Source organism: Triticum urartu, chromosome 7A (assembly GCF_056163025.1).
Source record: "Triticum urartu cultivar PI428250 chromosome 7A, HENAU_Tu73, whole genome shotgun sequence".
In the NCBI taxonomy this organism is placed as follows: domain Eukaryota; kingdom Viridiplantae; phylum Streptophyta; class Magnoliopsida; order Poales; family Poaceae; genus Triticum; species Triticum urartu.
Genome location: NC_141879.1, coordinates 547,408,627 through 547,480,715, shown reverse-complemented (window position 1 = coordinate 547,480,715; position 72,089 = coordinate 547,408,627).

Here is a 72,089-nt window from a genome sequence, read left to right as displayed (position 1 = left end):
GTTTTTGGTATTTTGTAGTGATGATAGCAATAACAACGGGAAAGTAAATAAGCGAAGAACAATGTATGGAAAGCTCGTAGGCAATGGATCGGTGATGGAGAATTATGCCGGATGTGGTTCATCATGTAACAGTCATAACCTAGGGTGACATAGAACTAGCTCCAGTTCATTGATATAATGTAGGCATGTATTCCGAACATAGTCATACGTGCTTATGGAAAAGAACTTGCATGACATCTTTTGTCCTACCCTCCCATGGCAGCGGGGTCCTAATGTAAACTAAGGGATATTAAGGCATGCTTTTAATAGAGTACCGGAACAAAGCATTAGCACATAGTGAATACATGAACTCCTCAAACTATGGTCATCATCGGTAAGTATCCCGATTATTGTCACCTCGGGGTTAACGGATCATAACACATAATAGGTGACTATAGACTTGCAAGATAGGATCAAGAACACTCATATATTGATGAAAACATAATAGGTTCAGATCTAAAATCATGGCACTCGGGCCCTAGTGACAAGCATTAAGCGTAGCAAAGTCATAGCAACATCAATCTTAGAACATAGTGGATACTAGGGATCAAACCCTATCAAAACTAACTCGATTACATGATAGATCCCATCCAACCCATCACCGTCCAGCAAGCCTACGATGGAATTACTCACGCACGGCGGTGAGCATCATGAAATTGGTGATGGAGGATGGTTGATGATGACGATGGCAACAGATTCCCCTCTCCGGAGCCCCGAACGGACTCCAGATCAGCCTTCCTGAGAGGTTTTAGGGCTTGGCGGCGGCTCCGTATCGTAAAACGCGATGAATTCTTCTCCTTGATATTTTTCTCCCCGAAACACAATATATAGAGTTGGAGTTGGAGTCGGAGAGGCACCAGGGGGCCCACGAGGTAGGGGCGCGCCCTAGGGGGGCAGGCGCGCCCCCACCCTCGTGGACAGGTGGTGGGCCCCCCGGCCTTCATCTTTTGCAAGTATTTTTTATATTTTCCAAAAAGTTGCTCCATGAAGTTTCAGGTCATTCTGAGAACGTTTGTTTCTACACATAAATAACACCATGGTAATTCTGCTGAAAACAGCGTCAGTCCGGGTTAGTTCCATTCAAATCATGCATGTTAGAGTCCAAAACAAGGGCAAAAGTGTTTGGAAAAGTAGATACGACGGAGACGTATCAGCGGGTATAGTTATTTTCTCACCTTCACAGATGATTTGAGCAGATATGGATATATCTACTTAATGAAACATATGTCTGAAACATTTGAAAAGTTCAAAGAATTTCAGAGTGAAGTGGAAAATCATCGTAACAAGAAAATAAAGTTTCTACGATCTGATCGTGGAGGAGAATATTTGATTTACGAGTTTGGTCTACATTTGAAACAATGCAGACTAGTTTCGCAACTCACGCCACCCGGAACACCACAGCGTAATGGTGTGTCTGAACGTCGTAGTCGTACTTTACTAGATATGGTGCGACCTATGATGTCTCTTACTGATTTACCGCTATCATTTTGGGGTTATGCTTTAGAGACGGCTACATTCACGTTAAATAGGGCACCATCAAAATCCGTTGAGACGACACCTTATGAACTGTGGTTTGGCAAGAAACCAAAGTTGTCGTTTCTTAAAGTTTGGGGCTGTGATGCTTATGTGAAAAAGCTTCAACCTGATAAGCTTGAACCCAAATCGGAGAAATGTGTCTTCATAGGATAGCCATAGGAAACTATTAGGTACACTTTCTATCGAAAGAACTGAGTGGGAGGAAAGTAGAACTTGATGAGGTAACTGTACCTGCTCCTTTATTGGAAAGTAGTTCATCATAGAAACCGGTTCCTGTGACATCTACACCAATTAGTGAGGAAGCAAATGATGATGATCATGAAACTTCAAATCAAGTTAGTACCGAACCTCGTAGGTCAACCAGAGTAAGATCCGCACCAGAGTGGTACGGTAATCCTGTTCTGGAAGTCATGTTACTTGACCATGATGAACCTACGAACTATGAAGAAGCGATGGTGAGCCCAGATTCCGCAAAATGGCTTGAGGCCATGAAATCTAAGATGGGATCCATGTATGAGAACAAAGTGTGGACTTTGGTTGACTTGCCCGATGATCGGCAAGCCATCGAGAATAAATGGATCTTCAAGAAGAAGACTGACGCTGACGATAATGTTACTGTCTAGAAAGCTTGACTTGTTGCGAAAGGTTTTCGACAAGTTCACAGGGTTGACTACGATGAGACTTTATCACCCGTAGCGATGCTTAAGTCTATCCAAATCATGTTAGCAATTTCTGCATTTTATGATTATGAAATTTGGCAAATGGATGTCAAAACTACATTCCTGAATGGATTTCTAGAAGAAGAGTTGTATATGATGCAACCAGAAGGTTTTATCGATCCAAAGGGTGCTAACAAAGTGTGCAAGCTCCAGCGATCCATTTATGGACTGGTGCAAGCCTCTTGGAGTTGGAATAAACCTTTTGATAGTGTGATCAAAGCATATGGTTTTATACAGACTTTTGGAGAAGCCTGTATTTACAAGAAAGTGAGTGGGAGCTCTGTAGCATTTCTAATATTATATGTGGATGACATATTGTTGATTGGAAATAATATAGAATTTCTGGATAGCATAAAAGAATACTTGAATAAGAGTTTTTCAATGAAAGACCAGGGAGAAGCTGCTTATATATTGGGCATCAAGATCTATAGAGATAGAGCAAGATGCTTAATTGGACTTTCACAAAACACATACCTTGATAAAGTTTTGAAGAAGTTCAAAATGGATCAAGCAAAGAAAGGTTTCTTGTCTGTGTTACAAGGTGTGAAGTTGAGTAAGACTCAATGCCCGACCACTGCAGAAGATAGAGAGAAAATGAAAAGTGTTCCCTATGCTTCAGCCATAGGCTCTATCATGTATGCAATGTTGTGTACCAGGCCTGATGTGTGCCTTGCTATTAGTTTAGCAAGGAGGTACCAAAGTAATCCAGGAGTGGATCACTAGAAAGCGGTCAAGAACATCCTGAAATACCTGAAAAGGACTAAGGATATGTTTCTTGTTTATGGAGGTGACAAAGATCTCGTCGTAAATGGTTACGTCGATGCAAGCTTTGGCACTGATCCGGACAATTCTAAATCGCAGACCGGATACGTGTTTATATTGAACAGTGGAGCTGTTAGTTGGAGCAGTTCTAAACAAAGCGTCGTGGTAGGATCTACGTGTGAAGCGGAGTACATAGCTGCTTCGGAAGCAGCAAATGAAGGAGTTTGGATGAAGGAGTTCATATCCGATCTAGGTGTCATACCTAGTGCATCGGGTCCAATGAAAATCTTTTGTGACAATACTGGTGCAATTGCCTTGCCAAAGGAATCTAGATTTCACAAGAGAACCAAGCACATCAAGAGACGCTTCAATTCCATCCGGGATCAAGTCCAGGTGGGAGACATAGATATTTGCAAGATACATACGGATCTGAATGTTGTAGACCCGTTGACTAAGCCTCTTCCACGAGCAAAACATGATCAGCACCAAGACTCCATGGGTGTTAGAATCATTACTGTGTGATATACATTATTGACTCTAGTGCAAGTGGGAGACTGAAGGAAATATGCCCTAGAGGCAATAATAAAGTTATTATTTATTTCCTCATATCATGATAAATGTTTATTATTCATGCTATAATTGTATTAACCGAAAACATAATACATGTGTGAATAGACAAACATAGTGTCACTAGTATGCCTCTACTTAACTAGCTCGTTGATCAAAGATGGTTGAGTTTCCTAACCATAGACATGAGTTGTCATTTGATTAATGGGATCACATCATTAGGAGAATGATGTGATTGACATGACCCATTCCGTTAGCTTAGCACTTGATCGTTTAGTTTACTGCTAGTGCTTTCTTCATGACTTATAGATGTTCCTATGACTATGAGATTATGCAACTCCCGATTACCGGAAGAACACTTTGTGTGCTAACAAACGGTACAACGTAACTGGGTGATTATAAAGGTGCTCTACAGGTGTCTCTGATGGTGTTCGTTGAGTTGGCATAGATCGAGAATAGGATTTGTCACTCCGATTGTCGGAGAGGTATATCTGGGCCCTCTCGGTAATGCACATCACTACAAGCCTTGCAAGCCATGTGACAAATGAGTTAGTTACAGGATGATGCATTGCTGAACGATTAAAGAGACTTGCCGGTAACGAGATTGAACTAGGTATTGAGATACCGATGATCGAATCTCGGGCAAGTAACATACCGATGACAAAGGGAACAACGCATGTTGTTATGCGGTTTGACCAATAAAGATCTTCATAGAATATGTAGGAACCAATATGAGCATCCAGGTTCCGCTATTGGTTGTTGACCGGAGACGTGTCTCGGTCATGTCTACATAGTTCTCTAACCCTTAGGGTCTGCACGCTTAAAGTTCTGTGACGATCGATATTATGAGTTTTTGTGTTTTGATGTATCGAAGGTAGTTTGGAGTCACGGATATGATCACGGACATGACTAGGAGTCTCAAAATGGTCGAGACGTAAAGATCGATATATTGGACGACTATGTTCGGACACCGGATGTGTTTTGTGAGGTTTCAGACATATACCGGAGTACCGGGGGGTAACCGGAACCCCCTGGGGAGTATATTGGGCTTAATGGGCCGTGTGGGAGAAGAGGAGGGGCGGCCAGGGCAGTCGCGCGCCCCTCCTCCTCTAGTCCGAATTGGACAAGGAGGGGGGCGGCGCCCCTTTTCCTTCTCTCCTTCTCTCCCTTCCTTCTCCTCTCCTACTCCTACTTGGAAGGGGGGAGTCCTACTCCCGGTGAGAGTAGGACTCCTCATGGGGCGCGCCATAGGAGGCCGGCCCCTCCCCCTCCTTGTAGCGACCCGACCTCAAACGGTCAAGTCTCTGTGCTTCAGTGTCATCCCTGGATCGGTAATGCTGACACACAGTACTCGAAGGATTTATAACAGAGTAGCAATCACACACTTATTACATCGGATGTCTCAAAAGAGAACTTATTACAATAAATATGGCTTAAGGCCATCTAATACGATAATAGCGGAAGGCTTGGAAGATAAAGTGAGTCCATCAACTCCAACGGTATAGCTGAGCTGCACGGCAACGACCTAACGAAGCTTACTCCTCGTCTGAAAAGTCTGCAACATAATACGTTGCAGCCCGAAAATGGGTCAGCACATGGAATATGCTGGCAAAGTAACACAGTACAGTAAGAACATAATAATGCTATCACTACATGCATATTTGGCTGGTGGAAAGCTCTATGGTTACAGTTTTGTGAAAAGCCAATTTTTCCCTACAACAAAGGAATAGATTTTAAATTTACTATCATGGTAGTTGAAACAGCATTGAGAAGGTTCCTCCAACTCAATCCCAATTAAAGTGATTAACAACCCATCAATATTAATTAAGAGTGATGAGATACTTAAGATACTTCAAGTACTAGATACTCAAGATTGTCCATAACCGGGGACACGGCTAACCATGATTAGTTTATACACTCTGCAGAGGTTTGCGCACTTTTCCCCACAAGACTCGATCGCCTCCGTTAGTTTTCTCGCACTGCATGATGTTTGAGAAACGGATGACCGAGACACAGTCTTTCAGAAACATTAACTCTCTACTCCGGGTAGACCATACCAAACCTACAAACCCACTACCTGTTGATCTACCTCTTCAAGAGCTTCACATAACTTACTCAACTATGCTAGAGCCCATAATAGCTTGTGGCTGCACACGGAAGTTTCTAGCATGAATAATCTCAGCTCCCTTAGAGTCTGGGTGGAGGTCCATAGGAAGATCACACGGGTACTCCGGGATTTCCAAAAATACAGGCAACACTGGGTACTCCAGGTGCCTCAATCCACCCAGATGTAAATTTAAGTTGCCACCTTAAGTTGAATCATTAATTAAAAATCTCACATCTGTCATGGATTTCAATCACCCAAACCACGTCTACGAGCATATCATAGCAATATAAGCAAAGCGTAGAAGTAACTCCCAGGGGTTGAATGTAATGGGGTAATAGGTTCTACCTCATCAACTACTTCCCAACCCACAAGTTAATGTCATCCTAATCATGCAATGTTTGAGGATTTGAACTGATGCATAAAAACTGGGTGATAAAGGGGTATGATCAAAGTGTTACTTGCCTTGCTGACGATCCGCGTAACCTAGAGACTCCAAATAACACGCTTCGCACTCCGGGAATTCTATCTCAAACAAACAATAGCATACATAAGCAACTAACAAAGAAACACATGTAAAACTCAAATAAGAAGATCTAACCGGAAGGTTCAACTAAAGAACTCCGGTTTGCAAAAAGTATCAAATCAAACGGATCAACGAAACTCAAACGGTGAAAGAAACAAGATTTGTTTACTAATCTGGACCTAGGTCAAATTTTACAGTAGCAAAAACTTTTGCAAGTTGGTTAAGCGGAAAGAGGGTCTCGAGACGAAGATCTAGGCACTTGAATCGCCTGATTTCGACTAACAAGCGAAAAGAAAACTAAAATGAAAATCGGATCAGAAATCGCGATCAGAAATAATTGCGGATTAATCTGATAAAAGAAAACTGACGAACAGGCTAACGAACGAGCGCTCGTTATCTGTAACTAACGGGCGAAAACAGTTCGTTAAATGTAACATCCCAAATTTGCAATTTGGAATGTTATACACTAGATCATCATGCATATCATATTTTCTTGCATTTTGGTCGATCCTAGAAATTTCACGCAACTCAAGGACCTTCGGAGAGAGTTGGAGATTTCGTTATTTTCATATTTGAGAGTTTTCTCGAATTTGAAAAAAGAGGATCATTTGATTTATTTATTTCATCTTCAATAATTTTTCCGATATCAAAAATATAAGAGAGGGAATAATATGACTTTCCAAAAATTGAGGAAAAATGAAGATTTAATAAATAGATCAAATTTTTGTTTGCCGGAGTTCTATTTGCATTTTATTTGGATAGGGAAAAATGCGCGTTTTCGAAAATTGCATTTTAGGTCCCGAGTAAAGTTCATTTTGTTCGGCTGATTTTTAGGAGTCGGGGAAAATTTACTTTAGATTTTTCGGAGTTCGTTTAGTTTTCTTTTCTTTCGTTTTTCTACGCGCGCATCTATTTTAAAAAAAAGTCTTCGCAGCGCCTTGGGCCAAGGCCCAGCCAGCAGGCCGGCCGGCCAGGCCCCAGCCCCAGCCGCGCGCGCGCCAGGCGCCAGGCGAGGCAGCCAGCGCTGCCGCCCCAGGCCGAGTCCCAGCGGGACTCTAGGCCGGTAGCCCCCCCCCTCTTTCCTTGTTTCTTTTTCTTTTGCTTGCCCCCTACCCCAAGTAAATCCCCCCTCACCTATATAAATACCCCAACACCCCCCCTCTCCTCACATCAAAACCCCAAGCCCCTCTCCTCCTAAGCCGCAGCAAGCAGCAGCGCGCAGCCCCAAGCCGCCGCCTTAGCCGCGCCACACCGCGCCTTAGCCGCGCCGCCGCCGCCCTTAGCCGCCGCCGCCCGGAGCCCGCCTCCCGAGGTAGCCGCTCCTCTCTTTTTCTTCCCCGGTTTCGGTTTTCTCAAAAGAACCGTTCCGTTTCTTTTCTGGTTTTTGTTTCGGTCTTTTCCGAAACCCTAGATCGGTTTTGTTCTTCTTTCGGACCGTTCGTCTCAACGAACGTGATCACCGATTATTCCCAGTTAACGACGCCAGTTCGTTTAACCGTTCGTCTCTTTCTTTTCGTCGGATTTATTCCGCGATCGTGATCTCAGATCCGATCTTCGTTCTAGTCTTTCTTCTCGCTCGTTTATCGGAATCAGGTGATTCAAGCGCCTGGAGTTTCGTTTCGAAACCGCCGTTCCATCTAATCAACTTGAACAAGTTTTTGCTATGGTAAAATTTGACCTAGTTTCAACTTGCTAGAACCGAGTTGTTTTCTTCCGCCGTTGTTTTCTGTTTCTTTGTTCGGTTCGTTCTTTCTTTGCAACCGGAGTTCTTAAGTTGAACTCTCTGGTTCGATCTCTTGTTCGAGTTTTACCTATGCATTAGATGAGTACTTATTGGGTGCTTGTTGTTTGTCTGTGATAGATCACCCGGAGTGCGCCGCTTGTTACTTCGAAACCCTAGGTCTCGCGGATCATCAGCAAGGCAAGTAACACTTTGATCATACCTTTTCTACAACCCATGTTTTATTGCATTAGATCAATCCTCTCACATTGCATGATTAGGATCTAATTAAATTGTGGGATGGGAAGTAGATGAGGTAGTACCTATCACCTGTATTATTATGAAACCTTTGGGAGTTACTTCTACGTTTGCTTATTATGCCATGCTATGCTAGTAGACGTGGATTGGGTGAGTGATATCCATGACAGATGTGAGTTGATAATTTTTAATGGTTTATCTAAGGTGGCCACTTAAACACACATCTGGGTGGATTGAGGCACCTGATGTCTATCAGGACTTGCCTGTTTTATTTTGGACCGCCACCCAGGCTCAAAGGGATCATAAGATCTTTCATGCTAGAAACTTCCGTGTGCAGCCACATGCTACTATGGGCTCTGGCATAGTTGACTAAGTTGTGCGAACTCTTACGGGGTGGACTAGCAGATGTAGGGGTTGTAGGTGGTACGGTCTACCCCACATGTAAGGTGCTAGTGCTTTTGAAAGACTATGTCTCGGTCATCCATTTCTCAAACACCATGTAGTGCGAGAAAACAAACGGAGGCGATCGAGTCATGTGGGGAAAAGTGCGCAAACCTCTGCAGAGTGTATAAACTAATCATGATTAGCCGTGTCCCCGGTTATGGACAACTTGAGTATCTAGTACTTGGATATCATGTGAATCTCATCACGTTACTCATAACTAATGTTGTTGGGTTTTAATTGTTCACTTAATTGGGATCGGAATGCTGTCAACCATTCTCGATGTTTAACAACTACCTTGATAGTTAAATAAATTTATTCCTTTGCAGTAGGGAAAACTGGCTTTACGCAAAACTGTAACCATAGAGCTTTCCACCAGCCATATATGCATATAGTATAGCTGTTTCATTCCATTACTCTCTATGTGTTACATTGCCAGCATATTCCATGTGCTGACCCGTTTTCGGGCTGCAACTTCTCATGTTGCAGACTTTTCAGACGACGAGTAAGGTGCTTTTAGGTCGTGGTTCTATACTCAGTGATGCCGTTGGAGTTGATGGACCCATTTATCTTCCGAGTCTTCCGCTGTTATCGACACTAGATGGCCTTAAGCCATGTTTATTGTAATAAGTTCTCTTTGAGATAACGATGTAATAAGTGTGTGATTGCCACTCTGCTATAAATCCTTCGATGTACTGTGTGGTGTCAGCATTACTGATCCAGGGATGACACCTGAGCACAGAGCGCTTGATCCATTCAGGTCGGGTCGCGACAGAGATGGTATCAGAGCACACGCTGACTGTAGGACACGACCACTAAGTTAAAGCCATAGATCACCATTCTCTTCTCATTTTCTAACTTCTCATCTTTTCTACTCTTTTAGGATGACGAACGCGAAGATTAAGTATGCTCAACCGGATGAAGGCACACCATTTGGATTTCACCTGAAGGAAGTCACCAAGTACCTGAACATTGGATTACCAAGCTTCACGGGAACCTTCAACGCCACTCTGCCTGAAGAGGAGCGCTGGAAGATTCAAGCTCACGTTCCGGGAAGGACATTCGCGCCAATCACGAAGCCCATAGATAGTATTTTCAATGCACCAACCTGGAGTCTGGGAAGGAGCATGGCAGCTCATATCACCATAGGACGCATTGGAGAAGTTTATCAAGAAGACCTCAAGGACACTATCTACCAGATTTGCGGACGCCGAGATGAACAATGGGAGTTAGTCAACACCAAGAAGGATAGGTCCATTGCATCTTTCATCCAGGAGTTAAACCAGCACATTCGACGCCACGAGAACCAGATGTGCAATGATATGGTAGAGTTGAAGAATGCGAAGGCAAGGATCATCGAGCTAGAAGGAGAACTGAAGTCTACACGCAAGGACCACATGGACGAGATCGTAGCTCTAGCAAGACACAATGGCGATCTTAAGCAGGAGATTGAAGAACTCAAGAGGAAGTTAGCATCCAAGGAGGAGGACGAGTACGTCGCATGTCCGGACAACTACATCATCATTGACGACACCGATTCGGATCCAAGTGAACCCGATTTTGAAGACGAAGCTGGAGAAAATATCATGGAGTCTTCCACCGGTTCAAATTTCTAGATGACCACCAGATAGTAGTAGTATTTCCCCATGTAAACATTATAGTCGAGCACTTTTGCGATAGTTTTAGACCGATAGTAAGCCCTTGTTTGATTGAATGAAGTGATTTTGTGTGCATTTGCTCATGTGCATATGGGTAGTGTTTTCCCTTTAGACCCCTCTATTCTTAATTCTCGTCTTTTCTAAACCCTCAGATGCCTCCGAGACGTGACAATGGATTTCCATCGGAGCTCACTTAGTTGATCCAGCAGCAGAATCAATTGATGCAGATGTTAGTCCAGAACCAGCAGAACAATAACAACAACCCACCACCACCACCACCTGTTGACCACTTAGCCCGTTTCCTTAGGCTGAATCCGCCGGTGTTTTCCAGTAGCACCGAGCCAATAGTAGCAGACGATTGGCTCCGCAAGATAGGAACGGAGTTGACCACTGCAGGATGCACAGATGGTGAGAAAGTGAAGTTTGCCGCTCACCAGCTTGACGGACCCGCGGCAGCATGGTGGGAGAATTTCACAGCCACTTACCCAGTTGACACTGTCACATGGGATCAGTTTCAGCAAGCTTTCCGCACTGCCCATGTTTCAGCAGGAGCTATGGCCATGAAGAAGCGTGAGTTTCGCAACTTACGCCAAGGAGGAAGAACAGTTGGCCAGTACGTTGACGATTTCAGCAAGTTAGCACGTTATGCCCCAGATGACGTTGCTACGGATGCAGCTAAGCAGGAGAAGTTTCTGGAAGGACTGAATGATGAACTAAGCATGCAGTTGATGGTAGCGAGTTTCAACAACTACCAGGAGTTGGTAGATTGTGCCATCATGATTGAAGGAAAGAAACAGCAGATTGAGAACCGTAAGAGGAAGTATGGACAGGGGAAGTATAACTCTGGAGCCCAGCAGAAGCCCCGTTTTACCCCTAAACCGGGATTTCAGTTTCAGCATACCCATGGAGGAGGAAGCTCGCACAACCATAATGGCTACAAGAATGGTAATGGGAATGGAGGAAGCAACGGCCAGAACCGTACCACCCCATCGACCCCAACCAAGAGAGATCTGAGTCAAGTCACTTGTTTCAAGTGTTCCAAGACCGGACATTATGCCAATGAATGTCCCGAAGGCCAGAATGGAAATGGCAATGGAAGCTCTGGGAAGAAGCCGAACCCTTTCAATAGGGGATAGGTGAACCACATTAATGTGGAGGAGGTTGAAGATCAGCCCGATGCAGTAATCGGTAAGTTTTTGATTAAGTCATTTACTGCACTCGTTCTTTTTGATACTGGTGCATCGCATTCATACATATCAAGGGGATTTGTGGATAAATATAACCTGCCAACCCAAGCCCTTAGGTCACCCATATTAGTAAGCTCACCAGGAGCGGAGTTTATGGCCAAACGATGGTGTGATCGGTTACCATTAAGGATTGGTAACTATGTGTTTCCCTCAGACCTAATAGTATTGGAATCTCAAGGATTGGATGTGATATTAGGCATGGATTGGTTATCGATGTATGGAGGAAACATCGATTGCGCTAGTAAGTCAATTTTGCTTACCACACCAGAAGGAAGAAGGATCAAGTATGTATCCCGGCATGTGCCAAACAGGACACAAGTAAACTGCCTAACAGGAGTTGTGCAAGAAGAAGTACCAGTGGTAAAGGATTTTCCTAATGTATTTCCTGAGGAATTGCCAGGAATGCCACCGGATAGAGACATTGAGTTTTTGATTGAGTTATTGCCAGGTACAGGCCCAATATCAAAGCAACCGTATCGGATGCCAGCAAAGGATTTGGTAGAAATTAAGAATCAGATTAAGGAGTTACTGGATAAAGGTTACATTCGCCCAAGTTCTTCGCCTTGGGGATCACCAGTACTTCTAGTGGAAAAGAAGGATGGATCATTAAGGATGGTTGTTGATTACCGTGGATTGAATGAAGTAACCATCAAGAACAAGTACCCACTACCAATGATCAATGGTCTGTTTGATCGTTTGCAAGGAGCTAAAGTGTTTTCCAAGATCGATTTGCGATCAGGGTACCGTCAGTTGAAGATTTGAGAGCGGGACATACCTAAGATAGCATTCACCACAAGATATGGACTGTATGAGTATACCGTTATGTCATTTGGATTGACTAATGCACCTGCCTATTTTATGAACCTGATGAACAAAGTGTTTATGGAGTTTTTGGATAAGTTCGTCGTGGTGTTCATTGATGACATCCTGGTTTATTCAAAGAATGAAGAGGAGCATAAGGAACATTTGCGTTTGGTTTTGGAGAAGCTAAGGGAACATCAGTTATACGCCAAATTCAGCAAATGTGAGTTTTGGTTGAAGGAAGTTTGATTTCTTGGACATGTTATATCCGGAGAAGGTATAGCAGTTGACCCCACTAAGGTTGAGACCGTAACCGAATGGGAATCACCAACGACAGTTGGAGAGATCCGGAGTTTTCTTAGACTTGCAGGATACTACCGGAGATTCATTGAGAACTTTTCAAAGATTGCAAAACCTATGAGTGAATTGTTGAAGAAGGATACTAAGTTCAAATGGACTGAGGAGTGTGAGGCTAGTTTCCAGGAGTTGAAGAAACGTTTGGTTACCTCACCAGTGTTGATTTTGCCAGATCAAACCAAGGATTATGAGGTGTATTGCGACGCTTCACGTCGAGGACTTGGAGCAGTGCTTATGCAGGAAGGAAGAGTTGTTTCGTATGCTTCATGGCAACTGAAGCCTCATGAATTGAATTATGCCACGCATGATCTGGAGTTAGCAGCCATAGTGCATGCATTGAAAACGTGGAGACATTTCCTCATTGGAAATCATTGTGAGGTGTACACGGATCACAAGAGTTTGAAGTACATTTTCACTCAGAATGAGTTGAACCTCAGACAAAGGAGATGGTTGGAGCTCATAAAGGATTATGACCTGAGATTGCATTACCATCCCGGAAAAGCTAATGTGGTAGCTGACGCATTGAGCCGTAAGAGCCATGTTAATATGGTAATGATAGGAGAAGTACCTAAGGAGTTAGCAGAAAACCTTCGTGAGCTATGTTTGGAAAAAGTTCTGAGAGGCTATGTAGCAGCATTGGAGATTCAGTCAACATTGATGGATAAGATCAAAGAAGCTCAGAAATCTGACAAGGAGATTGCCGCTATCAAAGAGAAATTGAGCGAAGGAAAAGCAAAGGGATTTCGTGAGGATGAGCATGATACCTTATGGTTTGAGGACCGTGTTTATGTGCCCAATGACCCGGAGATCAGGAAGTTGATTTTGCAAGAGGCACATGATTCACCGTATTCGATTCACCCAGGGAATACCAAGATGTATTTGGATTTGAAGGAAACATTTTGGTGGACCGGAATGAAGAAGGATATTGCAGCATATGTAGCAGTTTGTGACGTTTGTCAGAGAGTAAAGGCAGAGCATCAGAAGCCAGCAGGATTGTTACAACCATTGCCGATACCCGAATGGAACTGGGATAAGATAGGCATGGATTTTATCACAGGACTACCCAGGACAAAGGCAGGCTACGATTCGATATGGGTAGTAGTTGATCGTTTGACAAAGGTAGCACATTTCATTCCAGTTAAGACCACTTACACCAGTGCTAAGTTGGCAAAGATATACATGACTAGGATCATTTGTTTGCATGGAGTTCCGAGGAGTATCGTATCAGACAGAGGAACCCAATTTACCTCAAAATTTTGGAATCAGTTGCATGAAACTTTAGGAACCAGACTAGAGTTCAGCACAGCTTTTCATCTGCAGACAGATGGACAGACCGAGAGAGTCAATCAGATTTTGGAAGATATGCTGAGAGCTTGTGCACTAGATTATGGATCTAGTTGGGACGATAACCTGCCGTATGCGGAGTTTTCTTATAACAACAGTTACCAAACCAGTTTGAAGATGGCACCTTTCGAAGCTTTATACGGAAGGAGGTGCAGAACACCGTTGTCATGGGACGAAGTTGGAGACCGTCAATTCTTTGGTCCAGATTTGATTAAGGAGTCTGAACGGAAAGTTAAGTTGATTCGCGATAGGCTCAAGGTAGCCCAGTCCAGGCAGAAGAGCTACGCAGATTCTAAATGCAAGGAGACAGTTTACGAAACCGGAGACAGAGTTTATCTTTGAGTATCCCCACTTCGAGGAGTTAAGCGCTTTGGAGTTAAGGGAAAGTTAGCACCGCGTTTCGTTGGACCATATAAGATCTTACAACGTATGGGAGAAGTCGCTTATAAGTTGGAATTACCAGAGGGACTGTCAGGAGTTCATGATGTATTCCATGTTTCTCAGCTGAAGAAATGTCATGCCGAGATGGCGGAGATACCGCTAAGAGATACAGTACCACTTGAAGCGATCCAGTTGAAGGATGACTTAACATATGAGGAGAAGCCAGTCAAGATTCTCGATTATGCCAGCAGAGTTACTCGCAGCAAGGTTATCAAGTTTTGAAAAGTTCAGTGGAACCACCACTCAGAGGATGAAGCCACCTGGGAAAGAGAAGAAGATTTGCTCAAGGACCACCCTCACCTATTTTCTAGCCAACCCGAATCTCGAGGGCGAGATTCATCTTAAGGGGGGTAGGTTTGTAACATCCCAAATTTGCAATTTCGAATGTTATACACTAGATCATCATGCATATCATATTTTCTTGCATTTTGGTCGATCCTAGAAATTTCACGCAACTCAAGGACCTTCGGAGAGAGTTGGAGATTTCGTTATTTTCATATTTGAGAGTTTTCTCGAATTTGAAAAAAGAGGATCATTTGATTTATTTATTTCATCTTCAATAATTTTTCCGATATCAAAAATATAAGAGAGGGAATAATATGACTTTCCCAAAATTGAGGAAAAATGAAGATTTAATAAATAGATCAAATTTTTGTTTGCCGGAGTTCTATTTGCATTTTATTTGGATAGGGAAAAATGCGCGTTTTCGAAAATTGCATTTTAGGTCCCGAGTAAAGTTCATTTTGTTCGGCTCATTTTTAGGAGTCGGGGAAAATTTACTTTAGATTTTTCGGAGTTCGTTTAGTTTTCTTTTCTTTTGTTTTTCTGCGCGCGCATCTATTTTAAAAAAAAGTCTTCGCAGCGCCTTGGGCCAAGGCCCAGCCAGCAGGCCGGCCGGCCAGGCCCCAGCCCCAGCCGCGCGCGCGCCAGGCGCCAGGCGAGGCAGCCAGCGCTGCCGCCCCAGGCCGAGTCCCAGCGGGACTCTAGGCCGGTAGCCCCCCCTCTTTCCTTGTTTCTTTTTCTTTTGCTTGCCCCCTACCCCAAGTAAATCCCCCCCTCACCTATATAAATACCCCAACACCCCCCTCTCCTCACATCAAAACCCCAAGCCCCTCTCCTCCTAAGCCGTAGCAAGCAGCAGCGCGCAGCCCCGAGCCGCCGCCTTAGACGCGCCGCCGCCGCCCGGAGCCCGCCTCCCGAGGTAGCCGCGCCTCTCTTTTTCTTCCCTGGTTCGGTTTTTCTCAAAAGAACCATTCCGTTTCTTTTCCGGTTTTTGTTTCGGTCTTTTCCGAAACCCTAGATCGGTTTTGTTCTTCTTTCGGACCGTTCGTCTCAATGAACGTGATCACCGATTATTCCCGGTTAAAGACACTCGTTCGTTTAACCGTTCGTCTCTTTCTTTTCGTCGGATTTATTCCGCGATCGTGATCTCAGATCCGATCTTCGTTCTAGTCTTTCTTCTCGCTCGTTTATCGGAATCAGGTGATTCAAGCGCCTGGAGTTTCGTTTCGAAACCGCCGTTCCGTATAATCAACTTGAACAAGTTTTTTCTATGGTAAAATTTGACCTAGTTTCAACTTGCTAGAACCGAGTTGTTTTCTTCCGCCGTTGTTTTCCGTTTCTTTGTTCGGTTCGTTCTTTCTTTGCAACCGGAGTTCTTAAGTTGAACTCTCTGGTTCGATCTCTTGTTCGAGTTTTACCTGTGCATTAGATGAGTACTTATTGGGTGCTTGTTGTTTGTCTGCGATAGATCACCCAGAGTGCGCCGCTTGTTACTTCGAAACCCTAGGTCTCGCGGGTCATCAGCAAGGCAAGTAACACTTTGATCATACCTTTTCTACAACCCATGTTTTATTGCATTAGATCAATCCTCTCACATTGCATGATTAGGATCTAATTAAATTGTGGGATGGAAAGTAGATGAGGTAGTACCTATCACCTATATTATTATGAAACCTTTGGGAGTTACTTCTACGTTTGCTTATTATGCCATGCTATGCTAGTAGACGTGGATTGGGTGAGTGATATCCATGACAAACGTGAGTTGATAATTTTTAATGGTTTATCTAAGGTGGCCACTTAAACACACATCTGGGTGGATTGAGGCACCTGATGTCTATCAGGACTTGCCTGTTTTATTTTGGACCGCCACCCAGGCTCAAAGGGATCATAAGATCTTTCATGCTAGAAACTTCCGTGTGCAGCCACATGCTACTATGGGCTCTGGCATAGTTGACTAAGTTGTGCGAACTCTTACGGGGTGGACTAGCAGATGTAGGGGTTGTAGGTGGTACGGTCTACCCCACATGTAAGGTGCTAGTGCTTTTGAAAGACTATGTCTCGGTCATCCATTTCTCAAACACCATGTAGTGCGAGAAAACAAACGGAGGCGATCGAGTCATGTGGGGAAAAGTGCGCAAACCTCTGCAGAGTGTATAAACTAATCATGATTAGCCGTGTCCCCGGTTATGGACAACTTGAGTATCTAGTACTTGGATATCATGTGAATCTCATCACGTTACTCATAACTAATGTTGTTGGGTTTTAATTGTTCACTTAATTGGGATCGGAATGCTGTCAACCATTCTCGATGTTTAACAACTACCTTGATAGTTAAATAAATTTATTCCTTTGCAGTAGGGAAAAACTGGCTTTACGCAAAACTGTAACCATAGAGCTTTCCACCAGCCATATATGCATATAGTATAGCTGTTTCATTCCATTACTCTCTATGTGTTACATTTCCAGCATATTCCATGTGCTGACCCGTTTTCGGGCTGCAACTTCTCATGTTGCAGACTTTTCAGACGACGAGTAAGGTGCTTTTAGGTCGTGGTTCTATACTCAGTGATGTCGTTGGAGTTGATGGACCCATTTATCTTCCGAGTCTTCCGCTGTTATCGACACTAGATGGCCTTAAGCCATGTTTATTGTAATAAGTTCTCTTTGAGACAACGATGCAATAAGTGTGTGATTGCCACTCTGCTATAAATCCTTCGATGTACTATGTGGTGTCAGCATTACTGATCCAGGGATGACACCTGAGCACAGAGCGCTTGATCCATTCGGGTCGGGTCGCGACATTAAAACAAATGTCTGGATGAACGTCCGCTAAAAAGAAAAACCGACGAACCGAAAAAAACGACTAGGGTTTTCTAATGAAAACCGAACCGGTTTTCTAAAAAAAACTGAACGGCGCTAACCTCTAGCGAGGTCCGGCATGGCGGGGCTCCGGCGAGGGGCGGCGTGGCACGGGGCGGCGGCGGCTCACGGCGAGGGCGCCGCGGCAAGGCGGCGGTGGCGCGGTGGCTCGGCAACGGCGTCGGGCGGCGCGGCGGCTTTGGCGGCGGGCTGGCTCGCGGCGGGGTGGGGCTCCAGGGCGGCGGGGTGGCCGCGGCTTTAAAGGGGGGGGGTGGTGCCTTGGGGGAGAGGGCACGGCGGGGACGAGGAGTCCGAGCCGGACTCCTGTCGTCGGCGGCGGCGGCAGTCTCCTGCCAGGAGACGGCGGCGCGGGGTGAGGTGGGCCAGCAGCTGGGCTTCGGCCCAGTCGGCATAGGCGCGCTCTTTTTTGAAAAAAACAATTCCGCCGAAAGTCAGAAAAATCCTAGGAAATAAAATAAAATTCTAAAAATGCCAAAACAAATTTTCACCGTCTAAATAAAATATTTAGAACAAGATGAACATTTTCTTGGCCCTAAAATGCAATTTTGGAAAACGTGCAATTTTTCTAATTGCAAATAAAATCCAAATAAAATCAAATAAATGATTTTAATATTTTCCTCCAAAATTTCAAATATTTTTGAGAAGTGATATTATCTCCTCTTGTATATTTTTTTAATCATGAAATATTTTCGGAGAGAAAAATAATTAAAACCAAAATCCTCGTTTCATTATTTGATAAAAATCAAATAAGGAAACCGGGAAATCCCTAACTCTCTCCGTGGGTCCTTGAGTTGCTTAGGATTTTCGAGGATTGCAGAACGAAAATGCAATAAAATATGATATGCATGAATGACCTATGTATAACATTCCAAATTTAAAATTTGGGATGTTACACTCCTCCACTCCTTTATATACAGGGAGAGGGCACCCCTTGGAGACACAACAATTGATCATTGATCTCTTAGCCGTGTGCGGTGCCCCCCTCCTCCATAATCCACCTCGTTCATATCATAGTGGTGCTTAGGCGAAGCCCTGCGTCGGTAGCTTCATCAACACTGTCACCACACCCTCGTGTTGGGGAAGCTCTTCCCGGAAGCTCTATTGGATCGTGAGTTCGCGGGACGTCACCGAGCTGAACATGTGCTGAACGCGGAGGTGACGTACGTTCGGTACTGAGGATTGGTCTATCATGAAGATGTACGACTACATCAACCGCATTGTCATAATGCTTCCGCTTATGGTTTACGAGGGTACGTAGATGACACTCTCCCCTCTTGTTGCTATGCATCACCATGATCTTGTGTGTGCGTAGGAATTTTTTTGAAATTACTACGTTCCCCAACACCTCATATCTCAAACAATCATGAAGTATCAAACTTCTCATAGTATTCAATGCACTTTATATGAAAGCATCTTGGATGCCTATCATATTAGGACTAATTTCTTAACCAAAGAAAATTACCATGCTGTTCTAAAAGACTCTCAAAATAATATAAGTGAAGCATGAGAGATCAATAATTTCTATAAAATAAAACCACCACCGTGCTCTAAAAAGATATAAGTGAAGCACTAGAGCAAAATTATCTAGCTCAAAAGATATAGGTGAAGCACGTAGAGTATTCTAATAAATTCCGATTCATGCGTGTCTCTCCAAAAGGGTGTATACAGCAAGGATGATTGTGGTAAACTAAAAAGCAAAGACTCAAGTCATACAAGACGCTCCAAGCAAAACACATATCATGTGGTGAATAAAAATATAGCCTCAAGTAAATTTACCGATAGACGAAGACAAAAGAGGGGATGCCTTCCGGGGCATCCCCAAGCTTAGGCTCTTGCCTCTCCTTATTCCAAAATCCATCAAATCTTTACCCAAAAACTTCAAAACTTCACAACACAAAACTCAACAGAAAATCTCATGAGCTCCGTTAGTATAAGAAAACAAACCACCACTTGAAGGTACTGTAATGCACTCATTCTTTATTTATATTGGTGTTAAACCTACTATATTCCAACTTCTCTATGGTTCATACCCCCCGATACTAGCCATAGATTCATCAAAATAAGCAAACAACACACGAAAAATAGAATCTGTCAAAAACAGAACAGTCTGTAGCAATCTGTAGGTTTCGAATACTTATGTAACTCCAAAAATCCTGAGAAATTAGGAAGTCCTTAATAATTTATATATTGATCTACTGCAGTTGGAATTGGTATTTTATCGCTCTCTAGTAAAAAAATGAAAATTATTCTCGTGAGTGCATACTTTCTGTTTTTTCAGCAAGATCAAATAACAATCACGCAAGAAGATCCTAAAGGATTTACTTGGCACAAACACTAATTAAAACATAAAAAACACAATAATAATAGAGGATATATGATTTATTTATTGCTAAACAGGAACAAAAAGCAAGGAACAAAAATAAAATTGGGTTGCCTCCCAACAAGCGCTATCGTTTAACGTCCCTAGCTAGGCACAAAAACAAGAATAGATCTAGGTATTGCCATCTTTGTTATCCAATTCTTCAATTGAACACTTATAAACCTTAGGAGTTTCCTTATTTTTATTGATGATCAAACTCCTAGGCAAGAAATCAATAAAATCATTTGTAGCAAAAGGTTCCTTAATGATAGCGAAAAAATTGGGTGAACACTTATTGATTTGAGATCCGCATTTTCCTTACTAGAAGATTCACCCTTATTCTTAGGAACATACATAAACTTAGCAACTTTGGTAGGAGGAGGGTTTGAAGTGTTTCTCATGGCAGAAAAGGTAGACCCTAAGTTGGTAATAATATCCTCAAGTTTATCAATTCTAGTGGAATCTTGATCTATCTTTTCATTAACTAAGGGTTCTTTTTCTCTCAAATTTTTCAGAGTAACTCCTACCTTAGATCCATATTGGGTAATTTGGTTGTGGATATTTTTATCCAAATTCTCGATCAACTCTACAGTGGCAACTTTATTTTCAATAATTTCAAGCCCTTGCATCACATGTTCCAAAGTTAAAATAGTTCCATTAACCAAAAGAGGTGGTGGGCCAAACAAATCTATCATAGCATTACAAGAATCAAAAGTATGGCTACCCATGAAATTCCCTACGGTAATGGTATCAAGAATATATCTGTTCCAAGGAGTGATGCCTACATAAAAATTGCAAAGAAGAACGGAAGTAGATTGCTTCCTAGTGGATCTATTCTGAGCATTGCAAATTCTATACCAAGCATCTTTTAGATTTTCTCCCTCCCTTTTTTTAAAATTAAGAACTTCATTATCCGGAGTACTAACAATGATAGAAGGACTGGCCATGATGACAAAACAAACAATCTAACACACGAACACACAAGAGGCAAGCGAGAGAAGGCAAACGGAAAAAGGGCGAACGGAAAAGAGGGGAATAAAACGGCAAGGGTCACTACAAAAAAAAGACACATCCGTGACATTTAGGGCCGAACGAATTTTTTTCCTGTCATACATATGACACCTCTATGACGATAATTGTGACAAAACCCGGTATCATCATAGATGTGGTGGGCTCCTACTTCTATGACAAAAAATCATGATAGAAAATGGGCTTTTTGTCCTGGGCGGGCCGGAGACGCAGCTGCATGACATTCTTTGGGCCGTCCATGACGGAAAAAACTATGGAAGAAGCGAGGGCGAGGAAAATTTCGGGGAGTTCCCGGTTACGGTGGGAGGTCGGGGGCCGAGCGATGCGCGTTTCTCTCGTACACGTACGCGTGTGTGTGCGAGGCGTTGGCTCTAACTGAACCCGAGTGAGGCATTGGGCTCTAACTGAACCCGAGCGATTGCACTGCAGGCTACGTGTTACTGAACCCGAGCGATCGATCGATGGCTGTTAACTAAAGCCGATCAAGCGATTCCTTCGCTACTGTTGCTAACTGAAGCCGATCGATGCTGCCTCCGGATGAACAGTGAGCGTTGCGGGGGGGGGGGGGTGGATGAATAGTTCCCGGTGGGGGTGGATGAACAGGACCCCGTGGTGTTGCCTCTGGATGAACAGGACCCCGATCGATCGAGCCGGTTGGGGCTGGATGAACAGGACCCCGTGGAGGGCTGGATGAACAGGACCGCCCCGTGGAGGGCAGGATGAACACTAGATGGTGGAGGGCAGGATGAACAGTAGCCCGTGGAGGGGTGGTTGAACAGGAGCCCGTGGAGAGGGCTGGTTGAACAGTAGCCGATGGAGTAGCGCGCGGTGGATGCTGGATGAACAGGAGCCCGTGGATGAACAGTCGCAGGTGGAGGCTGGATGAACAGGAGCCCGTGGATGAACAATCACAGGTGGAGGCTGGAGGAGGTCGACGGTGGATGAACAGTAGCTCGTGGAGGCTGGAGGGGGTCGACGGTGGAGATGAACAGTATCCCGTGGAGTCCTGTTTTGCGGTATGCCACACCCCTCCCGATGAACAGGACCCCCGTTTCGACCGTAGGAGGTCCGTTTCGTCCGTTTTGCGGAACGCCACACCCCTCCCGATGAACAGGACCCCTGTTTCGACCATAGGAGGTCTGTTTCCTCTGTTTTGCGGTACGCCAGACCCCTCCTGATCAACAGGATCCCGTTTCGAACGTGGCCGGTCGAACACAAGGCCGTTTCCTCCGTTCTGCGGTACGCCAGGCCTCGTTTGCATCGCCTGTTCCGTCCAAGCCCTCCCGATGAACACGGCGCATTCCGTTGCCTCCGCATGAACACGACGCATTCCGTTGCGTCCCCATGAACACGACGACGATGCTGTTTCTCCCTTCCGACCTAGCCATGTACACGAGCCCTGGCCGTACATATGCGCGAGTAGGTGTTCGAGACCCCGCCCGTATGTACACATACGTGGCTGTATTATCTTTCTTGCACCCTGGCCGCTGTACGTACGTGTACATGCTATGTGTGCACCTCTACTACGACACGTGCACGCCTCTACATCGACCAGTATATATGTACGTACACGTTCGCGACCAGAATGACAACGCTACGTACGCTTCGACCAGGTGGGTCCCGACTGTCAGGCACTTCCTTGCATGCGAAGATGTAGTTGGTGGGTCCCAACAGTCAAGGGCAAACGTTTTTTTCACGAAATACGGTGGCCCGTCCGGAGGGTCCCCGCTGTCAGGTGGAGGAATAATTATTTTGCGCGTAATAAGGAGGCACTTCCTTGCTGCGGCCGTGGACCCAGCTGTCAGCGTCTCCACGCACAGTACTCTTCCGATGGAAGTCGGTCGTTGACCACATTGACCACACCGCGCCGAGAGCACCACGGCGGTGGACGACGGCGAGGCCTAGGAAGGGGACGACGCGGAGCCAAGGAAGACGCGACAGTGGAAGCCTGCGCGGAGAGGAGTATGAGGGTTCACTGGTTCGGCTGCGTTGTGAGGCTGCTGTCGCCGTAGGGCATGGCCAGCGGTGGGAATAGTAGGGGGCGGTGAGGCCTCCGTGGCAGCACAGCCGGCCACGGGAGGCAGGAGTATGCGGCACGACCGGCGCTGCTTTGGGCGGCTGGAGCAAAAGACCAGAGGTTGAAGAAGCACTACGACCGTTGGATGGACATTGTACGGTCACTGGAGCTAGAATCGTTCATATTGACTAAGTTGACAAAGCCCTTCGTCCCCGTCAACTTAGTAGGCCCACAAGTCAGCCTCCCACCAAGGTGGGTCCCAGCTAGCCGGGGGAGTATTCATTTTTTTTGTGCGTAATAAGGAGGCACTTCTGGTGGGTCCGAGCTAACAGCGGGGGGAACGTTTTTTTTCACAAAATACGATGGCCCGTCCGGTGGGTCCCAGCAGTCAGGAGGAAATGATTTTTTCGCAAAATACTGGTGGCCCGTCCGGTGGGTCCCCGCTGTCAGGTGGAGGAATAATTATTTTGCTCGTAATAAGGAGGCACTTCCATGCTGCGGCCGTGGACCCAGCTGTCAGCGTCTCCACGCACAGTACTCTTCCAATGGGAGTCGGTCGTTGACCACATTGACCACACCGCGCCGAGAGCACCACGGCAGTGGACGACGGCGAGGCCTAGGAAGGGGACGACGCGGAGCCAGGGAAGACGCGGCAGTGGAAGCCCGCGCGGAGAGGAGTACGAGGGTTCACTAGTTTGGCTACGGTGTGAGGCTGCCATCGTCGCAGGGCCTGGCCAGCGGCGGGAATAGTAGGGGGCGGTGAGGCCTCCGCGGCAGCACAACCAGCCACAGGAGGCAGGAGCATGCGGCATGACCGGCGCTGCTTTGGGCGGCTGGAGCAAGAAGACCAGAGGTTGAAGAAGCACTACGGCTGTTGGATGCACATCGTACGGTCACTAGAGCTAGAATCGTTCATATTGACTAAGTTGACAAAGCCCTTCGTCCCCATCAACTTAGTAGGCCCACAAGTCAGCCTCCCACCAAGGTGGGTCCCAGCTAGCCGGGGGAGTATTCATTTTTTTGTGCGTAATAAGGAGGCACTTTCGGTGGGTCCGAGATGACAGCGGGGCGAATGTTTTTTCGCGAAATATGGTGGCCCGTCCGGTGGGTCCCAGCAGTTAGGGGGAAACGATTTTTTTCGCAAAATACTGGTGGCCCGTCCGGTGGGTCCCCGCTGTTAGGTGGAGGAATAATTATTTTGCGCGTAATAAGGAGCCACTTCCTTGCTGCGGCCATGGACCCAGCTGTCAGCGTCTCCACGCACAATACTCTTCCGATGGAAGTCGGTCGTTGACCACATTGACCACGCCGCGCCGAGAGCACCACGGCGGTGGACGACGGCGAGGCCTAGGAAGGGGACGACACGGAGCCGGGGAAGACGCGGCAGTGGAAGCCCGCGTGGAGAGGAGTACGAGGGTTCACTGGTTCGGCTGCGGTGTGAGGCTGTCGTCGCCGCAGGGCCTGGCTAGCGGTGGGAATAGTAGGGGGCGGTGAGGCCTCCACGGCAGCACAGCCGACCACGGGAGGCAGGAGCATGCGACACGACCGACGCTGCTTTGGGCGGCTGGAGCAAGAAGACCAGAGGTTGAAGAAGCACTACGGCCGTTGGATGGACATCGTACGGTCACTGGATCTAGAATCATTCATATTGACTAAGTTGACAAAGCCCTTCGTCCCCGTCAACTTAGTAGGCCCACAAGTCAGCCTCCCACCAAGGTGGGTCCCAGCTAGCCGGGGGAGTATTCATTTTTTTTGTGCGTAAGAAGGAGGCACTTTCGGTGGGTCCGAGCTGACAGCGGGGGGAACGTTTTTTTCGTGAAATACGGTGGCCCATCCGGTGGGTCCCAGCAGTCAGGGGGAAATGATTTTTTCGCAAAATACTGGTGGCCCGTCTGGTGGGTCCCCGCTGTCAGGTGGAGGAATAATTATTTTCCGCGTAATAAGGAGGCACTTCCTTGCGGCTGTCGTGGACCCAGCTGTCAGCCTCTCCACGTACAGTACTCTTCTGATGGAAGTCGGTCGTTGACCACGTTGACCACGCCGCGCCGAGAGCACCACGGTGGTGGACGACGGCGAGGCATAGGAAGGGGACGACGCGGAGCCGGGGAAGACGCGACAGTGGATACCCACACGGAGAGGAGTACGAGCGTTCACCGGTTCGGCTGCGGAGTGAGGCTGTCGTCGCCGCAGAATAACTGGGGGTGTGGGTGAGTAGAGGGATGCCCTGGCCAGTGGTGGGAGTAGTAGGGGGCGCTGAGGCCTGCGCGGCAGCACAGCCGGCCACGGGAGGCGGGAGTAGGCGTTCCCGCCGGCGCTGCTTTGGCGGTTGGAGCAAGAAGATCAGAGATTAAAGAAACACGACGGCCGTTGGATTGACATCCAACGGTTACGTCTGCTAGAATCGTTTGTTGGCGTATATAATAACTAAAAAAATCTTGCATACGCGTCAACTAAATAGGCCCACAAGTCAGACCACTCCCTCTTTTTTTAATAATTTATATATAGCTCATGGCAACTTCTTATGCAATTTATTGCAGTCATTTTTTGGTTGGCCAGGGCCAATTTCGCATATTTTTGTGGGTTCCAAACTATTTTAATACCGAAATGTCCAGCCAGATTTAAAGTACTTTGAAGATATATTTAAATTAGGTTAATGCCTAGTGAAATAGGAATATGAAAATGTAATAAAATTCAGAAATTATAAAGTAATTGCCAATTTGTCATATGTTTTTATATTTACAACCCATTTCATATTACTTTCAAGATTTGCAGGTGTCTTGAAAGAGTTGCAGTCCATCAGGGCGTAGAAAAATAAGTAGGCCTGGATTGGGTATTCTTCAGAAAAAATAAACTGGGCTCATTTTCACAAAGAAAAAATAGCTGGGCTGGTCACATGGTGAACATAAAATATAAGCCTGGGCTAGACGGGCCACAACCCAGTTCAAACCCTGCTCCGTCTCAACAATACCAAATAAAAAAATACTGCTCGAGTAGCTATGTCCCAAGTGTCAGCCGATCTTGTGCTGTTCTCTTGTCTATTGACTATATACGCTCCCAATGTCGTGGGTCCCAGATGTCAGAAAAACACTAGGATGAAGCATTTTATTTTTCCATACGCTGACGTGGTGGGCCCCTACTGTCATCCTCTCCATGTACTTCTACCGATTCCTGTTGTTTGTTGACCATGTTGACTACGCGAGAGGGCGGCTCCGCGGCGAACGCACCAAAGCGCGCGGAGGACGTCGGTGTTAATGATTTAGGAGACGGTGGGGCAGCGATGCGTGCGCTAAGGCGCAGCCAGCCATGGGAGGTGGAAGCAGGCGGCCCCGCCGGCGCTGGTTTGGTTTTGGCGGCTAGAGGAAGACAGGACTGAAGAAACACGACAGACTGTAAAAGCAACAGGAGTACTTAACAACCTTAACTGAAACCAGCAGGGGCACTTAACAACCAAAGCTGAAAGCAGTATGAGTACTTATACAGGTTCAACCGTACAAAGCACGCCTCAAACAGTGCTACTTTGCCTACAGTTAACCAAGGGTGAGGCCGCCAAGCCCCAGGATAAGGCCCAGGCGCCATCCCGCGCATCAACAACCTTCTGAAAGCGGCTTCATCTCGCAACGTGGTCAATAAACAGGATATTCGCTTTAGAGCCATGGAAAAGCATGAACATAATCTTCTGTCCTATTCTCCAAGATGGACGGGCCTTCATTATTTGAGACCACCCATGAATAAGTATCTTTTCACCTCCAAGGGGAATTGAGTAGGTCGACATAAACATCATGTTGTGACCAAGCGCAAGTCTGACCCGACCATGGTCAGGCATTTGTACAGGAACAACAGAACTCGGCAGTTCCTGTTTCAAGAAGATCACAGCTGTAAAATTGTGTATAAGCAATAGTTTATGAACAACATATATAACAGAAAACAACTCGTCCCATAAGTTTCTCGACACAGTTGGACCTGTTCAACGAGTGCAGCAGTGGCACACATATCCCACGTGGCCTTCCACCATTGAAACGCCCCACAAGGACCTCAAGACGATCAATAAAGTGTAGGAACTTGTGGATGTCGATCCAGTCAACTTCAGTGCCATTAGTAACAGCCGAGTTATTACAGAGTAACAAACGAGCAGACCGCTTAACTCTGAAAAAACCTACACGTGCCACCAATTATAAGAAAATATTAGTTAGAAGTAGCATCTTCGTGAGAGATTCGTTGCTACTTCTAAAGTTAAATTGTGATTAGTTAGACAGAATAGGCGGATTAAGAAGTAATCGAGGCAACAAGCAAGAACCAGATACAAAACTAACATGGATGAACAATTGGAACGACGTCGGGGTGGAAGATCGCAGTGAAGATGAGACCAGGTTCTGCTATTTCCATCAACATTCGTGCGCCAACTTTCAGTCTGTAACACTTGAGAAAGTTTATCCAAGTTCGGCCATAAAAAAAGCAGCGATCTTCTTGGTTCATGAACCCAACTCGGAACTTATATCCATGGCTTGTCTTCACTGTGACCATTAAACTAGTGTATTCAGTTATTGCAAGGCCGAGCATCTTGAGTACATGTGTTCTGGCAGAGCAAATAATACACTGCAGGAAAAATAATATGAGAACACAGCATGTTCAGAAAAACCCCACCCTCCCGGATAGAAAAGAGGATTCTAGGAACATACTGTGCGCGTTTCAAAATGCTATGTTAGGATGAGAAGGAACAAGTGTGGCGTCTCGTCGAGGGCGCAGAAACCTGTAGGGTACTCACACTTTGGGCACTGCAAATGAAACACACTAGATTCAGTAGGAAGAAAAATGCATCAACGGCGGCGGCTGCCATCCTAGGATTACCTGCGACCAAGGGACTTGGGTTTATCGGGGATGGATGAAGAATTCGTACCTGGTTCTCCATGAGAAAATCCTATGCAATCGCCGAGAGGGGTTTTTCTCTGAACAAGAAGACGAGGGAGAAGGCGATTCAGGCCCAGTGAAATATTGCCGCTTCGTCCGTCCAGCTTACTGCTAAAGCTGGAAAGGGGGGGTTGTGATTTGACGGCTCATTGGGCATTACTGCAGCGCTACGACCGGGGTGTGTCTACCGTGAAGTTGTGCACTCTAATTTGTGCATATGGCACGTGGACCCCGTTGCCGGTTGCCCCACATATCAGCGAAAGGAAGTAGAAAGACAGGAGTAACTAGTTACACATAAATATATTTTTTGACAGAGAGATACTCCCTCTGTAAAGAAATATACAAATCTTTTATATCACAGGCTCACCTTGCCGAGAAATATACTCCCTCTGCAACGCACGGGCATTATGGGGGTTCAGCTGAGAATATAATACTCAGATGTTTTTTGAGGGATAAAAGCTGCTTTATTGAAGATTAACAGTCATAGGTATACAAATAATTTCGGGGGTTCCTGTAAGCCAAAGATGGCATCCACAGGACAAAGAAGTAGCAGCTTTTGCGAACACGTGCGCTTCAACATTACACTCGCGTTTTTCATGTATGATCTCCATGGTTTGGAACATATTCTTCTTCATCTTGATCTCGTCCATAATAACTTTGCTGGGCCCCAAGTATGCCTCTCCGATATGCTTGAGTATTGCTGAACAATCGGTGCTAATCTGAACTTGTTGCATGTTTAAGTCAAGAGCCAGAGATAGCCCCTCGCAACATGCCATTGCCTCTAGGATCTCTGGATCAGTAAAACTTTCGCACACTAGTGCCGATGCTCCAAGGAAGAAGCCTGTATGATCCCGGTTCACAACTGCCAGGGCTCCCCTTTCACCATTGCGAGATAAAGCAGCATCAACATTCATCTTCGCCCAACCCACAGCAGGAGGAGGACGCCACATCTGCACTGAGCCAGTGCTTCTCGAAACCAGGTTCTGGACTTTGGGCCACGGGCCGACCCTGCATGTTTGGGGGCCCATGTGTTCTACCTCATTGCTTTTCATATTGCAAGCGATTGGTACGACGCTGGTTTTAGATGTTGTCGCAAGGCGAATACACAAAATTGAGTAAAGCACGACAGCTGTTGGAATGAAATCGAACGATAGTTCATAACCAGCAATCAGAGTTGCAATTCTATCAACGATATACCATGTGATAAATAATACTATCGTACTACTTATACACACAGGACACCTGTTTCACCATGCCAGATTATTACATCAAAATCTCTCGGAGGATAGATCAGTTAGGCAGTTGCGTGCTGCTACTAAAGAATTTCAAAGTTGATTTGGACCAGCTCTCCTTGCCAAGAAAGTTCGATTTTGACATCATCCCCTACCGCAAGATATGATTTAGATTTGAACCTTGACCATCATTTAGCATCAATCATCATGCGACCATCCTTTGTACTTATGATATATTGAGCAGGTTCATTCACACCAAGGCTGCGCATGGTAAGAGAAACTTGGCCGCGGTCGCCCGGATTGTTGAACGACTCCCTCGTTGCTCTAGGAATTCTCTGTTTGTAGACAAGAAGACATACCCAAACAGTTAGATCAACACAGTGAATCATGTGAAACAACATGGAAAGAAAAAAGAACGAAGCACTTGGGCAGCCAATGCTTACCAAGAAGGTGGACATGTCGGTTTTTGTAAGAACTTTGGTATATGAAGTGCGAACTGCAGCCCAGTCTGTTGTTGGTGCAACTGCACGGGCCGGAGCAGATGCAAGTGCAAGTGTTGGTGCAAGTGCCGAAGCCGCTGCTGCTGCCGGAGATGGTGCTCCTTGTAGAGCTAGTGTCGGTGTCGGAGCAGGTGCCGGTGTCGATGCCCGATCCTCTGGTAGATTAGACTGATCCGCTGACGTGGTCGGTGCCCAATCCTCAGCTGGATCAGACTGAGGTGCTGCCGCTGTCTGTGCTAGAGCAACTATCGGTGCTCGATCTGTGCGAGACATCGGCGATCGTGTCTGGTCTGCTATGATCAGCTTTCTAACTTGACTAGGATCCATGACCGTGATCCAGTTTTTTTATTCATTTCTTTTAAACGCGAGAAGGACTAATTGTGGCGTTTTTGTTAAACCAAACTGCAGTTCATCATAGGGATTCAGCTTGTACTCAGACAACAGATTGATCCAATTTTTTCCAGTAATATAAGTGATGGATAGTGCCTTCGTTACTGACACAACATAAGAAGTGAAACCTGCAAAAATAGCCATCGTAGAGCAAACCAAACGGTTTATTCTGTGATGAATGTCACATGGTGAAACCTGCATCGTAAAATTGCAGGAAAAGAAAGAAAACATGACATTAAATCAATAAGATTTAGACAGCAAATCAATAAGATTTACTTGATGTGACACGAGTGAATCCTTACCAGGAAATCACTATGTTGAAGTACTAAACAGAAGATTGATCGTTCAACTACGCACGGCATGCAGGGGCCCCGCCTACTCCCACAAGCAGGACAGTCCAAAGGCCGTGACAAATTGTATGGACCGAACATCCATGGGGCTGGAAATCCTGGTGGGTGCGATAAACCCTGCAATGCATACAGATATTGGAGTGTAACCATAATTGATAGACCATCCTCACAAAAAATATGATATGGATACTTCAAAATATACAGACTGAATTGAGTGGACAAACATTAACATAGACCGTTCTCAGGACTGACCACACACCAAAAGCGGCAGTACTAATAAACAATACAGGGTTCACAAACACAAATAGAGTACTGAACAATAGTACTTACTATAGACAAGCAAAGTTGCACTAACCAAACTCTGCAGACTATTTTTTGCCACCGACCTACAGGATGAACCCCGCATAACTGACTAGGCCATGGACTTCATGTGAGATGTCTACATGCACCATCACCATCTTGTCAACCTTGGAGAATCTAATAGAGTGGTCTTTCCACTCATAAACATGACGATGAAGACATGCCACATCAGATTTGTTGGGAAGCTTTAGAAGAACCACACCCTTCGTAATCGAAGGCACAACCAGGAAATTGTTGTGGTCAAGTACAGCCTCGAGAACACGCCTGGCAACAATGCTATGGGAAAACACTAGTTCAGGACACGTGGCGACAAGGACACAGCAGCTGGATAGTTCAGCAGTAGAACTCATCATCAGGTCTTCCAGTTCACACGGCATGACTTTGAGAACTTCATCTCCACCGCGGACCTGGTTCTAATTCAAACAGAAACCATATTTTATTACTACCTCCGTTCAGAAATATAAGATGATTTTCGATATTATACTCCATATATGACTACATATATGCACAGAAATGAGTGAACAAAGACACTAGAACATGTCTTCAAAGGCATGAGAGCAGAGGGATTACATGCAATATCCATAACACAAGTTACTGAGGCAAATATACCCTCTTAAAAGGTAGCATTGATGTTCATAAAGTACTCCCTCCGTCCCATCTTAGATTTGTCTAGATACGGATGTATCAAGTCACATTTTTAGTATTAGATACATCCGTATCTAGACAAATCTAAGACAAGAAATTTGGGACAGAGGGAGTAGTTTAAAGTAATCTATAAGAAATCAGTCTCAACCTCTTGCATGTTTTGGTCAAAAGAGGAACTTAGAACCGTCATTTGGCACACAAAAATCACATGCAAGATCACCCAGAAAGTTGTACTACTAGTACTAGTACTGCGTGTTAGATGAAAAAACACAATCAAGATCGAGAAAAAGATCGTCAATAAGAGATATTACCTGGACTTGCTTAATGAGGGATCCCGGAGAGGGGGGCTTGGACAGGGCGATGGCTTTGAGCTTGTCTGCGGTAGTCTCGGTGGGGTGCTTGCGCTTCTTCATACCATGAGCCTCGACGGTTTTGGCCGGAGCCATAGACATCACTTCGGCCGGTGCTCCAGCGTCCATCAAGAAACTGTCAAATAGAAATAAAAGAAAAGAAACCATAATCACAAACCCAAAGGAAGAAAAGAGAGGGAGTTATAGGATCAGTCTCGGGGTTGCAAGACCGGGCCTTGGCCAGAATCAACACCATTGATGCGCTCACCTTTCCTTCTTTGGGAGAGAAGAACAATGGCAGAAGCAGGTCGGGGTTTTCTTGAAGAAATGAGGAAAAAGATGAGGCAGAAGTGAGGGTTGGGTAGAGAGGTAGCTGAGAGAGAAGAGTGAAATGATGGTTGCTTCGTCCGTCCAACTTACTGCTGGAAAGGAGGGGGTTTTGTGATTTGACGGCTCATTGGGCATTACTGCGGCGCTTTGATCGGGGTAGTCTACCATCACTCAACTACGGAGTAATTTAGTGCATGGCTGGTGGAATCCGTTGCTGGCTGTCCCACACGTCGGCGAAAGTGAGTAATTTAGTGCATGGCTGGAGGAGGATACACACGGTAGAGTGTGTCCACTGTTTTTCATAAGAAAAAAATGATTACAGCAAGCATTTCCACTCTTACGACGGAGGAGTGCGAAACACGGCAGCCACTTGAACATACATAGTGCTCCTACTACTAGGCATGTGCAGTGGTTCATACGTCAGTACTACACAATCTTGTTGCTAGTGTAGTAAGATATGACGATAACAAATGATGTTGTGCGCATGTCAACTACTCCTATATGTAACATAGTACCGCTTTTTCGACTGTTCGGTCGAGAATGGACGGTGAGATCAATGTTAACAGAACTAGGTCCACAGCGCACGGAGAGTACGGTGCTACAGTACTCCACAAAACATGAACCATATGAAGCACGAATAGTGTTAGGCAGGGTGTATGAAGGGTGCACGGGATGGGAGCAAAAGTTCCCTTCTCGACCCACTTTTGGGTGTTTGGCAGAGTGCATGAAGGGTGCATGAGTCCACACTAGTAGGTTGACAAAAATACACGAAGAGGAAACAACTATATTGAGATGAGAATGCAACCAAAAACACCCACACGCTTTGTGCTACAGTGACTGATCTACACCGTCTGAGTTTGATCCAACGGTCATCTTGCGCCAAGACATGGACATGCCCATGTAGAGGGCGCCTAAACACCACCGAAGTCCCTCTGTTTCTCGAGGCGCACGACGTTGGTGATGCAGGGTGCAACCGCCCGCAGAGCCCGCTCCCGGTCGATGGGAGCCCGCTCGTCAAAGACGGCGTCCAATGGCACGAATGGATTCCGGTGACGGAGCCCTGAAAGGATTCGCCCGACAACGGCGATGGCAGCTCGCAACCCCTCCTTGTCCAGCTCAGCCCCCACCATCGCGCGGAGATGGCTCAGCTCCTCGGAGATATAGGTGAAGAAGGAGACCAGGTCAGGAAGCCGCAGCTCGTTGAAGTCGACCGGGTGGTCGAGCAGGTTTAGCCCGACGGCCGGCATCGTCGCGCTGGCATGACGGTAGGCATCGCGCAGACGCAACACGTGCGTGGCAACTTGGTTCACCAAGTGGCTAAGGCGATCCTGGACCTCGTCACGATCGGCCCGCTCGCGCTCCAGCCGGCTGCCCTGACGGCCAATTGTATCTCTCGCTTTCTGCAGCCCGCTGACGCCTCGAGCATCTTTGTGGTGGACGCCTGCCGCTTTTGAAGCTCCATGAACTCCCGCGCATAACGGAGGAGCATGGCACTCCTCTCCTCCTTGAGCTCACGGAGCTCCACGTCCTTGGCCCTGAGCTCCGCATCCTTGGAATGGAGCTCCTGTGTCAGGAGCCTCACCTCGAACTCCGTGATCTGCTGCACCGCCATGGCACCAGGTAGAAGCAATGGGGAGAGGAAGCAAAGGGGGCAAAACGGCTGAAAGGCAATGCAATCTACGGGAAGGCGGAGGGAGCGGGGAATCTTTTGGTTTTCACCACGGTAAAACACCAGTCGATGACTTCTCACATCAGGGAGCAGTGGGTACATGCGGAGTCATCATGACTAATTGCTGCCGCACCTGCTCCTGTCAATCAAAAAATTAAAAATCCTGCCGCGCCTACTCCCGTCAATCAAAAAATTAAAAATCCTGCCGCACCCAAACACCAGAGCAATGCCGCGGTGGATATTTAAATTTACCTGCCGGCAAGTAGATAAAAAGGGGTGAAAAAACAAATGTGGCGGCGGCCTAGCTAATCGGTCGAACTAGCCCAACTAGCTAGCCACCGTGCTTCACTGATTTACTCGGCGGGAAAGGTGGTCTTTCGTGATTTGATGACTCATTTACTTGCTTCGGCGCTACGACCGAGGAGGACCTAGAAAACGTGCAGTAGGGCGTCCCACGTCAGGAAGAATATATGCGTGCACCACCCGGGAGGACCCCGAAACCGCGTGGTAGGGTGTGCCATGACTCGGCACGGAGGAAAAATGTGCGTGTAAAAATATACTGTATCAGACATAGTAGAGTACCTATGGTTCGACCTTGGGACCCAGCCAGTCGGTTGAAAACACCCCACTAGCCACACAGCTTCATCATGCAAATGTGGCACGGAGGATAGATGTGGTTAGCTCCATCTCGACCAGCCACAACGTCTCTTGTTCTAGGCAATTCTTCTATTTTCCAAGTTTTTTTAGTTTTAATAACACCACGGCAAGCTAGCGCCGCTCTTCGTGTGTGCCCGTGCAAAGGTTAGACGATGGAGAGAAGAGAGATTGAGATCACAGACCTGGGACCCACCAGTAAGTGAGATAACGGTCATGCACGTGTTGACGAGGCACTCCCTCTACTCTACTCAACACAAGTACTATATAAAATAAAGTTATGGGACAAAGCCAACAACCGTTCGTTTTTTAGGCTATCGACTTACGCTTTGTAGTCCAGGTTGCCAGTTCGAATCTCGTCTTTCAGATTTGTTAGTTTTACGTCCAAATTTGATTAATGACGAGTGGGACCCCCATGTGTTGTTCTGATATTTCAGTGTAGGATGGTTTTTTTGAACAAACACTTTGCGCAGTTAGACAAGTAACGACACGAGTTACACATTTTTTGCAAGTTTACGAACAAAAATGGCAGCGGCATAGAATATCACATCCACCCCGCAGCTTAGATACTATGGTGATACGAGTTTTTACACCGTTGGAAGTGAGATCCAATGGCTTGGGAGTAGTCTTTGTAATTATGCGCAATTTCCAAACTCTCCAAAGGTTTTTTTGCAAATAAAACATTCAGGCCTCGTGTGTGCCGCTGCATCTTCGATCCAACGGCTCCCCGGTGCTCATATTAGGTGCTCCCCGTAGCTTAATTACCCGCTACGGTGATTGGAGCAGTTGTGGGCCGAATGCTACAAAAATATAATCTAAACCGACCGGAATAAATGACTACACAAATTAATCCAAGGTTGGAGTGCCCCTCGCAATGTAAATAGCTCCGGCTTTGCGAGGGATGGAGAGGTAGTAGCTTCAACGCGTGGAAGATACGGTGTGAGAAAGCGAGGTCAATCGAGAGACATATAGATAGAGAGACAAAGTGAGTGTGGTCCGACATTCAGTGAACAAATATATATGCTCTGGAGAGATATTGTTCGATTGAGCTTTTTGGCAAGGGTGAGGGCTGTAAGATAGAGCTTGAGAGATAATCCAGTCACAGACATGTAGATATATTTTGTGCGTGGGAGGAAGCAAGGTCAACCGATCACATAGGGTCGCCGTGCGATCGAAAGAGTGAGACGGGTTGGAGAGAGTGACCTAGATAGACGATGTGCGTGAGAGAGTATACAATGTGAATAGGTCGAATTGGGCTCAACATGGTGATATATCGTTTTTGTCCGAGAAAGAGCAAGGTCAATCGAGACATACAGAGAGAGAGAGAGAGATTGAGTGAGTGTGGCCCACCATGAGGTCGAAAGAGTGGTGGCGGCTTGGATGGACTGACCTAGATAGACAATCTGCGTGAGAGAGTATAGAGTGTGTCGATCGAGGCCCGAACAGGGAGATATATCATTTGTGTGTGAAAGAAAACGAGGTTAAACGAGACTCATATAAAGAGAGCGAGATTGAGCGAGTGTGGCCCGCCGTGTGGAAGAAAGAGTGAGACAGTCTCGAGGGAGTGACCTAGATATACAACGTGCGTGCGTGCGCGTGCACGAGAGGTTGGGGGGCTAGATAGGCAATGCATGCATTTAGCGCGAGAGGGTGAGAGGGAAAGGGGGGAGAGAGAGAACTCGGCATGGGGTGCAATGGCGGGTGTGTGAGGTAAATACATTTGGTAACAGAGTGGAAAAAGGGGTTGTGTAGTTGAGAGACTTAGAGATCGAAACATGGAGAGAAAGAATGAACGTGTGTTGGAAACTGATAGCTTCCTAAGGTGGTTAGGAGAGGAAGATTGACCGATACATGAAGTATGTAGCGTTTGTGCGCGGGGGGGGGGGGGGGGGGCTAAATACAACATTTGAATGTACATAGTACGAGACTTAATATCGATGTTTCAATTCGGTGTACATTGTAAGATTTGAACCGAGGACCAGGCATACGGGTAATTATTTCGAATTCGTGCCATACTAAGTTTTGAAAAGTTGACATTGACTCAGTTTGTTGTGCTATTTTGTAGGTCATATGTTTGAATCCATCCAAAAGTTTTCTCACTACCATGGTGTTCATCATATACATATGAATTTGTATTAAAAAAGTAGCGCGGATACAGTGAAATGCGAAATCCACGTTAGAATTGGAGATCGCTACGTGACACACACTCTAATTCAAATAACTAACTACGTGACACATACTCTAATTCAAATAACTAATTATGTGACACACACTCTAATCCACGTTAGCGTGGGTACCGTTTTGATTTTTTTTCAAATAACTCCTCATTAATTAATTTATAGTACTCCCTCTGTTCACTTTTATAAGACCTTGAAGACATTTCAGACAATGTGCAAAACATTTCATTTTAAGTTGTCTGAAACGACTTACAAAAGTGAACGGATGGAGTATCTCGTTTCGAATGACTAATTGTTGCAAGGAAAACACGGGCATGGTAATACATACAGATTCGTTTGCAAATGAAAGAAGATTCGTTTGCATTCTCAAATGTAGGCGCACCAGGCAAACCAGGGTTGTGTCGGGGTGGACGCTGCTTCGGTGCCTTAAAGGCAACTGCCTTTGGGTCACTGACATGTGGGCCAGCCACCTGTTGGGCCCATATATCATGGACACAAAGGCAGGTGCCTTAAGGCACCGAAGCATAGTCCTGTCGGGGTTGTCGCGTGTGTCGGACGGACGCGTAGCACCCAGCCACCCACCCCCCTCCCCCCAAAAAGGACGACGACAATATAAGTTCGCACTTCCACGTTTTGGATTGAAATATCTGGCAGCCCCAATTCCAGCCCTGCAAAATCTCTCTTCTCCACCGTCCCCTTCCGCGCCCAGATTGCTCAAATCCCTAATTCTCCGCCAACCCTTGAATCGCCCCTCGTCTCGTCTCTTTCCCCACCGTTCCCCACCTCTGTGCCGGACGACGACGAAGACGACGGTCGCGCTTCACCACCGCACCGAAGCTACCTCATCTGCGCCCTCGTCCACTGCACCGGGTGGTCCACCGACAACGTCGGCCGCCGCAACCGACGTGCCTCACAGACACTGAGTTCCACCGCATCAGGTGCGCTTCACCAACGCCATCTCCTAGCTCACCGGGGCTACTTCACCGAGCACATCGTCGCACCTCCGCCCCCCAAGGCCGTTGGGGCTTCACCAACGGTCTCGTCCACCGCATCGTAGCGCTCCGCTGCCACTCAAGATCTGCATCCGTGCACGGCCAGCCAACGCCAGCGCATCACCCTCAACGGCTCTGAAGTGACCCGCACTCTAGCTAGGCGAGCATGCCCAAACGCCGGCCCGAACTAGGTATCCACACATCACTCCCTTGTGCACTGTTCCGACGATGTTTGGATATCCTTTCACTGCTCTCTTAGCTTACACGCCTATGCAACTCTGACCTTAACTCTTATTTCTTCTGGAGATATCATCTGAAACAAGCAAATCCATATTTTAGCGAAGCATGACGGCGCTATGGGATCTGGTACACATCCTGCACACCTGTATAACCTTGTAAGTATATGTCCTCCGATACAACATCAAGGTCGATTCCTATTATTTGATCAACCATTCGCCGTGTCAAAAATGCAGAGGGGGATGCAAGGAGAAGGCCTGCACATCCAAGCAAGTAGTAACATGGACTTGTACATGGAACTTCCCAAGCGCAAGCAGAGCTGCAGTGAGCCTGTACAACGAGCTAGCGTAAGTCCCTGCATTTCATTTAATTCATACTGGCATTCGTGTATGATTTGTGTGCAGTGGCTGATCCACGAATTCAAGTTACCAGGGGCGAACATTTAACTTAAAAAATACGAAGGCACTTGCACTCCCGAAATCAACATAACTTGAGAAATGTGAAGCTACATGCACTTTGAAAACCAGCTAATGATCCAAAGTAGTCCAGATTATAAACACTAAATGATGCAAGCACCAAAAAACACAAAATGCAACATGGTGTATAAGGACAACAAACATGGTCTGTACCTGCTTGAATTATTCGTTCTCTATCTGAAAATATCGAAGTGTAATTGCACGTATAACCAGTGCGCAAACTGCATATCAATATATCTATCCTGCACAAGTATGCCAATAGTTTCAGACAATAGATTAGAAAAGTATTTATGCTATGTTGTCATGATATGGGTACTTTCTGGTAGATGTCCTCGACGTTTCCTCAAGCTATGAAAATGCACTATAATTTGCTTGTCATCAATGCCTGCAAATCTATGTCTCTCTCAACATAGTAGATCATCATTAGACACTAAATCCTTCAATGAGCTTGCAAAATGCTTGCATTAGATCCCTCATTAGACACTATATGTTCATCACCAGGAGCATGTAAAATTTTTGCATCAAATCCTTCATTAGTAGTATGTTCATTAGACACTTCAGGCTCAAGAACAACATGAGCTTGTATGTTTGCACCGGAAACTTGATTAGATACATCAGATTCAGTCAGTTCAGTATTGATTGGGGGAGTTATAAAATAAGTAGAAATTGGTTTCATTTTCTCATAGATTCCCTACATACAAGCAGTTTTACAACACCGTCAGGTTTAACTATTGGCCAGAAATTGAAGAGTTGAATTAGATATAATCAGGGATGTGATGTACCTGCTCGTTGCGCATGCTACTCTTGCAAGCTGCGACTGTCCATTTGCGCAAGCTCGATGCCATGCCCGTGCTGCTACCGCTGCCTCCCATGCAGGCTACACCCAGGGTTGGATATTCATCTTCTTGTCCTTCCGTTCGCTTGAAGCCCGGCAACCACCCTCCAACGAGGGTGCGAGGAAGTGCTGTGTCAGTCTGTCCAGCGGCGGCTAGGTTAGGAGCGAACCAGACTGGAGGCTGGAGCGAATGAATTGGGATTTTTCCTGCTGTCAATCGATATGGGAGGCGCTCGTTTGGGCCGCGAGCCTGCTATAGCGCCTGCCTTGCACTTATGTTATTGGCCCATCCAAATTGAAACATTTTTCTTCATTTTTTACATTGCCTGCTCGTGCGTTGGGACAAACAAAACTAGCGTGGGCCAACCTAGACGACTCAAACTAGGTGCACACTTTCCAGCCACCTGAGGCGGCCGCCCATACCAGCCCCTATGCTGGCATCGCCCCTTTTTGCGTGTATGATTGGATAGTGAAAAATATTCCAGTGGCGCTTTTGATTTACCCACAGAATGGTTGAATTGCCTGTTTCTATGAAATGAGTTCGCCAATAATGTGAAGGATGCCAGTCTTTTCATCCTATTGTAGATTGCTTAGATCTCGATATGCCAAAAGTAATCGCATGAAATATACAGTAAAAGCCAGTGTGATGTGTTTGGCTACAACTAGTCTGACTACACGTCCTCATATAACATATCAAGGACGCACCATCTTACCAGATTAACCATTCGACTTACCCATGCAGTGTGTGAAGAAAGAAGTATTGGGACTGAGTATCCAAGCAATTGATGCCATGGACTCCTTCGTACAACCTTGTAAGCGAAAAAGAAGTTGCAGTGTGCCTGTTCAAAGAACTAGCGTAAGTTCAGTTACCTGCTTCTCGGAATTTTAGTTAGCCACTTATTGCAAAATTGTTCAATTACATTGCTTGGCTTAATTTGGTTTGCTACTGATTACATAATGGCACAGCCTATTAATCATATTGTAGACTGTGCCTATCTATGTGTTTGATATTTACTGTTAAGAATTACCTGTTTGCCTTAACTTAAATATCTACTTGTTTCTTTAACTGCTTTGCTGCTGCAACAGCGGGTTACAATGATGTTAATAACTACTTTTCAGCATCCAATTGAAACTCTTTAATTCCTTGTTTGTTTAACTGGTTTGCTGTTATAACTCCCAGTTGAGATGTTTTGCTAACTTCAACTTTTCTGAATCCAATCGGAACTTTAATGGCAAAACAGGTTAGCCCAAGATCAAAAAGCGAGGTCCCCATGGACGTTGCATCATCCCACAGCAGTGGCACCGGCCCAATCATGCATTATGAATTGCCAACTGCCGGTGCTCTAGAGGCTAAACTAGTGGTAGAAAGAGATTCTGCTTCTGCACTTAGAGATGAAGTTGACATGTTGAGGAAGCAAACAACACAATCACAAGCAGTACTCAAGACAACCATTAAATATTTGGTGGATTTCAAAACGAAGCAAGCTGAGACTGACCAGATTGTTAAGGTCCTGAAGGAAAAAAGGAAATTAAATTCCTACTTGGTAAATCATAGGTGAAATGTTCTTTCCATAATTGAATAACCTTTGTGTTGTCTGTTCATGTAATCAATCAAACCATTTGTTTTAGAGATCATGTAATAATTGTTTTTTTTTGTTTTTTTGTTTGTAATTTTACTTGAGCACAAGTCTGTATTAATTGATAAGACTCGGAGACATTTCATTTGGATTGCTGTGCCAGACCTACAAATATGCCAATCATGCTGAATGTGCATTCAGAAATAGTAGTATAGATGGACCATAAGTGGCACGCATCAGAAAGGGCCAAGATGCTGGCTAAAAAAAGGATGCTGTTCTAGCAAAAAAAAAGTACATCGGCCTGGCTTATGTATGTTAGTTGATATTATTGATCCATATACTCTGTAAGTGTTTATATGTCTGTTAGTTCCGTACATTCTTGGTTGATTGACTCGGTATTTGAATCTTGATACATCGCTTGTGTACATATCTAAATGGGAGTACACATTATGCTGCGTGTGACATTTGAGTTGGACATGAAGTGTTCCAAATATTCGAATTCACCTTAAACTGGATTCTAGTTTCTGAATTTGAGTATCAGCATTTGTAAACCATATTCATATATGACAGTGGAATACATCTTTGTCATCCTTTTGAAGATATATAAAAACACATAGAATGATTTATAAAGATTCATATAGGAATACAAAATGGATTCGAATTTAGTTGCCAGGGTAAACATGGATGCTTATTGTCCCAAAATTCGAAAGAAACAGCAAAATGTCCACTCCCACATCGGCTGCCCGAAGCCAAGTGTTTGGGAGATGGAAATTACTGTCTACCCATTACACGGACAATCCATTGGCCCGATTTCCACTGCTCTAAATAGGGGTAGGTTAGTAACTTCAATTAGACGTGGCACGACCGCCTCTGAACCCATTCCGACACGGTGGGCGTCAAACATGGGCGGCAAAACTCATTTGATTCAAGCTCGTCTGAAAGACCTCTGTTTCTCCCTCCATTCCCCATTCATACACGGTGGGCGGCAAAACACCCTCTCCTCGTCCGAAATAGATGTAGGCTAATATTTTAAATAGGGGGCAGATGTGTAACTTCCATCAGACATGACACAACCGCCCTACCTGTCAGCCCCGTTCATACACCGTGGGCGCCAACCGTGGGCGGCAAAACACCCTCTCCCTAAAATAGTTACCGGCAAATATTTGGGAGATGCGAGATTACCGTCCTATCCCCAACCGACGAGACGTCCAAATTTGAAACGGGGGATAAGTTCGTAACTTTCCCATATTTCAGAAAGGCGCTTCCCAAAAACATGGTTCCCCGTACCTCTCCCTCCATTTTCCCATTCATACACCGTCCGCGCTAGAACACCCCATTACCACACCAGCCTCCGTCCGCCACCCCATCCATCGCCGCCGTCCTCCACCACTTCCATCACCACTGTCCTCCACCATGCCGGAGCGCCTACCAAGACCGCGTCGTCCACTACTAGAGATGGACGTTTCTCATCCACGGCGACGGACCAATAGCCTTGCATCGCGTCCTCTCGCTTCATCGGCGCCGTCGTCCTCTTTGCCGGGACCGCTCACATGACCTTCTCTTCGACCGCAACGGGACTTATCCCCAGATGCACCCGTCTACCATCGTAGATCTGCTTCAACGCCACCGACAGCCATCGCACCCCCGATGCCTACACGGCGCCGCAAGAGAGGTGGTACTTCATATCTCCTCAACTTTTTGATCTCAACCAGAAAATAGATCTTAACTTGGTTACTCTACTTTCTTTTCAGCTCTTAGAATTTAGTTCTTAGTTCGAAGCAAACAATGGATGCTAAATATCATTTCTCCGGTTTGCAGCTTCAAATCTGCCATGGCACAACCATAATACGGTTTAATTGATCATGTGTAGCGACCAGACCTCAAACAGTCTGATCTCTGTGCTCCAGTGTCATCCCTGGATCAGTAATGCTGACACCACACAGTACTCGGAGGATTTATAGCAGAGTAGCAATCACACACTTATTACATCAAGTGTCTCAAAAGAGAACTTATTACAATAAATATGGCTTAAGGCCATCTAATAACGATAACAGCGGAAGGCTTGGAAGATAAGTGAGTCCATCAACTCCAACGGCATCACTGAGTATAGAACCACGACCTAAAACTCCTTAAACGTCGTCGGAAAAGTCTGCAACATTAACGTTGCAGCCCGAAAACGGGTCAGCACATGGAATATGCTGGCAAGGTAACACATAGAGAGTAATGGAATGCAACAGCTATACTATATGCATATTTGGCTGGTGGAAAGCTCTATGGTTACAGTTTTGCATAAAGCCAATTTTTCCCTACTTCAAAGGAATAAATTTAATTACTATCATGGTGGTTGTTAAACATTGAGAATGGTTGACAGCATTCTCAATCCCAATTAAGCATCATCATTAACCCAACAACATTAATTTTAGAGTAACATGTTGAGATTCACATGATAATCCAGATACTAGATACTCAAGATGTCCATAACCGGGGACACGGCTAAGCATGATTAGTTTGTTACACTCTGCAGAGGTTTGCGCACTTTTTCCCACAAGACTCGATCGCCTCCGTTGGATTTCTCGCACTACATGGTGTTTGAGAAACGGATGACCGAGACACAATCTTTCAGAAGCGCTAGCACCTTACGATGGATAGACCGGTACACCTACTTTCCCCTACATCTGCTAGTCTACCCTGTAAGAGTTCGCACGACTTAATCAACTATGCCAGAGCCCATAATGGCTTGTGGCTGCACACGGAAGTTTCTAGTTTGAAAAATCTCATGATCCCTTTGAGTCTGGGTGGCGGTCCAAAAGAAAACAGGCATGTCCTGGAATACCCAGGTGCCTCAATCCACCCAGATGTGTATTTAAGTTGCCACCTTAGATAAACCATTAATTATCAATCTCACATCTGTCATGGATTTCACTCACCCAATCCACGTCTACTAGCATAGCATGGCATAATAAGCAAACGTAGAAGTAACTCCCAAAGGTTTGATAATAAATAGGGAATAGGTACTACCTCATCTACTTCCCATCCCACAGTTTAATTAGATCCTAATCATGCAATGTGTGAAGATTGATCTAATGCAAAAAAACTAGGTTGTAGAAAAGGTATGATCAAAGTGTTACTTGCCTTGCTGATGATCCGTGAAACCTAACAATTCGAAGTAACAGGCGGCGCACTCCGGGTACTCTATCGCAGGCAAACAAACAAGCATACAATAAGTACTGATCTAATGCACAGGTAAAACTCAAATAAGAGATCTAACCAGAAGGTTCAACTTAAGAACTCCGGTTGGCAAAAGGAATCAAATCGAACGAAGCAAAGAAAGTCAAACGGCGAAAGAAAACAACTTCGTTCTAGTAATATGAACCTAAGTCAAATTTTACAGTAGCAAAAACTTGTTTAAGTTGATTATTCGGATAGAGGGTTTCGAGATGAAACTCCACGCGCTTGAATCGCCTGATTCCGATAAACGAGCGAAAACAAAAACTAAAACGAAAATCGAATCAGAAATCGCGATCAGAAAATAACCGCGGAAAAATCCGACGAAAAAGAAAAACGAAGAACCGATTTTTTTTTAAAAAAACGACACGGAATTCAAGGTGCGGCGAACCTCGGGCGACGCGCGGCTCCGGCGGATCGGCGGCTGGCGGCGGCGGGGCTGGGGCTGGGCGCGGCTAGGGTTTCGGGGCGGCTGGGCCTTCGGGCTGGCTTGCCCCGGCTTATAAAGGCCCCGGCCAGGCGGAGTCCTGGCCGAGTACGGCCCATAGTCGGTTCCGTTTTTTTTTCTCTCGGAAGAAAAATAAAATGAAATACTAAACGGACTCCAAAAATCCCGAAATAAATTTCCCGGGCTTCTAAAATCAAGCCCGACAAAGTGAACATTTATTTGGGCCCTAAATGCAATTCTGAAAAACGCGCATTTTTCCTAATTCAAATAAAAACAACAAAAAAACTCCGAAATAAAACTATTTGATTTTTTATTAAATCCTCAATATTTCTATATTTTTGGAAAGTTATTTTATTCCCTCTCTCATATTTTTGTAATAGAAATAATTGATGATAAAATAAATAAAATCAAATGATCCTATTCTCAAAATTTGAGAAAAACTCAAGTATGAAAATAACGAAATCCTCAACTCTCTCTGTGGGTCCTTGAGTTGCTTAGAATTTTCTAGGATCAAAACCCAAAGCAAATAAAAATATGATATGCATGATGATCTAATGTATAACATTCCAAATTGAAAATTTGGGATGTTACAAACCTACCCCCCTTAAGATGAATCTCGCCCTCGAGATTCGGGTTGGCTAGAAAAATAGGTGAGGGTGGTCTTTGAGCAAATCTTCCTCTCGTTCCCAGCTGGCTTCATCCTCCGTGTGGTGGCTCCACTGAACCTTGCAAAACTTGATAACTTTGCTGCGAGTAACTCGGCTGGCAAACTCGAGGATCTTAACTGGTTTATCCTCGTAGGTCAAATCGTTATCCAAATGAATAGTTTCCAAAGGCACTGTGTCTCTCAATGGTATGTCAGCCATCTCCGCATGACACTTCTTTAACTGAGAAACATGGAACACATCATGAATTCCTGACAATCCTTCGGGCAATTTCAACTTGTAGGCCACTTCTCCCATACGCTCCACAATTCGATATGGTCCTACAAATGGTGGTGCTAACTTTCCTTTAACTCCAAAATGCTTTGTTCCCCGAAGTGGAGATACTCGTAGATAAGCTCTGTCTCCAACTTCGTAAACTGTCTCCTAGCGTTTAGAATCTGCATAACTCTTCTGTCTGGACTGGGCTACCTTGAGCCTATCGTGAATCAACTTCACTTTCTGTTCAGACTCCTTAATCAAGTCAGGTCCAAACAACTGGCGGTCTCTGACTTCGTCCCACGACAGCGGTGTCCTGCACCTCCTTCCGTACAAAGCTTCGAAAGGGGCCATCTTCAAACTGGTTTGGTAACTGTTGTTGTAAGAGAACTCTGCATATGGCAAATTATCGTCCCAACTAGATCCATAATCTAGCGCACAAGCTCTCAGCATATCCTCCAAAATCTGATTGACTCTCTCGGTCTGTCCATCTGTCTGCGGATGAAAAGCTGTACTGAATTCTAGCCTGGTTCCCAAAGTTTCGTGCAACTGCTTCCAGAACTTTGAGGTAAACTGGGTTCCTCTATCTGATACGATACTCCTCGGAACTCCACGCAGACATACTATTCTGGTCATGTATATTTTTGCCAACTTAGCACTGGTATAAGTGGTCTTTACTGGGATGAAATGAGCTACTTTCGTTAATCGATCGACTACAACCCAAATCGAGTCATAGCCTAAACGAGTCCCGGGCAATCCCGTGATAAAATCCATGCCTAACTTATCCCACTTCCATTCGGGTATCGGCAATGGTTGTAACAATCCTGCTGGCTTCTGATGCTCTGCCTTTACTCTCTGGCATACATCACAAACTGCTACATACTCTGCTATTTCTTTCTTCATTCCGGTCCACCAGAAAATATCCTTCAAATCCAGATACATCTTGGTATTCCCTGGGTGAATGGAATAGGGTGAATCATGGGCCTCTTGCAGAATTAACTTCCTGATCTCCGGGTCATTGGGCCCATAGACACGGTCTTCAAACCATAGGGTATCGTGCTCATCCTCACGAAATCCTTTAGCTTTTCCTTCTTTCATTTTCTCCTTTATGGAAGCAATCTCCTTGTCAGTCTTCTGAGCTTCCCTGATTCTGTCCATCAAAGTTCACATAATTTCCAACGTTGCTACATAGCCTCTCGGAACTATTTCCAAACATAGTTCACGAAGATTTTCTGCTAACTCCTTGGGTATTTCTCCCGTCATTAACGTATTGACATGGCTCTTGCGGCTTAATGCATCAGCTACTACATTAGCCTTCCTGGGATGATAATGCAATTTCATATCATAATCCTTGATGAGCTCCAACCATCTCCTTTGTCTGAGGTTCAACTCCTTCTGTGTGAAAATGTACTTCAAACTCTTATGATCCGTGTACACCTCACAATGATTTCCGATGAGAAATGTCTCCATGTCTTCAAGGCATGCACTACGCCTGCTAACTCCAAATCATGCGTAGCATAATTCAACTCATGGGGCTTCAATTGTCTTGAGGCATATGAAACAACTCTCCCTTCCTGCATAAGCACTGCTCCAAGTCCTCGACGTGAAGCGTCGCAATACACCTCATCATCCTTGGTCTGATCTGGCAAAATCAACACTGGTGAGGTAACCAAGCGTTTCTTCAACTCCTGAAACTAGCCTCATACTGCTCAGTCCATTTGAACTTGGTATCTTTCTTCAACAACTCCATCATAGGCTTCGAAATCTTTGAAAAAAAATTCAATAAACCTCCGGTAGTATCCTGCGAGTCCAAGAAAACTCCGGATCTCTCCAACGGTAGTTGGGGCTTCCCACTTGGTCACGGTATCAATTTTAGTGGGATCAACAGCTATACCTTCTCCAGATATAACGTGTCCGAGGAATCCTACTTCCTTCAACCAAAACTCACATTTGCTGAACTTGGCATATAATTGATGTTCTCTGAGCTTTCCAAGTACCAAACGCAAATGATCCTTATGTCCCTCTTCATTCTTTGAATAGACCAGGATATCATCAATGAAAACTACGACGAACTTATCCAAAAACTCCATAAACACTTTGTTCATCATGTTCATAAAATAGGCAGGCGCGTTAGTCAGACCAAATGACATAACGGTATACTCATACAGCCCATATCTGGTGGTAAAAGCTGTCTTCGGAATATCCTGTTCTCGAATCTTCAACTGGTGGTACCCTGATCACAAATCGATCTTTGAAAACACTTTAGCTCCTTGCAATCGATCAAACAGATCATTGATCATTGGTAGCGGGTACTTGTTCTTGATTATTACTTCATTCAATCCTCGATAATCAACAACCATCCTTAACGATCCATCCTTCTTCTCTACTAATAGTACTGGTGATCCCCAAGGTGAAGAACTTGGGAGAATGTAACCTTTATCCAGTAATTCCTTAATCTGTTTCTTAATTTCCACCAAATCCTTTGCTGGCATCCTATATGGTCTCTTTGATATTGGCCCTGTGCCTGGCAATAGCTCAATTAAGAACTCAATATCTCTATCCGGTGGCATGCCTGGCAACTCCTCTGGAAATACATCAGGGAATTCCCTTACCACTGGTACTTCCTCCTGCACAACTCCTGTTAATGAATTTACTTGTGTCTTGTTTGGCGCATGCCGGGATACATACTTGATCCTTCTCCCTTCTAGGGTGGTAAGCAAAATTGACTTACTAGCACAATCGATGTTTCCTCCATACATCGACAGCCAATCCATACCAAGAATCATATCCAGACCTTGGGATTCCAGAATAATTAAATCTGTTGGGAAAACATGCCGTCCTATACTTAATGGCACTTGAAAGCATCCTTGACTGGCCATGTACTCTGCTCCTGGTGAGCTTACTAGCATAGGTGTTTTGAGAACCCTAGTGGGTAGGCTATACTTTTCCACAAATCCCCTTAATATGTATGAATGCGATGCACCAGTATCAAAAAGAACGAGTGTAGTAAATGACTTAACCAAAAACTTACCTATTACTGCATCGGGCTGAGCTTCAACCTCCTCCACATTAACGTGGTTCACCTATCCCCTGTTGAAAGGGTTCGGCTTCTTTCCAGAACTTCCATTGCCGTTTTGGCCTTCAGGACATTCATTGGCATAATGTCCGGTCTTGGAACACTTGAAACATGTGACTTGACTCAGATCTCTCTTGGCTGGGGTTGATGGGGTGCTGCGGTTCTGGCCATTGCTTCCTCCATTCCCATTACCATTCTTGGTGCCATTGTGATTGTGCGAGCTACCTACTCCATGGGTATGCTGAAAATGTCCTCCCGGTCTAGGGGTAAAACGTGGCTTCTGCTGAGCTCCTGAATTATACTTTCCTTGTCCATACTTCCTCTTGCGGTTCTCAATTTGCTGCTGCTTCCCTTCAATCATAAGAGCACGGTCTACCAACTCCTGGTAGTTGTTGAAGGTGGCTACCATCAACTGCATACTCAACTCATCATTAAGTCCTTCCAGGAACTTCTCCTGCTTAGCTGCATCCATAGCAACGTCATCTGGGGCATAACATGCTAGCTTACTAAACTCCTCCACATACTGGCCAACTGTCCGTCCTCCTTGGCGCAAGTTACGAAACTCACGCTTCTTCATGGCCATAGCTCCTGCTGAAACATGGGCGGTACGGAAAGCCTGTTGAAACTGGTCCCATGTGACAGTGTCGACTAGAAAGGTGGCTGTAAAATTCTCCCACCATGATGCTGCGGGTCCTTCTAACTGATGTGCGGCAAACTTAACCTTCTCCGCATCTGTGCATCCTGCTGTGGTCAACTCCCTAGCCGTCTTGCGGAGCCAATCATCTGCTACTATCGGCTCGGTGCTACTGGAAAACACCGGCGGATTCAGCCTAAGAAAACAGGCTAAGTGGTCAACAGGTGGTGGTGGTGGTGGGTTGTTGTTGTTGTTCCCCTGATTCTGATTCTGGACTAGCAACTACATCAAGGTGTTCTGCTGCTAGATCAACTGGGTGAGCTCCGACGGAAAGGCAAATCCGGGGTCACGTCTCGGAGGCATCTGAGGGTTTAGAAAAGATGAGATATAAGAATAGAGGGGGTCTAAAGAGAAAACACTACCCATATGCACATGAGGCAAAAGCAAACAATTCACTTCATTCAAACAAACAAAGGCATACAATCGATCTAACTATCGCAAAGTGCTCGTACTACTATATTTACATGGTGGACTACTACTACTGATGAGGTGGTCTACTAGAAATATTCTACGGTTGTAGACTCCATGATATCTGCTCCTGCTTCATCAACATAGTCATCATCGCTACTATCTGCTTCCGAGTCGGTGCCGTCGATGATGATGTAGTCTTCCGGGCTAATCTCCTTGGGTTCTTCGTCTTCATCTACTGGTGTCGGGCCTCCCATAAATACTGCTAGCTTCGTAGTTAGGTCGGCATTCTTCTCCACCAATACTTCAATTTCTTCTTCATAATCTTCGCGTGTAGCCTTGAGTTCTTCCTCCAGTTCCTTGATTCTAGTCTTAGCCTTATTCATATCTATCATGTCAGCGCACATCTGATTCTCCTGTCGTCGAATGTGCTGGTTTAACTCCTGGATAAAATCTGCGATTGATCTATCCTTCATGGTGCTAATCATCTCCCAATGTTCATCTCGGCGCCCACAAATCTGGTATATAGTATCCTTAAGATCCTTGCGGTAGACTTCTCCAATGTGTCCCATGGCGATGTGAGCTGCCATACTCTTTCCTAGACTCCAAGTTGGTGCATCAAAAGAAAACTCTATGGGCTCAGTGACTGGCATGAACGTCCTTCCTGGAACTTGAACTTGAATCATCCAGCGCTCTTCTTCAGGTAAAGTGGCATTGTAGGTTCCTGTGAAGCTTGGTACTTCTATGTTCAGGTATCTAGTGACTTCCTTCAAGTGACGTCCAAAGGGTGTATCTTCATCCGGTTGGGTGAACTTGTTCCTTACATCCGCCATCCTAAAGAGTAGAAAAGATGAGAGGTCAGAAGAGAAGAGAGTGAGTACTGATCTAGGTCTTTAGCTTAGTGGTCGTGTCCTACAGTCAGCGTGTGCTTTGATACCATCTCTGTAGCGACCAGACCTCAAACAGTCTGATCTCTGTGCTCCGGTGTCATCCCTGGATCAGTAATGCTGACACCACACAGTACTCGGAGGATTTATAGCAGAGTAGCAATCACACACTTATTACATCAAGTGTCTCGAAAGAGAACTTATTACAATAAATATGGCTTAAGGCCATCTAATAACGATAACAGCGGAAGGCTTGGAAGATAAGTGAGTCCATCAACTCCAACGGCATCACTGAGTATAGAACCACGACCTAAAACTTCTTAAACGTCGTCGGAAAAGTCTGCAACATTAACGTTGCAGCCCGAAAACGGGTCAGCACATGGAATATGCTGGCAAGGTAACACATAGAGAGTAATGGAATGCAACAGCTATACTATATGCATATTTGGCTGGTGGAAAGCTCTATGGTTACAGTTTTGTATAAAGCCAATTTTCCCTACTTCAAAGGAATAAATTTAATTACTATCATGGTGGTTATTAAACATTAAGAATGGTTGACAGCATTCTCAATCCCAATTAAGCATCATCATTAACCCAACAACATTAATTTTAGAGTAACATGTTGAGATTCACATGATAATCCAGATACTAGATACTCAAGATGTCCATAACCGGGGACACGGCTAATCATGATTAGTTTGTTACACTCTGCAGAGGTTTGCGCACTTTTCCCCACAAGACTCGATCGCCTCCGTTGGATTTCTCGCACTACATGGTTTTTGAGAAACGGATGACCGAGACACAGTCTTTCAGAAGCGCTAGCACCTTACGATGGATAGTCCGGTACACCTACTTTCCCCTACATCTGCTAGTCTACCCTGTAAGAGTTCGCACGACTTAATCAACTATGCCAGAGCCCATAATGGCTTGTGGCTGCACACGGAAGTTTCTAGTTTGAAAAATCTCATGATCCCTTTGAGTCTGGGTGGCGGTCCAAAAGAAAACAGGCATGTCCTGGAATACCCAGGTGCCTCAATCCACCCAGATGTGTATTTAAGTTGCCACCTAAGATAAACCATTAATTATCAATCTCACATCTGTCATGGATTTCACTCACCCAATCCACGTCTACTAGCATAGCATGGCATAATAAGCAAACGTAGAAGTAACTCCCAAAGGTTTGATAATAAACAGGTAATAGGTACTACCTCATCTACTTCCCATCCCACAGTTTAATTAGATCCTAATCATGCAATGTGTGAAGATTGATCTAATGCAAAAAAACTGGGTTGTAGAGAAGGTATGATCAAAGTGTTACTTGCCTTGCTGATGATCCGTGAAACCTAACGATTCGAAGTAACAGGCGGCGCACTCCGGGTACTCTATCGCAGGCAAACAAACAAGCATACAATAAGTACTCATCTAATGCACAGGTAAAACTCAAATAAGAGATCTAACCAGAAGTTCAACTTAAGAACTCCGGTTGGCAAAAGGAATCAAATCGAACGAAGCAAAGAAAGTCAAACGGCGAAAGAAAACAACTTCGTTCTAGTAATCTGAACCTAATTCAAAAATTTTACAGTAGCAAAAACTTGTTTAAGTTGATTATTCAGATAGAGGGTTTCGAGATGAAACTCCACGCGCTTGAATCGCTTGATTCCGATAAACGAGCGAAAAGAAAAACTAAAACGAAAATCAGATCAGAAATCGCGATCAGAAAATAACCGCGGAAAAATCCGACGAAAAAGAAAACGAACCGATTTTTTTTAAAATGACACGGAATTCGAGGTGCGGCGAACCTCGGGCGACGCGCGGCTCCGGCGGATCGGCGGCTGGCGGCGGCGGCGGGGCTGGGGCTGGGCGCGGCTAGGGTTTCGGGGCGGCTGGGCCTTCGGGCTGGCTTGCCCCGGCTTATAAAGGCCCCGGCCAGGCGGAGTCCTGGCCGAGTACGGCCCATAGTCGGTTCCGTTTTTTTTTTCGCTCGGAAGAAAAATAAAAAGAAATACTAAACGGACTCCAAAAATCCCGAAATAAATTTTGCCGGGCTTCTAAAATCAAGCCCGACAAAGTGAACATTTATTTGGGCCCTGAATGCAATTTTGAAAAACGCGCATTTTTCCTAATTCAAATAAAAACAACAAAAAAACTCCGAAATAAAACTATTTGATTTTTTTATTAAATCCTCAATATTTCTATATTTTTGGAAAGTCATTTTATTCCCTCTCTCATATTTTTGTAATAGAAATAATTGATGATAAAATAAATAAAATCAAATGATCCTATTCTCAAAATTTGAGAAAAACTCAAATATGAAAATAACGAAATCCCCAACTCTCTCTGTGGGTCCTTGAGTTGCTTAGAATTTTCTAGGATCAAAACCCAAAGCAAATAAAATATGATATGCATGATGATCTAATGTATAACATTCCAAATTGAAAATTTGGGATGTTACGTCATGCTTAGGGTTTAATTGATCATGTTGGTTCCGTGGTGGTTTCTTTAATAGAAATCAGAGGGGAAACCCTCTTTTGCTAAAAAATATATGCTTAGAGTTTCCCCCTTTTATGATCACTATATGATCAGAATAGATGTTTCGTGTCATAATAACACTGCTCCACCCATCAAGCTAAACAAGCTTAGTTGTTCAAATACGAATCTAATATTATTAAAATAGAGTTGTTTAATTGGTCAGCTAAATGTTCCTAAATTAGTTTCGAAAATGCATGTTCGCCGCTCGGGTGTGTATCTCTGTGTGTAGTCTGGTCAGCACGGTTGGGGAGGTGAACTTTGCATATGCAGGGGTTTATAGGGAGACACTCTCCGAGTTGAAACCGCAATGCATCCCATAGATAATCTAACTAGTTTTCATGTTTTCATGAATCTCAGATTCTGAACAGCATCATAATGATTATGAGCTTGCGCGCATGAAAAGAATAAAGCAGAACAATGCCATGGCTGTCAAACTTGACATTAAGGGACTGAAATCAAGTCTGGATGCAATGCAATGCAAACACTCTCCACCTACAGATTCATGCTCAGAATATGATCCTAACAGTGATTCTGAGCTAGAGGGAGACCTAAGTCAATGTAGCTCCCTAGTGGAGGAGTCAGAGGAAGATGCCCTATCTTATTCACCCATCAAGGTACTTGCTCTAACTTTTCAAGGTTACATTGCTCGCACATATCTTGCAACTGATGCTTTGCATTGCTTCTACTTTGTTGAACTGCCATTAGCTTAGTTTACACATCGTGTATGTGAATACGCCCTGCCTATCCATTTTCAGTACATATTCCATCTGTCATCATATCATATTTATCCATTCAAATGATGTTCTTGTGTATCCGACGTTCAAAAGGAAGAGGGCTATTGCTGATCGTGGATGAGCACAAGCAAAGTATTTGGAAAAGGTAGTGGCACCTGATAAATCAAATAGCCCATTAGGTGTAGTTGCAATATCACCTGACCCACAAAATACCCCAACTCTAGGAGACTCTAACCCTACTACACTGGTCATTTCTGATGCCCCAACTCAGCAGACCCCAACTGCAGCAAACCATATGATTATGCCAGTTGACATAGCACTAGCTGTACGACGCAAAACCCCCATTCCAGCAAAGAGTACACTAAATCCAGTTGCCAAATCCCTTTTTGAACCAGAGAGAGCCCCAATTGCAGCAAATAGGACCCCTGTTCCATTTCTTCCCAGTTTAGAAGATGAAGCTTATGTTGTTGTCAGGAACTTTGTGCGCATCTTTCCTTCATGGAAAGATTATACCGCAGACACAGAACAATTTCCAGTCTTCCTCCGCAACTTACGCGTAAGTAATGTACTAATGTTATTCATGGTCATTACTGCATATGTTTCTGATGACAGAAGACACAAGATTTCATTCTTTTAAATAGGCGAGGCGCAAACTGGATTGTGATGATGAGCAAGGGTTGGTTGCGCTTTTCAAGCACTCGTTGATGAAGTATCGTTCCTACCTGAGGCAAGCGCACTTCGATGGCAAGCCTCTGAACGAAATTTCTGTAAAGTCTCCGGCGCTACATTTATCCGATGGTGACTGGAATAATCTTGTTACACATTGGTCTCGGCTGCAGCGTAAGGTACTGTGTATGATATCACATCACAATTTGAACTACATTTCTGCATTTGCATTAATGTCTCACTTGTACAAAAACTGTTAGCAGAAGAACATTCGTTCTCAAGGGACCACAGAATCTCGCAACTATACTGCACACTGCATTGCTCTTGTGAGTACCTCTTGCCCTGTATGACCATACTTACTTTCATAGCTGTTTGATTATGTAGCATCACTGCACATGTTAGCCTCGTAATCGTCCATTTGCTGGACATTATAAGATCCGTATGGACTCTTAAATAAATTTAGAATCAACCCAATGCTTTTGAAGAGGTTTAGCTCTGCAGTCCTCTTGTAAGGACTGAACGTGGTCTATCACTGTACTTACATTAACAGCTACTCCCTCCGTCCCATAATATAAGAACGTTTTGTACAGTACACCAGTGTTCAAAACACTCTTGTATTATGGGAAGAGGGATTGGTTCATTTTGTAGCATTCTGCATCTTATCTCCCTCGCCCACCATTCACTAAAAAAGATCAGATCTATATTTAATCTTACCAACAAGTAGAATACACAGACAATGCCAGTGCAGAAGTGTAGCCCATTGCACTTATCAGTACATTTTGTCCTGTAACGCTTGTACTTCCAGGGATTGGCAGTTGATTATGTAGCATCAATCTGCATCTTATCTTCATTATCCTCTATCCCTTCCAGTATTATCATATCTATAATTACTCTCTACAAAATGTAGAGTACAGGCAATGCTTATGAAGAAGATTCTGTGCTGAAATTCTTGAGTTATCCTTCCCTTGCCATGGAGAAGGGCATTATAAAGCCGGTGTTAACTGTTAATGTAAGTCAGTGCTTCTAAAGCCTTTATCCTCAACTACTGTTTAATTTGCTCATACTCCCTATCGTTTACTGCTGTTTAGTTTGTTGTTTCTACCAAAATGCATGTTCGTAAGAATCGTAAGTTCTAAGTTTTACTTGTAAAACCAAATTCCTTATTCATACCATGCACATTACTTAATAATCCCTATATGTATGCTTGTTTTTGTGGATCTATAATCCAGTGTGTGGTGAAGCAGCCCACGTTTGCACCTTGTCATCTCCTGTTTTATCTTACTGATGTGGCTGATGATATGAACAACATGCCATGCACATTATCCAAAATAGATACAATGATTTTATTTGCCCTTCATCTATGCTTGTTATGTTGACATGGTAATCCAGTAGTGTGGTGAAGCTCCCTGCATTATGAACAATGCCAAATTATGCTATTGATATTTTGAACATACTCTTTATTTTCTAATTTGAAATTGGATAGAATTGATAGAACAGTTATCATCCTTGTTTATACACGTGCAAAACCTGTCATCTCTCTACTTTGTTTCAGGGTGATATGCCTGATGGCATGCACAAGTCTGCTGAACGCTGTGAGACAAACCCAACATATATTGCAGCAAAGAAGGCAAAACATCTTGAAGATAGCGAGACAACCCCAAAGTCTTGTCTTGATGCAGTGTTCAAGTTACTTGAGACTAACAGTCAGACAAGCTCACAGAATTCGTTGTCTGAATCAGTTTGACTTCTTCAGTCCCAAGTTCTAGCAGAAAGGCATTCTGTAACTCAACTTCGACTTGAAGTCCTATCTCTAAGAAAGATTGCAGAGAACACCAATGATGTAACGCCCTCGATGCGGCTATATCTCCCACGTGTCGAGGCACGACTTAGAGGCATAACCGCATTGAAAGCAATGTCGCAAGTCAGGAAATCATCACACATCCCATGCACATAAATAATATAAAGGGGAGGTACATAGTTGGCTTACACTCGCCACGTCACATCATAGTACATAAATAACATACATCATACAAATCACTCATGGCCCGACTACGGTGCCAAAATAGAAAAGACCCCCAACATGCGACAAGGCCCTGAATTGATAACCCCAACTAGGCACCACTACTGATCATCGGGAAAGGAAACATAATAACGCTGAGAGTCCTCGTCAAACTCCCACTTGAGCTCGTACTCGTCACCTGGAGCGGAATCACCTGGACCTGCATCTGGAATTATAGTATCTATGAGCCACAGGGACTCAGCAATCTCGCACCCTCGCGATCAAGACTATTTAAGCTTATAGGAATGGATAAGGCAAGTATATGTGGAACTGCAGCAAGCGACTAGCATAGGTGGTGGCTAACTTATACGCAAAAGAGAGCGAGAAGAGGAGGCAAGGCGCGAGCGAGAATCTAGAGGAACAACCTGCGCAAGCATTACTCCAACACCGTGTCCACTTCCCGGACTCCGCCGAGAAGAGGCCATCACGACAACACACTCAGTTGATTCATTTTAATTAATTAAGGTTTAAGTTATCTACAACCGGACATTAACAAATTCCCATCTGCCCATAACCGCGGGCACGGCTTTCGAAAGTTCAATCCCTGCAGGGGGTCCCAACTTAGCCCATGACAAGCTCTCACGGTCAACGAAGGAATAGACCTCCTCCCAAGACATTCCGATCAGACTCGGTATCTCGGTAACTCAAGACACTTCGACAGGGTAAAACAAGTCCAGCAACACCGCCCGAATGTGCCGACAAATCCCGATAGGAGCTGCACATATCTCTTTCTCAGGGCACACTCAGATTGTCTAAACTTCCGGTAGGCCAGCCCAGAGTTGCCCCTGGTAGCCACCGGCGGCTGACGGTTTGGACCAACACTCAGAGGAGCACTGGCCCGGGGGGGTTAAAATAAGATGACCCTTGAGTCTGCAGAACCCAAGGGAAAGAAAAGGCTAGGTGGCAAATGGTAAAACCAATGTTGGGCATTGCTGGAAAAGCTTTAATCAAGGCGAAATATCAAGGGGTTCCCATTATAACCCAACCGCGTAAGGAACGCAAAATCCGGGAACATAACACCGATATGACGGAAACTAGGGCGGCAAGAGTGGAACAAAACACTAGGCGAGAGGCCGAGCCTTCCACCCTTTACCAAGTATATAGATGCATTAAGATAACATAGCAATATAATGATATCCCAACAAGTAAATAAATGTTCCAACAAGGAACGGCTCCAATCTTCACCTGCAACTAACAACGCTATAAGAGGGGCTGAGCAAAGCGGTAACATAGCCAATCAACGGTTTGCTAGGACATGGTGGGTTAGAGGTTTGACATGGCAATTGGGAGGCTGACAAGCAAAAGGTAGGCATCGTAGCATTGGCAAAGCAAGAGCGAGAAAACTAGCATAGAAAAGATAGTAGTAATTTCGAGGGTATGATCATCTTGCCTGCACAGTTGTCAAAGTTGACTGGATCCTCACAAGCAAACTCAACGGGCTCCTCGGTAGCGAACTCGTCTCCCGGCTCTACCCAACAAGACAAACAAGCAACAAGGATACAATCAACCACGTGCAAGACCAAGCAATATGATGAAATGATGATATGCTATGCGGGATGCGATGCGGGATGCAAAATGCAAGATATGACAGGAATTGCATGAACCAGGCGTCAACCTGGAATTCCAAGGGTTCCACTGGATAGAGGGGATGAAATCGCTTGAAAAGGATATAAAGATCATTGGAATCGGAGTTACGGTTTGGAAATGGCAAGCGTTTTAAGATATGACACCGGTCTGCGATTTACAGCAAGTAGGCATCTAAATGCAACGAAAAGAACATGCTACAGCCACCAAACATGACAACAAAATACATGGCAGGGATGCACACAAGATGCTTAACAAAAGACTAGCACCGAGCCACGGCCAATTCATCCATTATGAGGCTCAAACAAGCATGGCAAAAACGCAAATGCAAAACAGATTCCAGACTTAGTGAAATTAACACTAGTCTGAAATTTCAGATCACGATGCTCTCTTCGGAGCAGCAAAACAACATGATAAATGACCTGAACATGACAAGTAAGAATATGTCATGGAGCTACTCAACAAGCTTAACAAAAGACCCAAAGTGACCTGGGGCCAAAAGGGTTCACAAAATATATTAACGGGCACACGAACATAGCATAAAACACAATCAGTTTTCAGACTTAGTGAAAACTGAGACATGCAGAAATTTAACTCACGAAGGCATGTAAACGAGCTCGATGCACTCACTACGGTGCAAGTCATGGCAAGGAAAGAATATAACCAGCAAGAAGGCACAATATGCTAGCTACACATGGCAAGAACAAAGGGATAGCATGCATGGAACACTAACGGTAGCATCGGCAAAATCGCAAACAAGTTGACGATCTACCCAGATTAACAACGAAGCAAAAGTTGAGCTCGATTGAGTCAACCTAGAGCACTTCACATATGCAAAAAAAGACATTGGTGGATAGAGCATAACATAAATATCAAAACTCCCTTAATGATCATCCTCAAAAGAGGCACGGATCACTAGGAAACAAACTGGACATATAGCATCATGAACTAAAATATCCCAGACTTAGTGAAAATCACTAAGTCCCTGAAATCAGCAATCTCAGGTACCTCTCTTCGCAAGCTTGCACAAGACAACACACACATCCTAAAAATGCATGGGTGGAACCTCTGGAAACAAGACAAAATGCTTAACAATTCATCCCAAAGGGGCACAGGCATATCATGCACGAATTAAACATGGCAAAAATGACAAAAGTGCATGATAAACTAACGGATCTGCAATTTAACTCATGAAGCCTCCTTCTAACAGCATTTTGGGCATCAATATGAACTCAAATGCAAATGATGCAATGGAATGAAATGATGTACATGTCGAGGCGAAGATTTTGATATATTATATGCCCAAATCGGAGCTACGAATGCGGAGATATCACTGGTCAAAGATAGCATAAAAATCTAGAGGGAGAGGAAAAAAAGTCAACCCTAGAATTTCGGATCTGAGATCCAGATCGGGGCACTGTTCACCGACGCGGAGACCGAGGTTCGTCGGCTGGAGTTGGAGCTCTCGCCGGAGCTTGCGGACGCCGGGGAGGCCTTGGAGCGGCGCGCCGGCCGGAGGAGAGGACGGCGATGGGGCGGCGACTACCGGGCGGCGAGGCGGCGACCACCGGCGGACGGCGGGGCCGTGGCTCGAGGTGCCGGCCGGCGACGACGGCGGGCGGCGGCGCCGGTGCCTCGGGTGGCCGGCCGCGAGGAAGAAGGGCGGCGGGGCGCGGGCGCGAGGCGGCGGCGGAGATGGGCCACGGGGGCCTCCCGCGGGCTCGGGCGGGCCGGCGCGGCGGCGGCGATGTGGGCGCCCGCCCGGGACACGTGGCGCAGCGGGGTTGGCTGGGGCGGATCAGCGGACGTTGTCCGGCCGGGGGCGTACACGTCCGTCGGCGGAGATTCTGTTTTTTTTCTTAGGGTTTTGGACGGGGGAAGAAGAGATCCGAATGGAGGGGGGTATATATAGGCATAAGTAGAGCTAGGAGAGTCCAAATGAGGTGCGGTTTTCGGCCACGCGATCGTGATCGAACGCTCTAGGACATGGAGCAGAGTTTGGTGGGTTTTGGGCCAAATTGGAGGGGTGTTGGGCTGCAACACACACGAGGCCTTTTTGGTCCCCCGGTTAACCGTTGAAGTATCAAACGAAGTCCAAATGACCCGAAACTTGACGGGCGGTCTACCGGTAGTAAACCAAGGCCGCATGACAAGTCTCGGTCCAATCCGGAAATGTTTAATCCCCACACACGAAAGAAAGGTAGAAATGACCACCGGAGGAGAACGAAGCGCCGGAATGCAAAACAGATAACGGGGAAAAAGCTCGAATGCATGAGATGAACACGTATGTAAATGCAATGCACATGATGACATGATATGAGATGCATGAAAAAGAAAACAACACACGGAGACAAAACCCGAACCCGAGGAAATAAATATAACTTAACGCCGGAAACGGCAAGAGTTGGAGTACAGATTGGGAAAGTTATATCTGGGGCGTTACAATACTCCACCACTACGAAAAGATCTCGTCCCGAGATCTAGGACTGAAAGAACTCCGGGTACTCAGAACGGAGGTGATCCTCGCGTTCCCAGGTAGCTTCACGATCGGAATGGTGTGAGCACTTGACTTTGAGAAATTTGATTGACTTGTTGCGAGTCTTGCGTTCAGTCTCTTCAAGAATGGCAACTGGGTGCTCACGGTAAGAGAGATCTTCTTGGAGCTCAATGTCCTCGAAGTTGACGGCGCGTTCAGGTGTCTTGAAGCACTTTCGGAGTTGGGAGACATGGAACACATCATGAACATTGGCAAAGTTTGAAGGAAGCTCGAGTTGATAGGCGAGGTCGCCTCTCTTGCTGACAATCTTGAAAGGTCCCACGTATCTAGGGGCAAGCTTCCCTTTGATACCGAAGCGACGAGTACCTTTCATAGGAGAGACGCGGAGGTAAACATGATCTCTGATCTCGAAAGCCAAATTACGGTGCTTACTATCATAGTAGCTCTTCTGGCGGGATTGGGCTGCTTTGAGGTTATCACGAATGACCTTGCACATTTCTTCTGCCTCTGTGATCAGGTCATTACCCAGTAGCTGAAGTTCACCGGTTTCAGACCAGTTGAGAGGGGTACGGCACTTCCTGCCATATAGAATTTCAAAGGGGGCCTTGCCCGAACTTGCTTGAAAGTTGTTGTTATAGGAGAATTCAGCATAAGGAAGACAATCCTCCCACTTCATGCCGAAGGAGATCACACAAGCCCTGAGCATGTCCTCGAGAATCTGGTTGACACGCTCGACTTGACCACTCGTTTGAGGATGGAAAGCTGTGCTGAAGCGGATGTTGGTGCCCATGGCCTTCTGAAAAGAATCCCAAAACTTGGAGGTAAAGATGCTGCCACGGTTTGAAGATATCACTTGAGGAATACCGTGCAGAGAGACAATGCGAGAGGTATAGAGTTCCGCCAATTGAGCTGCAGTGATCGACTCTTTGATAGGCAGAAAGTGAGCCACTTTGGTGAGCTTGTCGATGACAACAAATATAGCATCATTGCCACGCTTGGACTTTGGAAACCCAGTCACGAAGTCCATTTCAATGTGGTCAAACTTCCATTCTGGAATGGCAAGAGGTTGGAGGAGACCAGCTGGCCTTTGGTGTTCTGCCTTCACTCTTCTGCAGACATCACATTCATTCACGAATTGAGCGATCTCGCGCTTCATTCGAGTCCACCAATAAGCTTGCTTGAGGTCCTGATACATCTTCGTGCTCCCAGGGTGGATGGAGAGAAGAGAATTGTGAGCCTCGTTCATGATCACTTTACGAAGTTCACCTTTGGGCACAACAATACGATCCTCGAAGAAGAGAGTGTCCTTGTCATCAAGGCGGTAGCACTTATACTTGGACTGACTCTTGGCAATCCCAATCTTCACCTTTCTCACCATAGCATCAAGAAGCTGGGCTTGGCGAATCTGGTCTTCTAAGGTAGGAGAGACTTGAAGGTTGGCGAGGAAACCTTGAGGAACAATTTGAAGATTCTGTTTGCGGAAGGCTTCACAAAGCTCGGGTTGATAAGGCTTGAGAATCAGACTGTTGCAATATGCTTTCCTGCTCAAAGCGTCAGCAATCACATTGGCCTTTCCTGGAGTATACTCAATACTCGGATTGTACTCTTGAATCATTTCGACCCATCGAGTTTGCCTGAGGTTGAGATTAGGCTGAGTGAAGATGTACTTGAGACTCTTGTGATCAGTGAAAATGTCCACTTTTCTTCCCAATAGAAGATGTCTCCAAGTCAAAAGAGCATGCACAACTGCCGCCAACTCGAGATCATGAGTGGGGTAGTTCTTCTCATTAGGCTTCAACTGGCGAGATGTATAAGCAACAACTTTCTTCTCTTGCATCAGTACAGCACCGAGACCTTGGAGAGAGGCATCACAAAAGACCTCGTACGGCTTGGTTTCATCAGGCGGAGTCAGAACTGGAGCAGTGATCAACTTCTCTTTCAAAGTGTTGAAAGCAATATCGCACTCCGGAGACCAAACATACTTGACGTGCTTCTGAAGAAGATTTGAGAGAGGCTTCGCGATCTTGGAAAAGTTTTCAACGAATCTTCGGCAATAGCTTGCGAGTCCGAGAAAACTGCGGAGTTGCTTCACATTCTGAGGAGGTTCCCAATTCACAATTGCGGATACCTTCTCGGGATTCACGGAAATGCCCTTGGCAGAGATGATATGACCAAGATAAAGAACCTCATCGAGCCAAAATTCACACTTGGAGAACTTGGCATAGAACTGATGTTCCCTGAGCTTATCGAGAACCAAACGCAAGTGCTTGGCATGATCTTCCTTGTTCTTCGAGAAAACCAGAATGTCATCGAGATAGACCAAAACGAAGTCATTGGTGTAGGCGTTGAAGATGAAGTTCATCATGCGAGAGAACGTCGGAGGAGCGTTGGCGAGGCCAAAAGACATGACAGTGTATTCATATGAGCCAAAGCTTGTTCTGAATGCTGTCTTGGGAATATCTTTTTCACGAATGCGAATCTGGTGATAACCCATACGGAGATCAAGCTTGGAGAATACTTGAGCACCCTTGAGTTGTTCGAACAGCTCGTTGATGTTGGGAAGTGGGTATTTGTTCTTGATGGTCTTCTTGTTCACTGGACGGTAATCAACACAAAGTCGACTCGATCCATCCTTCTTCTTCACAAAAAGAACACCACAACCCCACGGAGAAGTGCTAGGCCGGATGAGACCCAATCTTTCTTGCTCATCGAGTTGCTTCTTCAGCTCCTTCAATTCTTCAGGTCCGAGCTTGTAAGGACGTTTGCACACAGGTTCCGTGCCAGGCTCAAGTTCAATAACGAATTCAACTGGCCGGTGCGGAGGCATTCCTGGGAGCTCTTCTGGAAAGACGTCTGGATATTCGCACACGACTGGAATTTGAGAGATGGCATCCAATTCACCCTTCTCATTGAGAGAAAACAGACGGATGGTATTATCCCGAGCGGCAAAGCTAATTACATCCTCAGACGAATGAGTCAATTGAATCTGCCTGGCAGCACAATCAAGCTGAGCCTTGTGCTTAGAAAGCCAATCCATCCCGAGAATAAGATCAATATCCGAGTTACCAAGAATCATTGGGGAAGCCAGAAACTTGAAATCACCCATCATGATAGAAATATCCAGAACTTCGTAGTTAGCAAGCAAGCATCTATCCGGAGAGACGACTGCTAATGGCTTATGCATAATTTGAGAAAACCACCCATGCTTAGATGCAAAAGTTCTGGAAATGAAGCAATGCGATGCACCCGTGTCCAAAAAGAACTTTTGCAGGAACATCGTTAACAGGAAGGTTACCCATGATCACATCTGACGAGTCCTCTGCCTGAGCTGCATTCACCATGTTGACCTTGGCGTACTTGGGGTTATGCTTGACCACAGCTGTACTTGCCGATCTCACAGGAGCAGGAGGAAGACGCCTCTGGTTGAAACACTTGTTGGCATAGTGACCCTTCTGTTGGAACTTGTTGCACGTGACCTCTGAAAGCGGACGGTGATACGGAGTACTCGATCTTTGAGCTTGAGACGAAGTCTTGTTCTGAAAGCCTGGGTTGGGTGGGTGGGAAGAACCACTGCCACCTTTGCTCTTCTGCTGATACGGCTGACGAAACAGAGGAGGAGGAAGCCAAAACTTCTGCTGCTTGGCCACTTGAGTAGAGGAAGAAGGAGTAACATCTCTGACTCGCTTCCTGGAAGCATCACACCTCAACTGAGCAGCCTCTTGCTTCAGTGCCATGTTGTAGAACTCATCGTATCTCAAAGGCTCGAAGAGAACAAGAGCGAGCTGAATATCTTCTCTGAGACCACCCCTGAACTGATATGTCATGCTCTTCTCATCAGGCACATCCTGCTTGGCAAAGCGGGCAAGTTTCTGGAACAATTTGTTGTAGTCATAGACAGACAAAGAGCCTTGCTTCAGATTGCGGAATTCCTCACGCTTGCTTTCAACCACGCTCTGCGGAATGTGATGAGCTCGGAAATCTCGACGGAAATCATCCCAAGTGATAACACGTCCACCTCTGGAGTCCTTGTACTGCTGGAACCATTCTGCAGCTTGATCTTTGAGTTGGAAGGAAGCGAACTTCACAAAGTCCTCAGGCCTGACGTTGCTGCACTGAAAATGCTTACACAGATCCACAAGCCAATCGTCAGCATCGGTTGCCTCAACACAATTACTGAAAGTCTTTGGCCCGTTAGCAAGGAACTGGTTGAGTGTAGCAAAGTGACTCTGACTGCTGCCTTGGTTCCCTTGACTGCCTTGATTGCGCTCTTGGAGAATTTGCATCATCAGCTGAGTGTTTGCATTGGTTTCGGCCATCACAGCTTGCCATGCCTTTAGAGGAGGTGGAGGCGGTGGCGGATCTTGATTCTGGTTCTGACTGGTGCTCTTAGCGGGAGCCATCCTGAAGAGGTTGACCACCGTTAGCACATAGACAGATAAATATTGAAGCTAAATCCAACGGAATGAAAATTGCAACATATAGTCTTCACATCCGAACAAAATGAACGAATGTATTTCTCTTGAAGTGGTCACATATTCCTAAATTGCGAAGCCACGAAGAATCAGGTAGAAGGGGTACAACAACGAGGGATGGAATCAACATATGACGTCGAAGCAAAACGAATGCCACAACTCGAAATAAAACCAAGGGTTGGCTTGCGGAATAAGCCGGAACAAATACATGATAGAAATTTCGTCCGAAGTTTTGATGGTGGGACCTACACGGGCTCGATCGTACAGCACCATCATGTACAAGGCAGTGCACATGACATACGAAGCGTCCCCGAGTCAGCATAGCCAAGGACTCTTTAAGACACAACGAGACCACTGTAAAATCGACCGTGAATAGGCGAACCACTAGACGTCGAACCCCAATTTCATATCATACATCTGTGGGAAAGATATCCTAAGAGCTACTTGAATTCCCACCTATGAAATTCCCGAAATTTTCCCGGTTATGCAATCAGGTGTTGGGGATACAGGGAAGCATAATATCTCACTCAAGCTAGCAAATCCTACATCCAGCTGTATCCATCCTTCAACACATAACCAAGAAACCTTCGGAAACCCATCTATCTCAACCTTCGAAAAGCATCCGTTATACAAGTTATGGCGATACTCCCGAACTCCCGCCCCAGTACTGGGTGGCGTCGAGGTTATCTCACCAACGAACTGCATAAAAGAGATTTTCGATGTCGGCGAACATATCTCAAGTATTCCAGAATTGCAACGATAAAATTATGATGACAACACCTCAGAGCTCAACTCCCCGGGACACTTCCACTAAACCCCTGACAGGAGGCACCAAGACAGTATTCTCATCATAAGCCATCGGAACAAATCCAAGATACTCGCGTGATCCTAAAATTTTTTTTAGTGAAATTTGAGAAGAGAAGAGTCAAAACTCTACGTCAGGATGCCTTACCAGAGCGATGAGGATACTGGGAAGTAAAAAGAATTCCTAAGCTCTCCGATATATAATTCCTAAGTGACTCAAAACATTTTTCTAGACACAACTCGGCTGCTAAAAACGATCAAGCAATGGGGCTCCTAAGGTCGGGGAAGGCTCTGATTACCAACTTGTAACGCCCTCGATGCGGCTATATCTCCCACGTGTCGAGGCACGACTTAGAGGCATAACCACATTGAAAGCAATGTCGCAAGTCAGGAAATCATCACACATCCCATGCACATAAATAATATAAAGGGGAGGTACATAGTTGGCTTACACTCGCCACGTCACATCAAAGTACATAAATAACATCCATCATACAAATCACTCATGGCCCGACTATGGTGCCAAAATAGAAAAGACCCCCAACATGCGACAAGGCCCTGAATCGATAACCCCAACTAGGCACCACTACTGATCATCGGGAAAGGAAACATAATAACGCTGAGAGTCCTCATCGAACTCCCACTTGAGCTCGTACTCGTCACCTGGAGCGGAATCACCTGGACCTGCATCTGGAATTATAGTATCTGTGAGCCACAGGGACTCAGCAATCTCGCACCCTCGCGATCAAGACTATTTAAGCTTATAGGAATGGATAAGGCAAGTATATGTGGAACTGCAGCAAGCGACTAGCATAGGTGGTGGCTAACTTATACGCAAAAGAGAGCGAGAAGAGGAGGCAAGGCGCGAGCGAGAATCTAGAGGAACAACCTGCGCAAGCATTACTCCAACACCGTGTCCACTTCCCGGACTCCGCCGAGAAGAGGCCATCACGGCAACACACTTAGTTGATTCATTTTAATTAATTAAGGTTTAAGTTATCTACAACCGGACATTAACAAATTCCCATCTGCCCATAACCGTGGGCACGGCTTTCAAAAGTTCAATCCCTGCAGGGGGTCCCAACTTAGCCCATGACAAGCTCTCACGGTCAACGAAGGAATAGACCTCCTCCCAAGACATTCCGATCATACTCGGTATCTCGGTAACTCAAGACACTTCTACAGGGTAAAACAAGTCCAGCAACACCGCCCGAATGTGCCGACAAATCCCGATAGGAGCTGCACATATCTCTTTCTCAGGGCACACTCAGATTGTCTAAACTTCCGGTAGGCCAGCCCAGAGTTGCCCCTGGTAGCCACCGGCGGCTGACGGTTTGGACCAACACTCAGAGGAGCACTGGCCCGGGGGGTTAAAATAAGATGACCCTTGAGTCTGCAGAACCCAAGGGAAAGAAAAGGCTAGGTTGCAAATGGTAAAACCAATGTTGGGCATTGCTGGAAAAGCTTTAATCAAGGCGAAATATCAAGGGGTTCCCATTATAACCCAACCGCGTAAGGAACGCAAAATCCGGGAACATAACACCGATATGACGGAAACTAGGGCGGCAAGAGTGGAACAAAACACTAGGCGAGAAGCCGAGCCTTCCACCCTTTACCAAGTATATAGATGCATTAAGATAACATAGCAATATAATGATATCCCAACAAGTAAATAAATGTTCCAACAAGGAAAGGCTCCAATCTTCACCTGCAACTAACAACGCTATAAGAGGGGCTGAGCAAAGCGGTAACATAGCCAATCAACGGTTTGCTAGGACATGGTGGGTTAGAGGTTTGACATGGCAATTGGGAGGCTGACAAGCAAAAGGTAGGCATCGTAGCATTGGCAAAGCAAGAGCGAGAAAACTAGCATAGAAAAGATAGTAGTGATTTCGAGGGTATGATCATCTTGCCTGCACAGTTGTCAAAGTTGACTGGATCCTCACAAGCAAACTCAACGGTCTCCTCGGTAGCGAACTCGTCTCCCGGCTCTACCCAACAAGACAAACAAGCAACAAGGATACAATCAACCACGTGCAAGACCAAGCAATATGATGAAATGATGATATGCTATGCGGGATGCGATGCGGGATGCAAAATGCAAGATATGACAGGAAATGCATGAACCTGGCCTCAACATGGAATTCCAAGGGTTCCACTGGATAGAGGGGATGAAATCGCTTGAAAATGATATAAAGATCATTGGAATCGGAGTTACGGTTTGGAAATGGCAAGCGTTTTAAGATATGACACCGGTCTGCGATTTACAGCAAGTAGGCATCTAAATGCAACGAAAAGAACATGCTACAGCCACCAAACATGACAACAAAATACATGGCAGGGATGCACACAAGATTCTTAACAAAAGACTAGCACTGAGCCACGGCCAATTCATCCATTATGAGGCTCAAACAAGCATGGCAAAAACGCAAATGCAAAACAGATTCCAGACTTAGTGAAATTAACACTAGTCCGAAATTTCAGATCACGATGCTCTCTTCGGAGCAGCAAAACAACATGTTAAATGACCTGAACATGACAAGTAAGAATATGTCATGGAGCTACTCAACAAGCTTAATAAAAGACCCAAAGTGACCTGGGGCCAAAAGGGTTCACAAAATATATTAACGGGCACACGAACATAGCATAAAACACAATCAGTTTTCAGACTTAGTGAAAACTGAGACATGCAGAAATTTAACTCACGAAGGCATGTAAACGAGCTCGATGCACTCACTACGGTGCAAGTCATGGCAAGGAAAGAATATAACCAGCAAGAAGGCACAATATGCTAGCTACACATGGCAAGAACAAAGGCATAGCATGCATGGAACACTAATGGTAGCATCGGCAAAATCGCAAACAAGTTGACGATCTGCCCAGATTAACAACGAAGCAAAAGTTGAGCTCGATTGAGTCAACCTAGAGCACTTCACATATGCAAAAAAAGACATGGCTGGATAGAGCATAACATAAATATCAAAACTCCCTTACTGATCATCCTCAAAAGAGGCACGGATCACTAGGAAACAAGCTGGACATATAGCATCATGAACTAAAATATCCCAGACTTAGTGAAAATCACTAAGTCCCTGAAATCAGCAATCTCAGGTACCTCTCTTCGCAAGCTTGCACAAGACAACACACACATCCTAAAAATGCATGGGTGGCACCTCTGGAAAGAAGACAAAATTCTTAACAATTCATCCCAAAGGGGCACAGGCATATCATGCACGAATTAAACATGGCAAAAATGACAAAAGTGCATGATGAACTAACGGATCTGCAATTTAACTCATGAAGCCTCCTTCTAACAGCATTTTGGGCATCAAGATGAACTCAAATGCAAATGATGCAATGGAATGAAATGATGTAAATGTCGAGGCGAAGATTTTGATATATTATATGCCCAAATCGGAGCTACGGATGCGGAGATATCACTGGTCAAAGATAGCATAAAAATCTAGAGGGAGAGGGGAAAAGTCAACCCTAGAATTTCGGATCTGAGATCCAGATCGGGGCACTGTTCGCCGACGCGGAGACCGAGGTTCATCGGCCGGAGTAGGAGCTCTCGCCGGAGCTTGCGGACGCCGGGGAGGCCTTGGAGCGGCGCGCCGGCCAGAGGAGAGGACGGCGATGGGGCGGCGACCACCGGGCGGCGAGGCGGCGACCACCGGCGGACGGCGGGGCCGCGGCTCGAGGTGCCGGCCAGCGACGACGGCGGGCGGTGGCGCCGGTGCCTCGGGTGGCCGGCCGCGAGGAAGAAGGACGGCGGGGCGCGGGTGCGAGGCGGCGGAGGAGATGGGCCACGGGGGCCTCCCGCGGGCTCGGGCGGGCCGGCGCGGCGGCGGCGATGTGGGCGCCCGCCCGGGACACGTGGCGCAGCGGGGTTGGCTGGGGCGGATCGGCGGACGTTGTTCGGCCGGGGGCGGACACGTCCGTCGGCGGAGATTCTGTTTTTTTTTCTTAGGGTTTTGGACGGGGGAAGAAGAGATCCGAATGGAGGGGGGTATATATAGGCATAAGTAGATCTAGGAGAGTCCAAATGAGGTGCGGTTTTCGGCCACGCGATCGTGATCGAACGCTCTAGGACATGGAGTAGAGTTTGGTGGGATTTGGGCCAAATTGGAGGGGTGTTGGGCTGCAACACACACGAGGCCTTTTCGGTCCCTCGGTTAACCGTTGAAGTATCAAACGAAGTCCAAATGACCCGAAACTTGACGGGCGGTCTACTGGTAGTAAACCAAGGCCGCATGACAAGTCTCGGTCCAATCCGGAAATGTTTAATCCCCACACACGAAAGAAAGGTAGAAATGACCACCGGAGGAGAACGAAGCGCCGGAATGCAAAACGGACAACGGGGAAAAAGCTCGAATGCATGAGATGAACACGTATGTAAATGCAATGCACATGATGACATGATATGAGATGCATGAAAAAGAACACAACACACAGAGACAAAACCCGAACCCGAGGAAATAAATATAACTTAACGCCAGAAACGACAAGAGTTGGAGTACAAATTGGGAAAGTTATATCTGGGGCGTTACAAATGAGAACCTCATCGCTAAAAAGCTACACCTGGAAGCTATGACCGACATGCTAGGCCGGTCTCATAGCCTTGCTCAGCAGCTTGCGCAGCAGTTCCCCCGCAAGGCTAACCTTTCTTGAACTATCTTGGAAGTGGTCTCGGTTCAGTATTATTTTGTTACGCTGCAATGGTGCCCAGTTTTTGTAATCTGCTTCTTCGTTGCGCTTTATGATCACTGGTGGCGAACTTTGATGCCCAGTGGATGTAATATACCTTAAATCCTTTATTATGTAGTGTAGGTTTATTTTTAGTTACTATGCCGTAATTTCTTTATTGTATAGAGTAGGTTTGTTCTTAATTCCTACTAGTTACGCAGCAGCCCGAAATGAACCCCGACCCATGATTGTGCGAATCAAATCACGGGCTTTTAACAGGCCAAAATTTTCTGGGTCCTTGTTTGGCCCAATCAGATATCAGCTGGGAGCAGGCCGGATGCAAACCGGGCTGTAGTTAGGCCCAACTATATGACAGGCTTTTAACAGGCCGAAATTAATATAGGGAAGAAATGTTAAACAGGCCCTTAACAGGCCAAAACTAATATCAGGCCGAATTACTAAGTGGGCCTTTAGCAAGTGGGCCCAAAAGCATAGTGTCCAGTTGACGGGCTGAATCTGATATGGGCCATAATTGAGCCCAAAGCCTCTTAAAGGGCCGGACCTGATCTGGGCCGTAATTTGGCCCAGAACATGGTAGGCTTTTAACGGGCCGTATCTCATATGGGCCACTATTAGGCTCGGAGCGTGGTAGGCCATTAATGGACCAGATCAAATATGGGCCGGCATTTGGCCCAAAACATGGCAACCAGTTAATGGGCCGGCCTACTAGGGTCCTCAAAATCTTGTGGGCCTACAGCTGGGCTGGCCCATTAATGTCAGCGAAATCTTGTGGGCCTTTAGCTAGGCCGGCCAGTTATGACCCGCAAGAATATTGTGGGCCTTTACCTGGCCGGCCCATTATGGCACAAAAAATCTTGTGGGCCTTTACCTGGGCCGGCCCATTATGGCCCGCAAAATCTTGTGGGCCTTTAGCTGGGACAGCCCATTATGGTCCGCAAAATCTCGTGGGCCTTTAGCTGGGCCGGCCCATTATGGTCTGCAAAATCTTGTGGGCCTCTAGTTGGGCCAGCCCATTTAAACTTGTTGGGTCGTGCCACATGTCGATGTATCATAGGCACCTTTTGTCCAGTGAGTGGATGCCATCTGTCCCAACGATGAGCCGACACGTGTTTCCTCTACCCGATGATGATTTTACACATGGAAAATCCCCATTGGTCGGGGCTGTTAACGGGTTATCGGATCCAAAACCCGACCCGATAGCTTAACGGCGTTCCATTATGGTGGATGCCACGTGTCGGTCACCCTTAACGAAAGCACTTCTGTGACGCGCGATTTATCGTCATGGAAGTGGACACTTCCATGATGATAATTTTGGTAATGTCATGGAACACTTCTACGACAGCACAGGTATGACTATCTTGATTCTGTCATAAATTTGTCATGGATGTACATGCATGACAAAAAAAGCGACCTACTATGACAAACACGTATCATCACGGAAGTGTATTTTTTGTAGTGGGTGAAGTGGGGGAGAGGAAAACGAGAGGCAAATGGCAAATAATGTAATGCGAGGGATAAGAGTTTGTGATGGGTACTTGGTATGTCTTGACTTGAGTGTATATCTCCCCGGCAACGGCGCCAGAAATCCTTCTTGCTACCTCTTGAGCATGCGT